General features: G+C 44.7%; 1 protein-coding gene, 3 long non-coding RNA genes and 2 pseudogenes across 4 annotated transcripts; 3 read left to right on the forward strand and 3 right to left on the reverse strand.

Moving 5' to 3' along the window:
- Positions 1-6,450, reverse strand: part of LOC127926453 (1-acylglycerol-3-phosphate O-acyltransferase ABHD5-like) — a 10,427-nt pseudogene extending 3,977 nt beyond the window's left edge.
- A 2,244-nt stretch (positions 6,451-8,694) lies between these two features.
- LOC118374735 (anoctamin-10) lies at positions 8,695-55,010 on the forward strand. The gene is made up of 14 exons (XM_052511849.1): positions 8,695-8,785; positions 9,725-9,946; positions 11,074-11,233; positions 11,878-12,075; positions 12,378-12,512; positions 14,150-14,269; positions 14,486-15,055; positions 15,307-15,362; positions 15,467-15,541; positions 18,384-18,566; positions 19,002-19,193; positions 19,415-19,543; positions 34,383-34,499; positions 54,802-55,010. The coding sequence occupies exons 3-14, from the start codon at positions 11,095-11,097 to the stop codon at positions 54,841-54,843; spliced, it is 1,956 nt and encodes a 651-aa protein (XP_052367809.1). The 5' UTR covers positions 8,695-8,785; positions 9,725-9,946; positions 11,074-11,094; the 3' UTR covers positions 54,844-55,010.
- LOC127926452 (uncharacterized) lies at positions 49,448-51,265 on the reverse strand. Its single transcript, XR_008124179.1, has 3 exons — positions 50,959-51,265; positions 50,057-50,206; positions 49,448-50,006 (listed from the first exon to the last, which is right to left on the reverse strand). It is a non-coding gene; the product is annotated as an uncharacterized LOC127926452 (long non-coding RNA).
- On the forward strand, positions 51,414-52,825 carry LOC127926451 (uncharacterized). Its single transcript, XR_008124178.1, has 3 exons — positions 51,414-51,682; positions 51,732-52,025; positions 52,726-52,825. It is a non-coding gene; the product is annotated as an uncharacterized LOC127926451 (long non-coding RNA).
- A 380-nt stretch (positions 55,011-55,390) lies between the features above and the next one.
- On the forward strand, positions 55,391-57,956 carry LOC127926455 (uncharacterized). Its single transcript, XR_008124182.1, has 2 exons — positions 55,391-55,540; positions 55,613-57,956. It is a non-coding gene; the product is annotated as an uncharacterized LOC127926455 (long non-coding RNA).
- Positions 57,957-67,276: 9,320 nt separating this feature from the next.
- Positions 67,277-72,089, reverse strand: part of LOC127926457 (SNF-related serine/threonine-protein kinase-like) — a 15,804-nt pseudogene continuing 10,991 nt past the window's right edge.

The following is a 72,089-nucleotide window of genomic DNA, read 5'->3' on the forward strand; positions in this document are numbered from 1 at the left end:
AGAAGGACAGGATGTGGCTGGCTGGCTGGCTGCTTGAATACTAGAAGGACAGGATGTGGCTGGCTGGCTGCTTGAATACTAGAAGGACAGGATGTGGCTGGCTGGCTGCTTGAATACTAGAAGGACAGGATGTGGCTGGCTGGCTGCTTGAATACTAGAAGGACAGGATGCTGGCTGGCTGGCTGCTTGAATACTAAAGGACAGGATGTGGCTGGCTGGCTGCTTTGAATACTAGAAGGACAGGATGTGTGGCTGGCTGGCTGGCTGGCTGCTTGAATACTAGAAGGACAGGATGTGGCTGGCTGGCTGGCTGCTTGAATACTAGAAGGACAGGATGTGGCTGGCTGGCTGGCTGCTTGAATACTAGAAGGACAGGATGTGGCTGGCTGGCTGGCTGCTTGAATACTAGAAAGACAGGATGTGGCTGGCTGGCTGGCTGCTTGAATACTAGAAGGACAGGATGTGGCTGGCTGGCTGCTTGAATACTAGAAGGACAGGATGTGGCTGGCTGGCTGCTTGAATACTAGAAGGACAGGATGTGGCTGGCTGGCTGCTTGAATACTAGAAGGACAGGATGTGGCTGGCTGGCTGCTTGAATACTAGAAGGACAGGATGTGGCTGGCTGGCTGCTTGAATACTAGAAGGACAGGATGTGGCTGGCTGGCTGCTTTAATACTAGAAGGACAGGATGTGGCTGGCTGGCTGCTTTAATACTAGAAGGACAGGATGTGGCTGGCTGGCTTTAATACTAGAAGGACAGGATGTGGCTGGCTGCTTGAATACTAGAAGGACAGGATGTGGCTGGCTGGCTGGCTGCTTTAAGCTGTTCTGATCTGAGTGTGATGAGGTTTTGGAGACATTTATAATGAGTTCGGTACCTGCTGAAATCTTAGCAACACAGTGAGAGAAGATGATTCAGTTGAGATACAGCAAAGAGGGGACACTTTTTAAGGACATTCATGTTGTTATCAGAGGTTAGCACCTGCATACCAACATCCCGTGAGGTCTGGGGTGTACAGTATTAGTCAAGCATAGGAGGGTGAACCAAGGACTGGCTAAATACATGTAGTATTCTATCTTTAACCAAGGAGGTGGCTAAATACTAAGGAATAAAACAACCATTCATATTGAAACCTGTCTATGGTTGTGAACTGGGGAAAGTTGAGTGGTGTCAGGTGATACTTGCCTGGTGGGATACTTGAGCGAATAAGCAGCTGCCAAATAACCTCCAAAGTTATGTCCCAGCATGACCATGGCTTCAGGCCGACTTTAGCCCTCCACTGCTCGATGGAGTCCACAAACTGGGCCTCAGCCTCCTTGGCGTCGGAGCTGAAGTAGGGCCTGCTGCTCTGGCCGAAGCCCAGCAGGTCAAAGGCATAGACGGGCCTCTATTATTAACAACAATAATAATGAAAATCATTTTATTTATAAAGGCACTACACAACATGATAAAACTTACTAAAAATAGAAGTCAGTGTTAAAAAGAAAGCGTACACTAGTTTCTATCTAGACTCTGTCGTACTACACCCCTTTACATGGTCTCTCTGAGGAGAACTTCCTGAGGCTTTCCAACGCTACAAGAGAAGCCTGTGCTTCAGAAACTGACCTGTTGGGCCAGGGCGTCTAGGTTGAGGGCCCACAGGCCCACCCCTCCACCGAAGCCATGCAGCAGCACCAGGGGAGTCTGGTTCTTCATGTTTCTATTCAATGTGAGGGTCCACAGCATGTTACCATCCGAGATTGGGACATACTGCTGGGACACCTTGCCTGTGATGCCTGGGGATGAGAAGGATCCACACATAATAATCCACAAATTGGCCATGGCTGGAAATACAGTGATGGTAAAGGAGAGAGGAATTCCTTACATTGCAGCATCTTCTCCTCTGCAGTCTTGAGCTGGTTCTGGGAGGTGGGGCACCAGGAGGGCAGCCAGCTGGTGATCCATGCCGTGGAAGTCCAGGACCTGCATAGACACAAACACAACTCATCAACCAGCCTAGGCTATAGCCTATACGGTCTGGGATTACATTGGTAGTCAGGAGTCATGTTGCTGACGGTTGTAATATTTCACAGCAAAAAGGAGACGAGACATTAAATGTACAAAAACAACAAGTTGTAAACATGCTTCGGGGATAGGTGGAAATAAAATGTCATGCAGGGTTTGTTATTGAACTGCCAGGGATGTTACTTCCTGCCTCAAGCACTGCATGCAGCAGGGAGTTAGAGCAGCACGAGCAGCATATGAGTGGGGTGCAGCCGAGGAGGTGGAGTTAGTCTGACAATCACACCGGTAGGTAGGTTACCTCAACGTTCTGTCCAGGACACTCAACAAATTGTAGAAAAGACTATGAATACCAAGAAACATCAGTATTCGCTGAGCCAGTCTGCAGCCAAAAACAAACTAAAACACAGAGTGGAAAAGGGGATGTTATATGCCAGGGATGACATTATTAAGGTATTATAAAACAGATAAGGTAAGGTATTGTGCTATGTGTTAGGTATTGAATGGTGAAATGCAGTTAGTGTATTATTGGGGATGGGATTCGTATTATGCATTGGACTTAGTTAAAACATCCTAAATTATAAAACAGGTATTGGACAGGTATTATAGACAGGTATTATAAAACAGGTAAGGTATTGGAAGGTATTATAGACAGGTATTATAAAACAGGTAAGGTATTGGATAATTGGTTCTTGTATTATAAAAAATTGACAGGTATTATGTATTATAAAACAGTAGTGGAGGTATTATAAAAAGGTTGTAGTGTACTGGCCTATAAGTATTACAAAAACACTTCAACAAAGCAGATAAGGTAAGGTATTCAGGTATTAAGCATTCCTAAAACATTTTACTTTAGGCATTGTCAATATGGTATTTCCACAGGCATTGTCAATATGGATAGCTGAATTACACTGTATGCCAATCAAAAAATATTGATTTAGAAGTTTAACAAACCAACTCTATGCACAATGACTACTTTGAACAATTTACTGGAAAAACTGTGCAGATGCTAAATTTGGTAACATAATTACAGTAAAATCTCCCTGGGTTTATTTTTGTTATTATTATTATTTTTTCACCTTTATTTAACCAGGTTGGCAAGTTGAGAACAAGTTCCCATTTATAATTGCGACCTGGCCAAGATAAAGCAAAGCAGTTCGACACATACAACGACACAGAGTTACACATGGAGTAAGACAACAATACAGTAGAAACAAGTCTATATACGATGTGAGCAAATGAGGTGAGATAAGGGAGGTAAAGGCAAAAAAAGGCCATGGTGGCAAAGTAAAATACAATATAGCAAGTAAAACACTGGAATGGTAGATTTGCAGTGGAAGAATGTGCAAAGTAGAAATAAAAATAATGGGGTGCAAAGGAGCAAAATAAATAAATAATATAATATAAAATAAATTATGTAGGGAAAGAGGTAGTTGTTTGGGCTAAATTATAGGTAGGCTATGTACAGGTGCAGTAATCTGTGAGCTGCTCTGACAGCTGGTGCTTAAAGCTAATGAGGGAGATAAGTGTTTCCAGTTTCAGAGATTTTTGTAGTTCGTTCCAGTCATTGGCAGCAGAGAACTAGAAGGAGAGGCGGCCAAAGGAAGAATTGGTTTTGGGGGTGACCAGAGAGATATACCTGCTGGAGTGCGTGCTACAGGTGGGTGATGCTATGTTCCTATATCTCCAAGTCTCTCTCTGTATACGATACATCAAGACTGATCCTATATCTCCAAGTCTCTCTCTGTATACGATACATCACGACTGTTCCTATATCTCCAAGTCTCTCTCTGTATACGATACATCACGACTGTTCCTATATCTCCAAGTCTCTCTCTGTATACGATACATCAAGACTGATCCTATATCTCCGAGCCCCTCTCTGTATACGATACATCACGACTGTTCCTATATCTCCAAGTCTCTCTCTGTATACGATACATCAAGACTGATCCTATATCTCCGAGCCCCTCTCTGTATACGATACATCACGACTGTTCCTATATCTCCAAGTCTCTCTCTGTATACGATACATCACGACTGATCATATATCTCCAAGCCTCTCTCTGTATACGATACATCACGACTGTTCCTATATCTCCAAGTCTCTCTCTGTATACGATACATCACGACTGATCCTATATCTCCAAGTCTCTCTCTGTATACGATACATCACGACTGTTCCTATATCTCCAAGTCTCTCTGTATACGATACATCACGACTGTTCCTATATCTCCAAGTCTCTCTCTGTATACGATACATCACGACTGTTCCTATATCTCCGAGCCCCTCTCTGCATACGATTCATCACGACTGTTCCTATATCTCCAAGTCTCTCTGTATACGATACATCACGACTGTTCCTATATCTCCAAGTCTCTCTCTGTATACGATACATCACGACTGTTCCTATATCTCCAAGTCTCTCTCTGCATACGATTCATCACGACTGTTCCTATATCTCCAAGTCTCTCTCTGCATACGATTCATCACGACTGTTCCTATATCTCCAAGTCTCTCTGTATACGATACATCACGACTGTTCCTATATCTCCAAGTCTCTCTCTGTATACGATACATCACGACTGTTCCTATATCTCCAAGTCTCTCTCTGTATACGATACATCACGACTGTTCCTATATCTCCAAGTCTCTCTCTGTATACGATACATCACGACTGTTCCTATATCTCCAAGTCTCTCTCTGTATACGATACATCAAGACTGATCCTATATCTCCGAGTCTCTCTCTGTATACAATACATCACGACTGTTCCTATATCTCCAAGTCTCTGTATACGATACATCAAGACTGATCCTATATCTCAAGTCTCTCTCTGTATACGATACATCACGACTGTTCCTATATCTCCAAGTCTCTCTCTGTATACGATACATCACGACTGATCCTATATCTCCAAGTCTCTCTCTGTATACGATACATCAAGACTGATCCTATATCTCCAAGTCTCTCTCTGTATACGATACATCACGACTGTTCCTATATCTCCGAGCCTCTCTCTGCATACGATACATCACGACTGATCCTATATCTCCGAGCCTCTCTCTGTACTTGGCATCCACCAAATGCTACTGTATTCTCCCCCACAATCACAGCACTTAACCTTCACATTGCTCCCACATTCACCGTAACCACGTGTCCCTCCTCACTTGGCACATCGTTTCTTTCCTTTACAATGAGCCACTACATTCTTTGGCGTTTAAAACATTGCAGTGCATATGGGACAAATTCTCTAACATTGAAACTAAGGAATCAGATCTGTACTTTTCTCAGCAAGACTTGATCAAACCTCACCACCACTGATAAGCTTTCACTTGTTTGACCCTCTTTCCTACCAATCAACCTTTTGGCCTCAATTACTCTGCCTCCTGTCACATTGTCTTTAACATCATCTATGGACATAGATACTGGGACCACAGTGATGACTTCCCTCAATCTAGCATAAGAACCAGGGACATGGCTTTTAATCTTCTTCCCATTAACGTTAAGCTTTTCCATTTACAGAATAGTCTCTTGCTGAGCCTGGCTACCACACTATATTAACAATCTACCATTTCCAATGAATCGAGCTAATTTCACTTCACCTACCTTTTTCTCTACGGCATGAGTTAGTCAGATAGGGTGTAAGTGAGGCCCCGTGGTCTCATCAAACACTATAACCGCTTTCCACTCCAACACATCACTACTCTTACTTCATACCTTGGCCCTCTTCATGCTTTCTTCACTAGACGCTTCACTGCTTTCTGTGTCATGATCTCTCTTCTTCCTATGTCTTTCCACTACCGACCATTCCCGTCATCCTCCCGCACCCTACAGTCAGAACTGACACCCATATTGTTCGCATTCCAACACAGCTGTTCATTTCAAGCTTTAAACCGCTCCGTCGGTTTCATGACTTTTTAACGCGGACCAATGCTTTCACGTGCTCGTCGGAACTAGGAACATCGGAAATGTCCGACTTTCTAACTTGTTGTCAATCACCTACCGCGTTCAACTAATTAGCAAGTCGAAATGTCCGAGTTTCCTAGCTCCGACAAGCACCTGAACCCGGCATAAACTATAAACATGCAACATTGTTGCCACGAGTGTGTTAAGTCAACTGAAAATTAATTTCAGTCTACAGGTACTTGACGACAAACAAGAATCAACAAGGACACTAATAACAAGACACACAAGGGAAACAAATTGTATCATGATTAACTTTGTGGGTCGCTTTTATCAATATTGTTATATTTAAAAGAGCGGTTCTAAGTTTGTTTATAAAAAAACACACTCACCCTCTCTCAGTAGTCACCGCTTGGTCAGCCATTCTTCACACAGCCAAATCACATGATCCACAAAACATGACATCACCTGGCGTGTATTCATTTGGAGGTTTCCGTTGCAAAACTTTTGCAATTGAAACTTTACCATACTTAAGGATCTAAACGGAAGCAAACCAAAGACTGTCTATTGTATTGATAAGATAACAATCAAAACACATGTCCTCAAACATGCTCTAACAATCAAAACACATGTCCTCGAATATGGAAGGCAGGCAGGAGGTGAGATCAGGTGGGACCATAAAAAAACGTTATGACGGCCTCCCCTGGCCAAACCCTAAACCGGCCGGATGATGCTGTGCCAATTCTGTGCCGCCCTATGGGACTCCCAATCGCGGCCGGTTGTGATACAGCCTGGAAACAAACCAGGGTCTGTAGTGACGCCTCTAGCACAGATGCAGTGCCTTAGACCGCTGTGCCACTCAGGAGCCCATTCTAGCCAATGAGAGGGCAGATACGCGTCTGAACAACAGGCCATAGAGATGGAGGACTCATCTTTGTATCTGTGCCATTATAACGTCTGTGACAGTTTGGGCAGTCCCATTAAAGCTATCTCCATTTTAAAGTAGTCCATTGTTTTCTTCATTGGCTGATTGCTACCAACTCATAGGAATCCCCATCCACTTGAAAACGTATAAATGGTGAAAGCCCTCAATGGCAATGTCCATGACAAATTGGATAATATCCATGATGAGTCCTCTATCAATTTCAATTCAAATGGCTTTATTGGCATGGGAAACATATGTTTACATTGCCAAAGCAAGTAAAATAGATAACAAACAAAAGTTAAATAAACAATCAGAAATTAAAAGTAAACATTACACTGACAACATATTACGGCTATATATTGTGTTCTAATGATGTGCAAATAGTTAATGTACAAAAGGGAAAATAAATAAACATAAATATGGGTTGTATTTACAATGGTGTTTGCCTTTTTCTTATGGCAACAGGTCACATCTTGCTGCTGTGATGGTACACTATGGTATTTCGCCTAATAGATATGGGAGTTTATCAAAATTAGATTTGTTTTTAAATTCGTTGTGGGTCTGTGTAATCTGAGGAAAATAATGTCTCTCTAATATGGTCATACATTTGGCAGGAGGTTAGGAAGTGCAGCTCAGTTGCCACCTCATTTTGTGGGCAGTGTGCATATAGCAGGTCTTCTCTTCAGAGCCAGGTCTGCCTTCAGCAGCCTTTCTCAATAGCAAGGCTATGCTCACTGGGTCTGCACATAGTCAAAGCTTTCCTTCATTTTGGGTCAGTCATGGTAGCCAGGTATTCTGCCACTGTGTACTTTCTGTTTAGGGCCAAATTGCATTCCAGTTTGCTCTATTTTTTAGTTAATTATTTCCAAATTTGTCAAGAAATTACCTTTTTGTATTCTCATGATTTGGTTAGATCTTATTGTGGTTTTGGAATCAATTCCTTTTAGGTTGTTGTAGAATTTAACGGCTGCTTTCTGGATTTTGATAATTAGCTGGTATCATCCTAATTTTGCTCTGCATGCAGTATTTGGTGTTTAACGTTGTACACAAAGGATGTTTTTTCAGAATTCTGCATCCAGTCTCAATTTCTTTTTTCCTCATTTTGTGAATTCTTGGTTGGTGAGCGCACCCCAGACCTCAGCCATAAAGGCCAATTGGTTCTATTGGAATGTCAAATTGTATGTTCCTTTTGATGGCGTAGTAGGCCCTTCTTGCCTTGCCTCTCAGATCGTTCATAGCTTTTCGGAAGTTACCTTTGGTGCTGATATTTAGGCCGTGGTAGGTATAGTTTTGTGTGCTCTAGGGCAACGGTGTCTAGATGGAATTTATATTCATGGTCCTGGAAACAGGACCTTTATAGGACCATTATTTATGTCTTACTGAGATTCACTGTCAGGAGGGCCCAGGTCTGACAGAATCTGCGGAGAATATCTAGGTGTTGCTGTATGTCCTCCTTGGCTGGAGACAGAAGCTCTGACAACAGGCACAACTAAGATATAAAGTCGTTTTTTCCGAATTGCCACAAGCGTCCACTTATATATATATATATACACACACATAGCACCTAAGATTTACGAAACGTCCTATTAAATAAAATAAGCGTCAAGTAGAAATGAGAAATTACCATTTTTGTTTACTAAATTCGTCACTCATTGACCTCCATACAAAAAATGATTTACTTAGTTGGTTTATTTTCGTGGCCAGATTTTGGGACAATTAAAACTTCGTCTCTTCCTCTGAGCGAACGAGAATGGGAGGGACCTACCTACATAAACTCCCAAGTTTTGATAAACTTGACCAATAAAGTCTCGTTTTCGTTGCAAAACGTTTTCCGTTTGAAGTAAACGGTTTCAGTAATACACCCCTAAAGAAGAACGCGACTTTTTTTTACTGACGCTGTGGGACGTGATATTGCGGAAGATACACACACACACGCCACAAATGAACTCTGGTATGGTCAAATACAATTATTTACACAAAAATTGGTAGTCGTATTCGATAGGCTCTTATCAGAGACAATGCTATGGATTCTGTGTTTTATATGACAACCTCAATAGTAATAATAAACTAGCCAAACCAAACTAACAAGAACCAATACTTGTATACTGGGAGCAAGACCATAATCATAATAACCCTCACCTGATTGTCTAGTGAGGTTTAGTCTAACCACAAGGCAGGTAACCACTAGAGCGTTGGACCAGTAACCGAATCCCTGAGCAGACTAGGTAAACATCTGTCGTTCTGCCCCTGAACAAGGCAGTTAACCCGCTGTTCCCCATTGTAAATAAGAGTTTGTTCTTTATTGACATTCCTAGTTAAATAAAGGTTAAAATAATATTGTCAACATTATAACTACTGTATTTTTTTTCATAATAAAGACATATGCCGTATGCCTGTTCTACTAGAAAAACGTGTTAGAATCCTATTCAAATGAGGAAGCCCCATTGACAGTGTTCTTCTCGTGATTTACTTGCCTCTGTTCCATAGAGATAGATACAGGACTCTAGTGCCCAAAAACCGGTCTAAGCATGGGCAGCGCATTTGAAGACTTTCACTATTTTAATAATATTTTGAAGTATTCATTGGGGTGGGACTTCTTATGGGTTAAGGAATGAACACATAATTCCATCCAGATCATCAGGAGGGATCAGCCAATGAATTATACTTGTGAGCAAACATTCCATAACTGGAGGTGGCATTCAATCACCAACCTTGGCTTTGTACCTTTTCAAACAACACACTCCAGGTGGCAGTATGCACCCTGTCAGTTCGTTTACTATCTCATAGAAATAGCAGAAGAACAAAAGTGACTACACTGCCCATGCTCTCACAGACGCCATAATAGGACAGATACAATGTTGCGTCCTCTAACTATCTCTATGCTATGTAGGCCTACACACACAGCAAAGCACGTTGGTGGGTGTGATAACTGCGGGCTGAAGTCTACAGCGGCGCTTGCCTGTCAGTGCCAGTGACGTGGAGAGGCAGAAGTCAAGCAACTCTTCTGATTTCTCAAGACAATAGAAGATTCGAAATAGGTATTTATTTTCGACTTGGCATTGTGGGAAACCTTTAAAAGTGGACCTTGTTGCGCCAGCGAACGAAGCACGTGGTGAGTAGCCTTGTTTATAGAGATTTGTTGATGTAAAAGGCCTACCGGTATCTACTTTTCCGATTTGCGTCAAATGTTTCCCCAGTTGTACGTGACAATGTTACGTCAAAGCTCAACACATTTCTTCAGAGTAAAGCAATCATGAGTATACCCTGTAACAGTGTTTATAGACACCCATCGATACTGCAACGAACGTGCGGTTCATGCCCCGCCCTCTCTCACACCAAAACACTTAGCTGTCACTGTCACTAGCCAGCCTTAGCTGACATTCAAAATCAGATTTAGGAGCAAATTACATTTGAACCTCTTTAATACATGGGAAATCTGTTTTTTTTAAGCCGTTGTGATTCAACGTCTAAAGTAAACAGTCGAATGATATCAATCAGTTGGGCTGAACCCAAGCCATAAGAATGACTTAAAGAGAAGGAGATTTAGAATATGAAGGCAACTTCAGAAGTTAACGACTTCAGACTAAAAGCTAGCCTGGGAAAGTTAAAGGGGGATACCAAGTTAGTTAGTTGTGCAACTGAATCCAGTCAACTGAAATTTGTCTTCTGCATTTAACCCAACCCGTCTGAATCGGACCAGTCTCTTTAGCCCAAAAACCTACAAAACTACATTCGTTTTCCCATAAGCGTTGTCCAGCGAGCTATGGCAGAGTTAGTGCATACAAAAAGACGCCATTACTATTTCTCTATTGAACGTTGAGATTGCTGAAAGGCCAGCTTTTTTTGGCAATGACAAGGAGTGGCAAGGAGTGGAATGTTAGCTAAAGAGACTGGTACTCAGACTAGTAAAACGCCTCAAGGCTGAACCCCTGAACATACCACACCTTGTTAGGTAATATAAGATTGTTTTAGGCCAGGTGAAGGTGCTGCAACTCACATTTGCAAGAGGAGCAATAAATAATTTGGTTACCTAGAGCAACATTTGTATGTGCAAAAACTGATATTTTATAGATTTAAATAGCCAATGTTGTTTATGTATTTAGGCTATGTAAAACACATTGTCACTGTACACCGATACTTGGATGTTCAAAACTGAAGAATGCTATTCTGGCCTTGTCATTTTGGTCCTTGTAGGCAGTCATGTTTAATTCATTTGTTTCCTATCTTGTCTCTCCCCAGGCTTCACAGGGAGAGGGGAAAATGCAAAAAAGCTTGTCACTGTATGACAGTGATGGCTCAACATTTGCACCTCTGGTGGTCATCGAGTTGGTTTCGGAAACCAAAGAGGAAGCCATCGCATGGTTACTAAAGAGGGTCAGAGACAAGCAGCAAGATGGAGGTACAGTACATTGAGCTTAGCTTACCTACTGTATATTGGGAACAGAGATTTGAAGCTTCCCAACAGTTGAAACATTCTTCTCTCCATCGCTTTTCAAATTGCCTCTGCTTCCTCTCTTTTGGCTTCCACTCTATCGTGCTCTCTGAAAGTGAGCGAAACTGATCCGATAACATATCTGGGCCCGTGTCCACAAAGCATCTCAGAGTAGGACTGCTGATCTAGGATCTGTTTATAAAATATTATTATGATCTAAATAGCAAAACTGACCCTAGATCAGCACTCCCAGTGTGAGATGCTTTATGAATACGCGCCCTGATGCCACCTGTGATAAGCTACGTGAAAACAAAGCAGGCTGACCTTATCACTTACTTATATGGTGAAATACTCACTGAAAAGAGCACGGTTCAGTACAATAGTCCCTTTTAGTTACTGCATCTATTAACCAGTCAGTCTGGCTCTGTTGATACAATATGGTTGTCCTAGGCTACGTCCCAAAATGGCACCCTATTCCCTACATAGTGCACTACTTTTGACCTGAGCCCTGGTCAAAAGTAGTGCACCATAAAGGGAATAGGGTGTAATTTGGGATGAACACCTAGTCTATTGATGCCTTCATACCTGTCCTGATTCCTCTGCTGTGTTAGGGGCTGAGCTGCTGGTGGAGCAGCTGACTCCAGGGGCTCAGGGCACGGAGAAGGACAACCCCAATGTGTATGTGGTGGGGGCCTCTGGCAAAGGCTTCTATACGGGAGCTGAGGACGTGGGCCTCTTCAAGGAGTTCAACGACGGCTCCATGAGAGGCTTCACGTATGCCAACAAGCACAACTTCAAAGAGTTCCAAGGTAATCTAGGGTACAGTACGTCACAAATGGCGCCCCCTATTCCTTATCGCATAGGGTGCCATTAGTGATGCATACATAGTAAACTGTGAATGTACTATAGATGATGAATAGTATTTTAAATGTTCTGTATTATATTATTACAACTATATTACTATACAAATACAATTACAATACAATAATTAGATTGATATGTAAATACAGCGTGTTGTTTAAATAAATATCATTACTACACTAGTGTAAGAGCACGTTATTGTATTGTAAAGTGATTAATTGTGTTAATTGTCTGCGTCTCTATACTACAGGTGATGGGGATGGTTTTCTGAGCATGGCAGAGTGTCAATACATCATAAAACATGAACTGGACAACCTGAGGGCCAAGGATGAGGCCCACGTGCCTGGATATCCGAAGATGAAACTGTATCCAGGGAAGTCAGTCAGTAAGTACACCACTGACCCTATGACCTCAGCCACACTGAAACACTGGGTGCACAGTCATCAAACCTAGGTTCAAATAGTATACATTTTCTTTCAAATACTCTGAGCCTGCTGCCTGGATTGGAATGCCAGATGGGCAGGGTTTGGACTTTTGTGACTATTCCATTGGTTCCATTGTGCTAGGGAAGCTCGGAGCCATTAACGCTGTCGGCAGTTTATTAGGTACACCACTCCGTTCACCAAAATAGTGCGCTCCTACAGACAGTGAGTCATGTGGCCGTGGCTTGCTATATAAAGTAGGCAGACAGGCAGCGAGGCATTCAGTTACTGATCGATTGAACGTTAGAATGGGCAAAGCGACTGAGCGTGGTATGATCGTCGGTGCCAGGCGTGCCGGTTCCAGTATATTTTCATGCATGACAGTGTCAAGGGTTTACCGAGAATGGTACGACAAACAAAAAACATCCAGTCAGCATCAGTCCTGTGGGTAAAAACGGCTCGTTGATGAGAGGTCAACGGAGAATAGCAAGAATCGTACAAGCTAACAGGCGGGCCACAAACAGGTAAATAACGGCACAGAACGTCATCTCGGAAGGCACAACTCGTCGGTCCTGGTCATGGATAGGCTATTGCAGCAGACAACCACACTGGGTTCCACTCCTATCAGCTAAAGACAAGCAGCAGCTCCAGTGGGGATGCAATCACCAATACTGGACAATTGAGAAGTGTAAAAACATCACCTGGCCCAATGAATCCCCGTTCCTTTTCCATCATGCTGATGTCAGTCAGGTGTATAGATCTTCTGTATGGCTCAGTCAAGTTCAGCACACATGAAAACCAATACTATTTGAACCCAGGTCTGAAGCCAATTCCATATTTGAAACATAACATACATAATCCTCACATTGTCTCCCCATCAGAGTCAGCAATAAGGACAATAAATATGCAAATGTCAGTGGATTATTCAAATACGAGATAAGGAGTCAATGCTCTTGCTGAGCAGATAGACTGCTATTCAGCTTAACCAATTGTTTAGAAAAATAATGCAACGTTTTGGAAATAATTTTGTCAAGAAATGACGTGAAATTAAAGCTTTTTATTTTTATACAAATATACTAGTACATATGTGGGTCCCCACCATTGTCTGTATGTTATTGTTTCAGAAAACTAAGCTTTCTCTCATTATGAGGAAAGTTAACAGTTCAAACTCAACTGTTTTCATTGCTCTCAAGTAGCCAATGTTCTCAGTCATTTTTAGCACTTCAAGCAATTTAACTCGGGAATTATCTCTCACCAAAAGAGCATGGGTCTGCATAGGCCAGCTTTTCCCAACCCCGGTTCTCCAGTACCCCCAACAGTATACATTTGTTATTGTAGTCCCAGACAAACACACCTGATTCAACTTGTCAACTAATCATCAAGCCCTCAATGAGTTAAACCAGGTGAGTTTGTCTGAGGCTGTAACAACATGTTCTGTTGGAGGTACTGGAGTTGGGGAAACACTGGCGTGGGCCACTAGTTCAAGTTTCATTATGTTTATCTAATAAAGATGGCTAGAATCACATGACAAATAGCGTCAGGAGACTGGAGGGGGGGGGGGGTGAATGGACTGACTCTTCTGTTTTTAATGTAATCTCAGTACGCAGAATGCAATCAAAGGGGATCCTTGTCCAAGTTTTCCCTCTGCATGAGAAGGAGGAACTCAAAAGGCTTTCCTTTTCCTGGTTCAAAAAGATCAAGTTGTCCTTCCAGCCTCTTGGTAAGTTACAGTTGCCATGGCTTGATCATTTTGCCCTTTGAATCCTAAGGCTACACAGTATTATCTTAGTGTTCTCCATCTCTTTCAATATGAACTTCACTGGAGTATATACAATGATTAGGCTATCACCATGTACAAGACATGGAACATTCTAAGAACCTTCTAATAGCTTGTTTGTGACTAAATCCTCCCCATGATTCCCCATGGTCCATCCAGATGACATCAGGCACTACTTTGGTGAGGGTATGGCACTCTACTTTGGTTTCCTGGAGTATTTCACCTTGGCCCTGATCCCCATGGCCCTCATAGGCATACCATACTACCTCTTCGACTGGGAGAACTACGACAAGTTCACGGTGTTCGCCGGCTTCAACCTGGTGTGGTGCACGGTGATCCTGGAGTTGTGGAAGCGCCTCAGCGCTTCGCTGGCGTACGGATGGGGCACCCTGAGCAGGAAGAAAGCCTTCGAGGAGCCGAGGCCGGGCTTCCACGGCGTCTTGGGCGTCAACCCCGTCACGGGGCGGGCGGAGCCACTCTACTCAAACGCCAAGCGTCAGCTGAGGATCTACCTGGTGTCTGTTCCCTTTGTGCTGCTGTGCCTCTACCTGTCTCTGTATGTCATGATGATCTACTTTGACATGGAGGGCTGGGCCTTGATGATCCATGATGAGGAGCCTACCTTCTGGACAGGACTGCTACTTTTTATCCCCAGTATTATCTACGCTGTGGTTATAGAGATCATGAACCTCATATACCGCTATGCTGCAGAGTTCCTCACTGGCTGGGGTGAGTGGGATTGGATGGGTGGGTGGATGGGTGGGTGGATGCATTTTAGCTGATATTTTATAATACATACAATGTTGTTTTAACAATGCAGAAAACAACAGAACACACAAATCATTGAGGCTAAAAATACATTGTCTTAATGCTACAGTGGTGTTTCCTGTGTTCCTCTTGTTCTTTTGCTGACTGTAGGGAGAGTTGTTGACTTGATAGAAGACACACTGTATATGAAGTCAATGTTATTTTTGCTTTAGAAAACCACAGGCTTGAGTCAACATTTCAAAATCATCTGGTCCTTAAAGTACTGGTGGTGAGTCATACATGAAATTGGTTTGTTTCCATGATCATTTCAAGTTAAAAATTGATTTTGAAAATCCTTTTGTTAACAGTTTACTTGTCATCTTCTCTCCCCAGTTCAACTTCTTCAACTGTTTTGCCTCCCTATTCTACATTGCCTTTGTGATGCAGGATATGGTGCTTCTCAGACAGGTGGGTCACTACCAATGATGTGTCTATATACCCTGGATGACTAACAGGGGGCGCTGTATTGAAGCCACCACGCAGCCATCTTGGTAACCCTCCTTCATTGTAAACAAGATTTTGGAAGCTATAGAAATGCATGTGTTAATGTCTACATTTGTTTTTGACATGTATATTCTATTACGGACACAAATGCATCATTTTATATTATATGTTAGCAAACCATAAAACAAAACAAAGATATAAAAAAAATCTTTGTATATATATAATATATTTTTAGTTCTATTGTTACTGTCTCCACTACTACTACAACAACAAAACATCTTAAATATATGTAATTCTGTCCTATTGAATTTCAACACTGTAGAATTCCATTCATTCCTATAGAGGACTGCTCCCACTGGGGAGAGCCAATATGGCCAACCGGTGGCTTCAAAGCCTCTCAAATGGCCAATACATAAGCATCAGCAATCCAGAGTTGATACACATCATTGGTCACTACTGGCCTTTGGCCTTAGATGTTCCGATTCAAGTGATCCATCATTCCAGACATGGACGGCTAGAGGCACTAGCAACAGAGACAGCGATAGATATATAAGGCTCTCACTACTAGCAATATCCCCAATGCTGTTATTGTGTTTCATTTTCTGTCTAAATAGCACCCTATTCCCTATATAGTCGACTACTTTTGACCACAGCCCTAGGAGCCCTGGTGTAAAGTAGTGCATTGTAAATGGAAAAGTGTACCATTTGGGATGCAACCAGAGTTGTTTACTGCAGCTACTACTGCTGCTACTTCTGTTGCTGCTACTGCTACTTCTGTTGCCGCTACTTCTGTTGCTGGTGCTGCTACTTCTGTTCCTGCTGCTACTTCTGTTGCTGCTTCTGCTGTCAATCAATCAAATGTATTTATAAAGCCCTTCGTACATCAACTGATGTCACAAAGTGCTGTACAGAAACCCAGCCTAAAACCCCAAACAGCAAGCAATGCAGGTGTAGAAGCACAGTGGCTAGGAAAAACTCTCTAGAAAGGCCAGAACCTAGGAATAAACCTAGAGAGGATCTAGGCTATGAGGGGTGGCCAGTCCTCTTCTGGCTGTGCCGGGTGGAGATTATAACAGAACATGGCCAAGATGTTCAAATGTTCATAAATGACCAGCAGGGTCAACTAATAATAATCACAGTGGTTTTCGAGGGTGCAACAGGTCAGCACCTCAGGAGTAAATGTCAGTTGGCTTTTCATAGCCGATCCCTCAGAGTATCTCTACTGCTCCTGCTGTCTCTAGAGAGTTGAAAACAGCAGGTCTGGGACAGGTAGCACGTCCGGTGAACAGGTCAGGGTTCCATAGCAGCATGAGCACCAGCACGGCCAGGTGGACTGGGGACAGCAAGGAGTCATCATGCCAGGTAGTCCTGAGGCATGGTCCTAGGGAGAGGGGGAGAGAGAGAGAGAGACTACTATTTCTGCTGTTGCTGCTACTGCAACTACTGCTATTGGTGCTGCTACTACTTACTCTGCTACTGCTATTGGTACCAATGCTACTACTGCTGCTGCTACTACTCATACTACTGCTACTCATACTACTGCTGCTACTCATACTACTGCTGCTGCTACTCATACTACTGCTGCTACTACTCATACTACTGCTGCTACTCATACTACTGCTGCTACTCATACTACTGCTGCTACTCATACTACTGCTACTACTCATACTGCTGCTGCTACTCATACTACTACTCATACTACTGCTGCTACTCATACTACTGCTACTGTTACTACTGTTACTACTGCTACTACTCATACTACTGCTACTACTCATACTACTGCTACTGTTACTACTGCTACTACTCATACTAATCATACTACTGCTGCTACTCATACTACTGCTGCTACTCATACTACTGCTGCTACTCATACTACTGCTGCTACTCATACTACTGCTGCTACTCATACTACTGCTGCTACTCATACTACTGCTGCTACTCATACTACTACTCATACTACTGCTGCTACTCATACTACTACTCATACTACTGCTGCTACTCATACTACTACTCATACTACTGCTGCTACTCATACTACTACTCATACTACTGCTGCTACTCATACTGCTGCTGCTACTCATACTACTACTCATACTGCTGCTGCTACTCATACTACTACTCATACTACTGCTACTACTCATACTGCTGCTGCTACTCATACTACTACTCATACTACTGCTGCTACTCATACTACTGCTACTACTCATACTGCTGCTGCTACTCATACTACTACTCATACTACTGCTGCTACTCATACTACTACTCATACTACTGCTACTACTCATACTGCTGCTGCTACTCATACTACTACTCATACTACTGCTGCTACTCATACTACTGCTGCTACTACTCATACTGCTGCTGCTACTCATACTACTACTCATACTACTGCTACTACTCATACTACTGCTGCTACTCATACTACTGATGCTACTCATACTACTGCTACTCATACTACTGCTACTACTCATACTACTGCTACTACTCATACTGCTGCTGCTACTCATACTACTGCTACTACTCATACTACTGCTGCTACTCATACTACTGCTACTGTTACTACTGCTACTACTCATACTACTGCTACTACTCATACTACTGATGCTACTCATACTACTGCTACTCATACTGCTGCTGCTACTCATACTGCTGCTGCTACTCATACTACTGCTGCTACTCATACTACTGCTGCTACTCATACTACTGCTGCTACTCATACTACTACTACTACTCACACTACTGCTGCTACTCATACTACTGATGCTACTACTATCTACTATCAATATCCTCTTTAATTTCCTTTCAGAGTCTGGCCACGCTGCTGATAACGTCTCAGATCCTGAACCAGATCATGGAGGCCTTCCTGCCCTACTGGCTCCAGAGGAGGAGAAACAAGAAGGCCCATAAGAGGATGATAAAAACCATGGAAGACAAGGAGCTGCCCCTCTCTGAGCAGGTCAAGCTGGAGGCAGACATGAGCACCTACCTGGTGAGTTGCAGGACTCAAGTTATGGGGGAATGAATGTGTAACTAGGAAGGTTGTGATGAATGTGAATGATACCTTCATGTTCGTTGCAGTATCTTTACAATACATTTGAGTCATTTAGCAGACTCTCTCATCCAGAGCGACTTACAGGAGCAATTAGGGTTCATTCCTTGCTCAAGGGCACATCGACAGATTTTTCACCTAGTCGGATTGGGGATTCGAACCAGTAACCTTTCGGTTTCTGGCCCAACGCTCTTAACCACTGTCTTGATTGGTTATGCTTTTATGCTTTCCTTATACACAGAATACCCCCATCAAGTGAAATGTTACTGCAGTGTTTAGACAGACATAGATGAAGAGTCCAGTGGCTGAAGTGGGTATTGTAATGCTCTAGTCTAACCTCATGAATCTGTATAAACTCTGTTGTGTTCTATTCAGGGAACATTTGATGACTACCTGGAGCTGTTCCTGCTGTTTGGCTATGTCAGTCTGTTCTCCTGTGTCTACCCTCTGGCCGCGGTGCTGGTGGTGCTCAACAACGTCACAGAGGTCTACTCGGATGCCTTCAAGATGTGCAAGGTGTTCAAAAGACCCTTCTCTGAGCCTGCAGCCAATATAGGGGTGTGGCAGGTAAGGCTGACCTAATAGCTCTTTCTACTCTGTTTAGTTCTCTATAGTACATTTAGTGTGGTTGGTTGGTTTGATTGACTTTATTTGATAATTAAAGGAGATAAGTTTTCAAGGATAAAAAGGTTAATGTCTAACTGTGATGATTGTTTTGAACTGTGGTGGATAGGAAGGAAAGGGAGACCAGTCAGAGGGGAAAGTTCCTGTGTTTTCTTTTCTTCCAGCTTGCCTTTGAGGCCATGAGTGTGATCGCCGTGGTGACCAACTGTGCCTTGATTGGCATGTCCCCCCAAGTCAAGTCCTACTTCCCAGAGTCAGAGACACAGCTCATAATGTGGGTGGTGGGCTTCGAGGTACTGTACCATTTTCACACCTCTCACTCTTCACACACATGTGTGCAATCATTTCCTACTCATTTTAAAATCGAATGAAACTTATTTCCAAGATTGTGTCTGTTTTGGTGCTTCTTGCGCCTAAATAGATTTGAAGCAGGCTGGCCAGCAGAATAGAGTTGAAGCAGGCTGGCCAGCAGAATAGAGTTGAAGCAGGCTGGCCAGCAGAATAGAGTTGAAGCAGGCTGGCCAGCAGAATAGAGTTGAAGCAGGCTGGCCAGCAGAATAGAGTTGAAGCAGGCTGGCCAGCAGAATAGAGTTGAAGCAGGCTGGCCAGCAGAATAGAGTTGAAGCAGGCTGGCCAGCAGAATAGAGTTGAAGCAGGCTGGCCAGCAGAATAGAGTTGAAGCAGGCTGGCCAGCAGATGGTGCCAGAGAGTCATAGAATGAGAGCTCCATCCTTGCTGCTTTGGTAGCGTGTGTAAAGATGATGATGACAGGGTGTTTATGTCCTGGCTGTACTGTAGGTCTTGTCTCCTCCACTGTGTCTTTGAGTGCAGCTGTAAGCAGGTAAGAGTACAGAGGGTAGGCCAATAGATAGGACCTGTGTTAGTGGGGGAGGTATGTGTGGAAGATGCACTGTTAGAGCTTCCAGACCCAGAATAACTCCAGTCAGTCCACGTTTGTTAGGATCCCAATTGGGGGAGCTCGTTGTACAACATCCTCCGCGTGCACCTCCAGCCCTCGAGAGAAAATGCTTAAAATAACTAAGACAAAAAAAGAGCAGAGGGGGCCTGAAGCAGAGGAGAGGTAGTTCATTAGGATAGAATACACTTATTTTATTAGTCCTTAGAGGCCATTCTAGTGTGTTTTATCTATATGCTAAACAACATTGTATTTTTATGGATTTGAAACGAGGTCATGGGTGCATGTTTGGTTGAAAATAGTTGTTGCATTTGTCTACAGAACTGCCGCAGAGCAAGTAAACCAGTTCTCTTAATACTAACTGCGTATGACAATCCCTTTACTGCGGTTCAAACACTTCAGATTTGTGCATTTATTGATTTCCTGTCTTTGCACCAGCTAATACAGACCAGCAGCAATACAGACAGAATCATGGACATCCAGATAGGCAGCAGTAAATACAACACACCTCCTCCTGCACATACTGTATGTCTCCAGCGCCCAGGGAGTTGCCCTGACCACCCTGTGAGAATGAAGAGCGTGTGTGGCCTGTATACTCCGTGCTTGGGCTCTGTGCTCGGCTGCTCAGGCCTTGATGCTGTGTGGTAATATAATGCCGTGACCTCTAACCTCAGTGGCTCAGGCTGAAGTTGGCACGGAGGTGAGCTGCTGCAGAGAGCAGGGTGGATCAGGGCTTATTTTCTCTCTGTCTCTGCGATCCACCTCACTCTGTAGAACATGTGATGTCACACAAATCTACAGCACGGGGGTTATCAGACTGGATTACTGTCTGGTTGTCTGCGCATGAGAAGGAGAGGGATCGTGAGGGAGGGATAAAGAAAACAAGAGAGAGAAATAGGAGAGAGCACAAGGTTGCAAGAGAAGGAGAAGTGAGGGTAGTAGCTGAGAGAGATGAACCTACCTCACTAGCTTATTGTACATCCAGGCATGTTTCACACTGCTGCCAAGCAGCACATTTCCTGTAGATCTGTGGGTTGGCGTCTCCCTGCCAGATGATTCAGTCCATTACAGACTGGAGCAGCAGAACCAGCCCTGCTATTCAGCATGCAGGGACAGGGTACACACACACTGATCCTTTCTGGATGCATTGTTTGTTTATGTATTCATTGAACGTTGTCAATACATAATCACCGCAAAATATCTGGCAGAAACGATTTGAGAAATATTCATGAATCACTGATCCACATGATACACTGTGGCAGAGGCTGTAAATATCTAGATTCTATTCTATGAATATCTAGATTCTATTCTATGAATATCTAGATTATATACTATGAGTCGTGCTACAGAGGCAGTCAATGTTGCGCACATATAGCCTGCATCCCAAATGGCACCCTATTCCATATACTCCCCTATGGGCCATGGTAAAATGTAGTGCACTATAGGGAAATAGTGTACCATTTAGAATGCTGCCATAATAACCAAGCCAGTTACAGGAAGCAGAGCAGGATATGGCTATTAGGGCCTCTAGTGCCTTCTGTCAGGGATGTCAGTCCTGCTCTAAGATACAGAGAACAGGTATTTCTGAGTCAATCCAGCTCTACGACACAGAGTGATATGTTGCTGCTGTACAATACCTCATTTCACCTTTGAGGTGCAGACAGTACTATAGTGCAGTGACTTGTGTTGTGGGACCAGACCACTGGATCATATAGGAGGAGACTGGGGACCAGACCACTGGATCATATAGGAGGAGAGTGGGGACCAGACCACTGGATCATATAGGAGGAGAGTGGGGACCAGACCACTGGATCATATAGGAGGAGAGTGGGGACCAGACCACTGGATCATATAGGAGGAGAGTGGGGACCAGACCACCGGACCATATAGGAGGAGAGTGGGGAACAGACTACTGGATCATATAGAGGAGATCTGGGGGGACCAGACCACTGGATCATATAGGAGGAGAGTGGGGACCAGACCACTGGATCATATAGGAGGAGAGTGGGGACCAGACCACTGGAGAGTGGGGACCAAACCACTGGATCATATAGGAGGAGAGTGGGGACCAGACCACTGGATCATATAGGAGGAGAGTGGGGACCAGACCACTGGATCATATAGGAGGAGAGTGGGGACCAGACCACTGGATCATATAGGAGGAGAGTGGGGACCAGACCACTGGATCATATAGGAGGAGAGTGGGGACCAGACCACTGGATCATATAGGAGGAGAGTGGGGACCAGACCACTGGATCATATAGGAGGAGAGTGGGGACCAGACCACTGGATCATATAGGAGGAGAGTGGGGACCAGACCACTGGATCATATAGGAGGAGAGTGGGGACCAGACCACTGGATCATATAGGAGGAGAGTGGGGACCAGACCACTGGATCATATAGGAGGAGAGTGGGGACCAAAACCACTGGATCATATGGGGACCAGACCACTGGAGGAGAGTGGGGACCACCACTGGATCATATAGGAGGAGAGTGGGGACCAGACCACTGGATCATATAGGAGGAGACTGGGGAAAATACTGAACCACCCCAATTTAAAAAAACAAGCATCAAATGAGAAAATGAGAAAATCTTGTGGAATTGGATTTCTTCACCACCATATAATGGCGCATTGATAGGCTAACTTCCATATATGTGATCTACCTTGCATAAGTTTGTGTTTTAAAGGCCATGGACTCAGTCTAGTCAATGCAAAATGTTACGAGGGCCCTTCGGCTCTGTCTGTCTCGCTCTCCTGGCTAGCTGTTATTCCTCTGTCCTGTCTGTGATTGGCTGGGACAGGGCTCATTGTTGAGCAGGTGATACCTGGGTAATTACTGTACAGCATGGCATACTCACAGAGCAGTAACCAGGCAACAGGGTAGCCGAGCCACGGACACAGAGACGGTCGGAAGGAGGGGAGAGAGAAGAGAAGGCTGAGGATGAGGAGTAATTGAAACACTTGATGATGCCTTGGCAGTCAGGGCATCCAGGCCAGGCATTCTCTCCAACCTCTGCCTCTCTGATGCACTGATCCCAGTCTAGCGGTCACTAGACATTGGATTGATGGAACATTCCTAGATGTAATGATTAGCCTACATGTAAAGATTATTACACCAAGTTTGCACACACTAAAATGCTGTTGTCATTGTCAAGTTGAATGTGTTTGTACATTTGCACAGATTATGTAATAGAATTATAGTTAATGTTAATCTACCCTTTCATGCATTATCCGTAGACCAAAGCACAGACTGACTATACTTTTTAAAATTTAGATGGAATAAACATTCCACGGAACAAGGAGAAATCGGGAGGAAATATTTATGTTTTACCTTCCATCCTATTCCCAGATAAAGCCTATACTATTTATGCTAGTAAAACACATCAGTAGTCTTTGTTGTCACTTTCTCCATGAGGGTTAAAGGCAGGAGTCAGAGAGTAAAAGTAGTGCACTATGTAGGGAATAGGGTGACATTTGGGATGTGTGCTGTTTACCAACTTAATCCCTGAACACTGCATCTGGTGTGGCTTTTACTTTGCTGTTTTGATTTAAATATGTACATTTATTTCTCGCTATCAAACAGTGACACATTTTTAGAAAATGTTACCTAAGCTCTCTCTGTGTGTGTGTCAGGGTTTCCGTTATGAAAATGTGGTGCCAGACATTTGACCTACAGCATTTTCATTTAAGTAACAGACATTTGAGAAATGTACTGGTCCAATATGATTAGGGTGTCTGCCCACGGTGCTCAGAATGACAGAAATCACATTTTAGATGATGGTAATTCATTTGAACAGAACATGCAGGTGGAGGATGCAATGACGTGTGTCCTTACCGCGCACTTTGAATACGTTAGAATAACTGTCCACATTTAACTTTTTCTCAGCCAACGACGACTGACCAACAGCAAAATCACTAGTAGATGCATAGGTGGGGCGTGAGTTTCATGTTCTTAAATAATAAGCTGAGCTCCTCAGTGTCACACCTTGGTCTTAGTATTTTGTGTTTTCTTTAATTATTTGTTCAGGCCAGGGTGTGACATGGGGTTATTGTATTGTCGTATTGGGGTTTTTGTAGGCATTGGGATTGTGGTTGATTAGGGGGTGTCTAGTATAGGCTTGGCTGCCTGAGGCGGTTCTCAATCAGGTGTCAGGTGATTCTTGTTGTCTCTGATGGGGAACCGTATTTAGGTAGCCTGGGTTTCACTTTGTATTTCGTGGGTGATTGTTCCTGTCTCTGTGTAGTTTCTCCAGATAGGCTGTATTAGGTTTTCACGTTCCATTTGTTGTTTTGCTTTTGTATAAGTTATTTCATGTATCGCTCTTCATTTATTAAAGACATGAGTAACCACCACGCTGCATTTCGGTCCGACTCTCTTTCTACAAACGAAGAACGCCGTTACACTCAGTCATGTTTTCTTCGCCTCACATTGTCAACGAAGTCTGTTTGTTTTTAACATCCATTGTGAAAGATAGTTCCTCAGAATTAGAAAAATCTTTCCAACACTCCCGGCCTCGATAATCACCAAGCGTTGGTGTGAAAAAGCGAAATATCATGATCTGATGATCCCATATAGCTAGTGGAAACGTCATTAAAAAACACAGCTGTCTGTCCGGAGTTCACTGGCACAGAAACTTCAAGGTGCTGGAATAGGCTAGTTGATACAGTGTTGCAAGTTCCCTATCAACAGCTTTTGGCCAGACCCAGTTGATGATTTGATACAATGTTCATACAACTTCTCTACCAATAGCCTAAGTCAAGACAGACAGAAAGGGAGGCAGACAGGCGGAGCAGAGATTAATGTGATTGAAAGAACCAACATTTTAATCAGGATATTTTCTACTGTTTTTATTTGTCAGCTTTAGGCCTATGAAATGTACTTAGTTGATGATGGAAGATATAGCCTATAGGCCAATGCAGCAGTAGGCCTATCTCTGAGTTCAATGCGCTCTTCTTTAGCCACCAATGGATCACAGTGTGTCCATGTGGCGGAGGCTGGCACTCTTTTGACATATTTAGCATTTCACTCCAGATTTCTATGATTAACCACGTGGCAATGATTTTGAGAAATTACAATTGTATTTATTGAAATGAAACTGTTCCATGAAAATGTGCATATAAAAATAATCCTAACTGTCACGCAGGTTGGTAGAAATGGTAGGATAGATTGTAAACTTCCCCAAACTTGAAACTCAGGAGCTGCCTTTGTGCTTTACTATAACACACATTAAACATATTTGTGAACGAGCAAGCGCATAGGAGGTCCCGATTAGTTGATTAGTGTTGTGCCGAAAACCTGCCCCCTGCCAGAACACACCCCTCCACGTGAATGCGCACACACTCCATTCTTCATTGCTGCGACTTGCTTGCTAGTTGAGATTTCTGATCAGTTAGGCTGCGTTTCATTTGATTTTTTTTATGTCGGTTTGATCCCGGGGGGGGGCACTAGTAATATCTGCAGTTTTCGTTTGGCTATTTGTTTCAAGTGTATTTTCTGGCTGAAATCCCCACCCCTTTCTAATTTCCTTAATTTTGTGGCTATAGTCAAATACTTTCTGTGGCTCACAACAGTCAAATACTTTCTATAGAACAAACTTTCAGGATAGGCACTAAAATGAATAAAATGTGTGTTATATACAGACAAAGTAAAGGGGTATATTACAGACAAAGTAAAAGTATATTGAATAATTAATGTGGTTATATTACAGACAAGGGAGTATATTAAGACAAGGGAGTATATTACAGACAAGGGAGTAAAGGGAGTATATTACAGACAAGGGAGTATATTACAGACAAGGGAGTAAAGGGAGTATCTTACAGACAAGGGAGTAAAGGGAGTATATTACAGACAAGGAGTAAAGGGAGTATATTACAGACAAGGGAGTAAAGGGAGTATCTTACAGACAAGGGAGTATATTACAGACAAGGGAGTAAAGGGAGTATCTTACAGACAAGGGAGTAAAGGAGTATATTACAGACAAGGGAGTAAAGGGGTATATTACAGAGTATATTACAGACAAGGGAGTAAAGGGAGTATCTTACAGACAAGGGAGTAAAGGGAGTATATTACAGACAAGTATATTACAGGAGTAAAGGGAGTATATTACAGACAAGGGAGTAAAGGAGTATATTACAGACAAGGGAGTAAAGGGAGTATCTTACAGACAAGGGAGTAAAGGGAGTATATTACAGACAAGGGAGTAAAGGGAGTATATTACAGACAAGGGAGTAAAGGGAGTATATTACAGACAAGGGAGTAAAGGGAGTATATTACAGACAAGGGAGTAAAGGGAGTATATTACAGACAAGGGAGTAAAGGGAGTATATTACAGACAAGGGAGTAAAGGGAGTATATTACAGACAAGGGAGTAAAGGGAGTATATTACAGACAAGGGAGTAAAGGGAGTATATTACAGACAAGGGAGTATCTTACAGACAAGGGAGTAAAGGGAGTATATTACAGACAAGGGAGTAAAGGGAGTATATTACAGACAAGGGAGTAAAGGGAGTATATTACAGACAAGTAAAGGGAGTATATTACAGACAAGGGGAGTATATTACAGACAAGGGAGTAAAGGAGTATATTACAGACAAGGGAGTAAAGGGAGTATATTACAGACAAAGGGAGTAAAGGGTAAAGTATAAGACAAGGAGGACAAGTATATTACAGACAAGGGAGTAAAGGGAGTATATTACAGACAAGGGAGGGAGTATATTACAGAAAGGGAGTATATTACAGACAAGGGAGTATCTTACAGAAAGGGAGTATATTACAGACAAGGAGTAAAGGGAGTATATTACAGACAAGGGAGTAAAGGAGTATATTACAGACAAGGGAGTAAAGGGAGTATCTTACAGACAAGGGAGTAAAGGGAGTATATTACAGACAAGGGAGTATACAGAAGGAGTAAAGGGAGTATATTACAGACAAGGGAGTAAAGGAGTATATTACAGACAAGGGAGGGAGTAACAGGGAGTATATTACAGACAAGGGAGTAAAGGGAGTATCTTACAGACAAGGGAGTAAAGGGAGTATATTACAGACAAGGGAGTAAAGGGAGTATATTACAGACAAGGGAGTAAAGGGAGTATCTTACAGACAAGGGAGTAAAGGGAGTATATTACAGACAAGGGAGTAAAGGGAGTATATTACAGACAAGGGAGTAAAGGGAGTATATTACAGACAAGGGAGTAAAGGGAGTATATTACAGACAAGGGAGTAAAGGGAGTATATTACAGACAAGGGAGTATATTACAGACAAGGGAGTATATTACAGACAAGGGAGTAAAGGGAGTATATTACAGACAAGGGAGTATATTACAGACAAAGGGAGTAAAGGGAGTATATTACAGACAAGGGAGTAAAGGGAGTATATTACAGACAAGGGAGTAAAGGAGTATATTACAGACAAGGGAGTATCTTACAGACAAAGGGAGTATATTACAGACAAGGGAGTAAAGGGAGTATATTACAGACAAGGGAGTAAAGGGAGTATCTTACAGACAAGGGAGTAAAGGGAGTATATTACAGACAAAGGAGTAAAGGGAGTATCTTACAGACAAGGGAGTAAAGGGAGTATCTTACAGACAAGGGAGTAAAGGGAGTATATTACAGACAAGGGAGTATATTACAGACAAGGGAGTATATTACAGACAAGGGAGTGGAGTATATTACAGACAAGGGAGTAAAGGGAGTATATTACAGACAAGGGAGTAAAGGGAGTATATTACAGACAAGGGAGTATATTACAGACAAGGGAGTAAAGGGAGTATATTACAGACAAGGGAGTATATTACAGAGTAAAGGGAGTATATTATATTACAGACAAGCAGTAAACATTTCAGAACAACTACTAGTTGAATAAGACATGGGAGAGATGATGAATTTTGGCAAAGAGATTTATTTGTAGACTAATACACTTGAAACAAATAGCCAAACTGAAAACTGCAGACATGACTAGATCCTCCCCCGCGATCAAACTGCCATAAAAAATAAAATGAAACGCAGCCTAATGTGATCAGAAATCTCAAGTCGCAGCAATGAAGAATTGAGTGTGTGCGTGTTCACGCGAAGAGGTGTTGGGGGGGATTCTGGCAGGGGAGATTTTAGGCACAACACCAGCCCTGCTGGAGACCGAAGCAAAATCTTTTTAATCAGACAAACTCTGCCAACACTGATAAACAATCAATTAAAATGACGTTGTCCATATAATGGTCCTACTATCAGGGGAGACAAATAGAATATGACGTCCATCTAAGCTGGAGCAGGAAACTGTTGTCCGATAACTAACTTTAAAGTGGCACTGATAGAGTGAATATGCGCAGTGCGCACTCACCAGGGATATACTGGTGCCAATAAGATAGACTATAGGCCTACTGTTGTTCGCTCAACTAAAAGACAGATTTGAGTATTTTCATTGTCTTCTCTTTACAGCAATAGCCATTTGCTTTCCAAACTATGTTTCCCCGCAATTTAATTTATAATTATTGCGATATGGCTTGCTGGTCTTCTACTTTTCCTTGACAGTCGCAAGTCAACAATCATCTATTTGATATTTGCAACGTGCACAGCCTAAATTGCGCGAGCTGCCTTTCCTTCCGACTTGTAGGCAATGAGATTTAAAACAACAAGACTAGGGGAAGCTAATGGTCCTCTGTGGCTAAATCATGATTTAGTTGCCTATTTTGAATGCTTTTATTTCTGTATTGCAGGCTAATTAGGCTATCATTTTGGCAATTGATTTCAATTTACTTAGGGAAAGCTTAGCTTCCCCTAGCATTATGGGCTCGCCGCCTATGTCAATCTACTATCCCCCATAGTAAAAAGAATTGACCTATTCTATTGGTCAGCTTGTCGAAAAACAAAATAGCCCAAACAGACCCTGGGACAGTTTTGGGACAATAGAGAAAAAAAGGTTAAAAAGCAATGAATCTTATGCAACAGACCAGAACATTTAGCTGAAAAATGTAAAATTGGCCTTTCTAATTTTATTTGTTGGCTTTTCATTTTTTTAAATTCCGAAAGCCGGCTAATGGAAACGTGTGTGTGTGTGTGTGTGTGTGTGTGTGTGTGGACAGAAACAGAACATCCAGTGACAACTCTGACAGAGGTTTGTCCTGTAACTCACAACCCAGGATGAAATACTAATGACCTGTCTGGGGGATGCATAGAGGATGTCTGGGAGAGGAGAGGACGGTCAGTCACTCACTCGGTTTGCTCTGTCTGACCTGGTGATTTATCTCACATAAAGGTTGACACAGAGGAGAGAGGAAGGGGAGTTGTGATGTATGGTAGAGTATTAAGTACCTCTGTCTAGATACAGAAGCTGGGCTGGCACACCGCTACTGCAGAGGTGAAGATGTCCGTTTAGCCTGCTGACGATCAAGGACGCAGGTGGAGACGACTTCTTAAGATGGGACATAATGGGAGTGTATGCAGCCCAACTCTACTGCAGACTGTGTATGGTCTTATTAACCACTCTTACTGTGTAACAGCCAGAATAGCAGGAGGGTGTCACAGATCCATAACACTAGTGTGCCGACGATATCTGAATTGTGCCGCAAAACCCCATATGGTTGGTATTTCACAACATGAGTGATAATGAAGGAAGTGGGAGAGGGGCTATTATTTTCATGGGGATGAACTGAAATTGAACTCGCACTGTAGATTTTAATTGTAATTTTTAAATTTTACCTTTATTTAACTAGGCAAGTCAGTTAAGAACAAATTCTTATTTTCAATGACGGCCTAGGAACAGTGGGTTAACTGCCTGTTCAGGGGCAGAATGACAGATTTGTACCTTGTTAGCTTGGGTGTTTGAACTTGCAGCCTTCCGGTTACTAGTCCAACACTCTAACCACTAGGCTACCCAAGTAGGCTTGATATTCACTGCAGCGTTAAGGGCCGTCCACACCTAGGACATTAACTAGAATGATAATTTTAGATTTGTATCTTGATAGATTTTGTTATAGTCATCGTCCTAGGTGAGGACGGCCCTTAAAGATGGTTATTAGGAAGTGTTTAGTACTATGACAGAGTCGAGAGATGTCAGAATGTATAGCGAGGTAAACGAAAGGTTGCTGGTTCGAATCCCCTAGCCAACTAGGTGAAAAATCTGTCGGTGCTCTAGAGCGAGGCACTTAACCCTAATTGCTCCTGTAAGTCGCTCTGGATAAGAGCATCTGCTAAATGACAACAACAAAATAGACCGTTCCTTAGCCGTCCCTTCTTGCCTTGGTCCTTTATAATGCTGAAATATGATAACGCTGCCTGGTATAATGCAGATGGCTTTATGTGTTTGGCTCCTAACAACGCTGTCTATCTTTCTCCCTCACGGTTTGCTTTGCCAAAGGGAAATCAGCTATTGTCCTCTGAAGCCACTGTGATGTAGTCTGTGGTGTGTGTTGTTGAAGTCCAGAACCCTTTGTACCCAGTAACTGAATGTCTGATTCTGTCACCATTGTTGTGGTCTCCTTTTCTATTCTGTAGAGCACGATCAGCCTAGTGCTAGCTCTAGTCATATCTGTGCATTGACTCAGATACTGTGCCCTGAATCCCACCATATTCCCTATTTAGTGCACTACTTTTGACCAGGGCCCATAGGTCACAGGTCAAAAGTAGTACACTATATATGGAATATGGTGCCATTTGGGACTGAACCTGTGTATTAATGTAGTGTGCATCAGCTCTGTGTGAAGCTGTGCCCCCCTGCTGACTGGCATCTCTATTTACAGCCCTTTGTAGTCCTGTTCAATGCTATTCTTCTACTATATATGACTCCAGTCTAGTCTTATTGAAGCTACCTGCCTGCTGTACTGAATAATCTCTGCAGGCCTGGAGACCTCTCCACAACCCTCCCTGTCTCCTCTGCCCATCAATGCCTTGGGTGCGTCCCAAATAGCACCATGTTCCCTATATAGAGCATTACTTTTGACCAGGGCCCAGAGGAACAGGTCTCACACCGACCTCGCGGTACATCGAGGAACAGTAGAGGAAACAGTACCTGCCTCGAGATCAATAAACGGAAATTGGATCGAGCTGAAGTAACTTGGTATGAATCATCTTGATGTAATCATTGATTCTCATGTGGGAGACGTGCCACCTCTTTCTGCATTAGTCTCATATCCTAGAACACACAGTCTGCTGCCAGACTCTGGCCTGTCACATTGTGTGAATGCACAGTGCTCCATGAGGCTCATTCTCACTCTGCAGTTGGCTGTCCCAAGGGTTACTGCAGAACCATGTCTCCGCAACATGTCCAAGTGTTTATGGCAAGCCACCAATGGCCGCCTTTCAGACGAGATCTATTCACAAACCCCCGACGTGAAAAGTTAGATTAAGAAATTCTGTTCGTGCCGCTTCACAGAATAAATGGTTAAAAATGACTCCCGATCAGTTGGAATCAAGGTGGATTGAAATGCTAATTTGCTAAATGAACAAGGCAGTGCAGTTCTGGCCCCAGCTACATGGGGTGAATACTGAGCAGAAGGGATTTTGGTACAAAAACAGATTGCCACTAGATTGCCATGCACTGTTTAGCATCATAGAGAAGTAGTTTGATATTGAGTCAGAGCATCATAGAGAAGTAGTTTGATATTGGTACTGTCTCAGAGAAGTAGTTTGATATTGAGTCAGGGCCTCTTCTGCACTGTTTTATTGAGTCATCATAGAGAAGTAGTTTGATATTGAGTCAGTCAGCATCATAGAGAAGTAGTTTGATATTGAGTCAGTCAGCATCATAGAGAAGTAGTTTGATATTTGAGCATCAGTCAGGCATCCAGAGCATCATAGAGAAGTAGTTTGATATTGAGTCAGTCAGCATCATAGAGAAGTAGTTTGATATTGATAGAGAAGTAGTTTGATATTGATAGCATCAGAAGTAGTTTGATATTGAGTCAGGGCATCATAGAGAAGTAGTTTGATATTGAGTCAGAGCATCATAGAGAAGTAGTTTGATATTGAGTCAGGGCATCATAGAGAAGTAGTTTGATATTGAGTCAGAGCATCATAGAGAAGTAGTTTGATATTGAGTCAGGGCATCATAGAGAAGTAGTTTGATATTGAGTCAGAGCATCATAGAGAAGTAGTTTGATATTGAGTCAGGGCATCATAGAGAAGTAGTTTGATATTGAGTCAGGGCATCATAGAGAAGTAGTTTGATATTGAGTCAGAGCATCATAGAGAAGTAGTTTGATATTGAGTCAGGGCATCAAGATGAAATGTACCCCTTTCAACTAACATTTGAATTTGTTAGTGTTCTTTGGTTTTCCAATGTGTGCCAAGCCAACCCTATCTCTCTAAATGCCCATAAACTCCTACTGTCAAGTACCAATCAGCTAAAAGGCTGTGGTGTCTTTAATGTTGCATTTCAATCAGTGTAACAAGCTCAGTCAGCGTTGAGGCCAGACAGACTGGACTCCCTTCGCCCTTTTACATTCGCTATACTGTAAATTCTACTACTTAGCTCACATTTTCTGCATCCCAAATGGCCCCCTTTTCCCTACATTGTGCACTACCCCTGAGAGGCCCTGGTCAAAAGTAGTGTACTATAAAGGTATTATGTTGCCAATTGGGATACACAATTGTCTGTAATAAAGTAGTGTACGGCTGAAGGAGAGATGGAGCGCCACACACACCTCCCCATCCTTCTAGCCCAAACCACCTATCTGAAGAACACTTTCCATAGGAGAAAATAGCCTGTAATAACAGTATTTGGAAGTTTTCAGTCGACAACATTTGTCAGGCCTAACATGTATGAAGCCTTTTACTGCGATGAAAGTGGTGGCTGAATCCGATGGAATTTCGGCTGGCACATACTGATGAGGTACAGCGTGTTGTGGCAGCTGGCAATTCTCCAGCAATGACAGACCTGCTTTGCATAGCAGTGTGTTGGCATCGATTCAGAGTAATAAAGCTGGTTTCTGGTCATGCAGTTCGAAGTACACTTCTCTCGGCCGTAAAAAATGTATTGAGAAAAAAATGATGTATGTGTTGGATATTGGTCAGGTTGCTACCTCTGTGTCTCACACCTTATCTTACCTCACCTCAGAGGGGCTGTGAAGATAACAGGTGTGCTCTTTGCCACAAGTCGTCCTCACCCCACTTCCCCTTTGTCTGCTGTTCATCTGTCTCCTCCAATCACCTCAGAGGGAGGAGGGTGGGCCAGTGTTGTACTTTCTGTATTCACAGCACTCTCTTCTCTCTTCCTTTTGAGAGATTGGGATTGTATTTTCAGAAAAGCCCTCTTGCCTGTCTTTACCATTACAGTTTAATATTGAGCTCCAGTGAACTGCTTAGGGGCTGATTTAAAGAGTTAGGGTCCAGAAGGGTCTTCAGCTTCTTAACTCTCACACAGAATAATCAGCAGGGTCTTACTGCATGTTTGTCACCCTGTAGTCTCCTGTTTTGCTTACAGTATTTCAAGACATTCTTTGATTATCTGGTCCTTAGTTAAGAGGTGTGATCTCTTAAATGTTAACCCTTTCAGCATTATATCTGGGAAAATAACGGACAAATAAAAAATAAAATACAAATAATGATTCTATGGTTTGGCGTATTTATGGTTGTACGGGTTCGTTCGTACTTTTACCTGACGCAGGTTTCACGTGAAAACAGGACTGTTTTCAGACTGTGTGGGTCAGGTCAGCTGCTTGTTGTTAGCCTCGCTCTGAGAAGGAATGGAGCTAGTTCTGAAAGAACAGGGAATGTTCTGGTTAACTTGACTGACGTTGTTGTCCCATTGGGGAAACGTTGTTGCAGTATCATGTACATGTTTAAATAGAGTAGACTACAAATGACAATACAAAATTCACAAGTTCCATCCAGCATATACAGATGAAAGAAGACCAGCCTGGTAGATAGGAACATTAACCAGCTGTTTAGAGGGATATCACACCTGACACCAATGATTGTCTAGTTTAGTAATGTCAATGATTGGACAGCGGTCGGTGATGGTGTTTGTTTGTCTCCAGAGCAGTTTAGATTGTGTTGTGATGTTTCACTTCAGCAGCGAATCACGTTGCATCTGTTCAATCAGTTTAAAACTATTCTTTATATCAACTATATATATTTCTGTTTCTGAATTCTAGGATAATAGAGAAATATAGTTTCTCAGTACAATATAACATCATAATACACGTCTACTTTTCCTGTTACATGTCCTAAAGTCTCCCCATACTTCCCTGTTGTTCCTCTGTCTGCTGTTGTGGTTGCAGCACTTCCTCTTGGCCTCCAAGTTCATCCTGGCCTTTGTGATCCCAGATGTCCCCAAACACATCCAGATCAAACTGTCACGTCTGGAGTTTGAGTCCCTGGAGGCTCTGAAGAAAAGGGTAAGTTTGACTGACTGACTGAACCCCTCAACTGTATGGTGTGTTGAATAACGCTAGCATGACATACAGAGTGGTTTGACCTAACTTGAGTCTATTAAGGTGAAAAAAAAGCAGGTACCATCACTCAACCTGAAACTCTTTGGGGTGTGTTAAACCAAAAAATTATGAAATTCCCAAAAATAACATGAAGGGACTTCAAGGTGAATAAAATGTACAAAGTAACCCTAGATGAAGGAAAGCCACAGACTTCTGTGTGGATAAGCTGGGTATATGAGGTGTACGGCTGACGTGACTGTCTCTGAGACACCCATCAGGTTTATCATCTAGGTCTGATGGTTTAATGATCCATGTAGAAGGTTGTTCACGCTGCAGCTAACTAACAAACTGTGTGTGCGTGTGCAATATTCTAATGCGTTAATGAGGCTCTGCTATTTTGGCAGATGTTTATCACCTTGCATGTTGCTCAGAAGCAGGTCACACACACTCACACAGAGGACACAATCATCTGATTTCCCAGCACCAGAAAGAACCTGTATAAACTGCTTACATACCGTGTATAATGAAGGACAAAATAACAGATTATTTAGCAGAATAATGCAGACCCATAACTCTCTCCATAGCAGAATAATGCAGACCCATAACTCTCTCCATAACAGAATAATGCAGACCCATAACTCTCTCCATAGCAGAATAATGCAGACCCATATCTCTCTCCATAACAGAATAACGCAGACCCATATTTCTCTCCATAACAGAATAATGCAGACCCATAACTCTCTCCATAACAGAATAATGCAGACCCATAACTCTCTCCATAGCAGAATAATGCAGACCCATATCTCTCTCCATAACAGAATAACGCAGACCCATATTTCTCTCCATAACAGAATAATGCAGACCCATAACTCTCTCCATAGCAGAATAATGCAGACCCATATCTCTCTCCATAACACCATAATGCAGACCCATATCTCTCCATAACACCATAATACAGACCCATATCTCTGACCATAACACCATAATGCAGACCCATATCTCTCTCCATAACACCATAATGCAGACCCATATCTCTCTCCATAACACCATAATGCAGACCCATATCTCTCCATAACACCATAATGCAGACCCATATCTCTCTCCATAACAGAATAATGCAGACCCATATCTCTCTCCATAACAGAATAATGCAGACCCATATTTCTCTCCATAAAGAATAATGCAGACCCATATTTCTCTCCCCATAACAGAATAATGCAGACCCATATCTCTCTCCATAACATAATAATGCAGACCCATATTTCTCTCCATAACAGAATAATGCAGACCCATATTTCTCTCCATAACAGAATAATGCAGACCCATATTTCTCTCCATAACAGAATAATGCTGACCCATATTTCTCTCCATAACAGAATAATGCAGACCCATATCTCTCCCCATAACACCATAATGCAGACCCATATTTCTCCCCATAACACACAAATGCAGACCCATAACTCTCTCCATAACACATGAATGCAGACCCATATCTTTCCATAACACATGAATGCAGACCCATATTTCTCTCATAACAGAATAATGCAGACCCATATTTCTCTCCATAACAGAATAATGCAGACCCATATTTCTCTCCATAACAGAATAATGCAGACCCATATTTCTCTCCATAACAGAATAATGCAGACCCATATTTATCTCCATAACACCATAATGCAGACCCATATCTCTCCATAACACCATAATACAGACCCATATCTCTGACCATAACACCATAATGCAGACCCATATCTCTCTCCATAAACACCATAATATAATGCAGACCCATAATGCAGACTCATATCTCTCCATAACACCATAATGCAGACCCATATCTCTCTCCATAACAGAATAATGCAGACCCATCTCTCTCTCCATAACAGAATAACACAGACCCATATTTCTCTCCCCATAGCAGAATAATGCAGACCCATATTTCTCTCCATAACATAATCATGCAGACCCATATTTCTCTCCATAACATAATCATGCAGACCCATATCTCTCCCCATAACACACAAATGCAAACCCATAACTCTCTCCATAACACATGAATGCAGACCCATCTCTCCATAACAGAAAAATGCAGACCCATATTTCTCTCCATAACAGAATAATGCAGATCCATATCTCTCCCCATAGCAGAATAATGCAGACCCATATTTCTCTCCATAACAGAATAATGCAGACCCATATCTCTCTCCATAACAGAATAATGCAGACCCATATCTCTCTCCATAACAGAATAATGCAGACCCATATCTCTCTCCATAACAGAATAATGCAGACCCATATCTCTCTCCATAACAGAATAATGCAGACCCATATCTCTCTCCATAACAGAATAATGCAGACCCATATCTCTCTCCATAAAAGAATAATGCAGACCCATATTTCTCTCCATAACAGAATGATGCAGACCCATATCTCTGACCATAACACATGAATGCTGACCCATATTTCTCTCCATAACAGAATAATGCAGACCCATATCTCTCCCCATAACACCATAATGCAGACCCATATTTCTCCCCATAACACACAAATGCAGACCCATAACTCTCTCCATAACACATGAATGCAGACCCATATCTTTCCATAACACATGAATGCAGACCCATATTTCTCTCATAACAGAATAATGCAGACCCATATCTCTCTCCATAACAGAATAATGCAGACCCATATTTCTCTCCATAACACCATAATGCAGACTCGTATCTCTCCATAACAGAATAATGCAGACCCATATCTCTCTCCATAGCACCATAATGCAGACCCATCTCTCTCCATCACACCATAATGCAGACCCATATCTCTCTCCATAACACCATAATGCAGACCCATATCTCTCCATAACACCATAATACAGACCCATATCTCTGACCATAACACCATAATGCAGACCCATATCTCTCTCCATAACACCATAATGCAGACCCATATCTCTCCATAACACCATAATACAGACCCATATCTCTGACCATAACACCATAATGCAGACCCATATCTCTCTCCATAACACCATAATGCAGACCCATATCTCTCCATAACACCATAATACAGACCCATATCTCTGACCATAACACCATAATGCAGACCCATATCTCTCTCCATAACACCATAATGCAGACCCATATCTCTCCATAACACCATAATACAGACCCATATCTCTGACCATAACACCATAATGCAGACCCATATATCTCTCCATAACACCATAATGCAGACCCATATCTCTCCATAACACCATAATACAGACCCATATCTCTGACCATAACACCATAATGCAGACCCATATCTCTTTCCATAACACCATAATGCAGACCCATATCTCTCCATAACACCATAATGCAGACCCATATCTCTGACCATAACACCATAATGCAGACCCATATCTCTCTCCATAACACCATAATGCAGACCCATATCTCTCCATAACACCATAATGCAGACCCATATCTCTGACCATAACACCATAATACAGACCCATATCTCTGACCATAACACCATAATGCAGACCCATATTTCTCTCCATAACACCATAATGCAGACCCATATCTCTCTCCATAACACCATAATGCAGACCCATATCTCTCCATAACACCATAATGCAGACCCATATCTCTCTCCATAACACCATAATGCAGACCCATATCTCTCCATAACACCATAATGCAGACCCATATCTCTCTCCATAACAGAATAATGCAGACCCATATCTCTCCATAACACCATAATGCAGACCCATATCTCTCCATAACAGAATAATGCAGACCCATATCTCTGACCATAACACCATAATGCAGACCCATATTTCTCTCCATAACAGAATAATGCAGACCCATATCTCTCCCCATAACACCATAATGCAGACCCATATTTCTCCCCATAACACCATAATGCAGACCCATATCTCTCTCCATAACACATAATGCAGACCCATATCTCTTCCATAACACATAATGCAGACCCATATTCTCTCATAACATAATGCAGACCCATATCTCTCTCCATAACAGAATAATGCAGACCCATATCTCTCCCCATAACACCATAATGCAGACCCATACTCTCTCCATAACACCATAATGCAGACCCATATCTCTTCCATAACACCATAATGCAGACCCATATTTCTCTCATAACATAATGCAGACCCATATCTCTCTCCATAACAGAATAATGCAGACCCATATTTCTCCATAACACCATAATGCAGACTCTCTCCATAACACATGAATGCAGACCCATCTCTTTCCATAACACATGAATGCAGACCCATATTTCTCTCCATAACAGAATAATGCAGACCCATATCTCTCTCCATAACAGAATAATGCAGACCCATATTTCTCCCATAACACACAAATGCAGACCCATAATCTCTCCATAACACATGAATGCAGACCCATATCTTCCATAACACATGAATGCAGACCCATATCTTCTCCATAACACATGAATGCAGACCCATATTCTCTCATAACAGAATAATGCAGACCCATATCTCTCTCCATAACAGAATAATGCAGACCCATATTTCTCTCCATAACACCATAATGCAGACCCATTTCTCTCCATAACAGAATAATGCAGACCCATATCTCTCTCCATAGCACCATAATGCAGACCCATATCTCTCCATCACACCATAATGCAGACCCATATCTCTCTCCATAACACCATAATGCAGACCCATATCTCTCCATAACACCATAATACAGACCCATATCTCTGACCATAACACCATAATGCAGACCCATATCTCTCTCCATAACACCATAATGCAGACCCATATCTCTCCATAACACCATAATACAGACCCATATCTCTGACCATAACACCATAATGCAGACCCATATCTCTCTCCATAACACCATAATGCAGACCCATATCTCTCCATAACACCATAATACAGACCCATATCTCTGACCATAACACCATAATGCAGACCCATATCTCTCTCCATAACACCATAATGCAGACCCATATCTCTCCATAACACCATAATACAGACCCATATCTCTGACCATAACACCATAATGCAGACCATATATCTCTCCATAACACCATAATGCAGACCCATATCTCTCCATAACACCATAATACATACCCATATCTCTGACCATAACACCATAATGCAGACCCATATCTCTCTCCATAACACCATAATGCAGACCCATATCTCTCCATAACACCATAATACAGACCCATATCTCTGACCATAACACCATAATGCAGACCCATATCTCTTTCCATAACACCATAATGCAGACCCATATCTCTCCATAACACCATAATACAGACCCATATCTCTGACCATAACACCATAATGCAGACCCATATCTCTCTCCATAACACCATAATGCAGACCCATATCTCTCCATAACACCATAATGCAGACCCATATCTCTCCATAACACCATAATACAGACCCATATCTCTGACCATAACACCATAATGCAGACCCATATTTCTCTCCATAACACCATAATGCAGACCCATATCTCTCTCCATAACACCATAATGCAGACCCATATCTCTCCATAACACCATAATGCAGACCCATATCTCTGACCATAACACCATAATGCAGACCCATATCTCTCCATAACACCATAATGCAGACCCATATCTCTCTCCATAACAGAATAATGCAGACCCATATCTCTCTCCATAACAGAATAATGCAGACCCATATTTCTCTCCATAACAGAATAATGCAGACCCATATCTCTGACCATAACACATGAATGCTGACCCATATTTCTCTCCATAACAGAATAATGCAGACCCATATCTCTCCCCATAACACCATAATGCAGACCCATATTTCTCCCCATAACACACAAATGCAGACCCATAACTCTCTCCATAACACATGAATGCAGACCCATATCTTTCCATAACACATGAATGCAGACCCATATTTCTCTCATAACAGAATGCAGACCCATATCTCTCCATAACAGAATAATGCAGACCCATATTTCTCCCCATAACACACAAATGCAGACCCATAACTCTCTCCATAACACATGAATGCAGACCCATATCTTTCCATAACACATGAATGCAGACCCATATTTCTCTCATAACAGAATGCAGACCCATATCTCTCTCCATAACAGAATAATGCAGACCCATATTTCTCTCCATAACACCATAATGCAGACTCATATCTCTCTCCATAACAGAATAATGCAGACCCATATCTCTCTCCATAACAGAATGCAGACCCATATCTCTCCATAACACCATAATGCAGACCCATATCTCTCCATAACACCATAATGCAGACTCATATCTCTCTCCATAACACCATAATACAGACCCATATCTCTGACCATAACACCATAATGCAGACCCATATTTCTCTCCATAACACCATAATTCAGACCCATATCTCTCTCCATAACACCATAATGCAGACCCATATCTCTCCATAACACCATAATGCAGACCCATATCTCTGACCATAACACCATAATACAGACCCATATCTCTGACCATAACACCATAATGCAGACCCATATCTCTCCATAACACCATAATGCAGACCCATATCTCTCCATAACACCATAATGCAGACCCATCTCTCTCCATAACACCATAATGCAGACCCATATCTCTCCATAACACCATAATGCAGACCCATATCTCTGACCAAAACACCATAATGCAGACCCATATCTCTGACCAAAACACCATAATGCAGACCCATATCTCTGACCATAACACCATAATGCAGACCCATATCTCTCCATAACACCATAATGCAGAACCATATCTCTCCATAACACCATAATGCAGACCCATCTCTCTCCATAACACCATAATGCAGACCCATATCTCTCCATAACACCATAATGCAGACCCATATCTCTGACCATAACACCATAATGCAGACCAATATCTCTGACCATAACACCATAATGCAGACCCATATCTCTCCATAACACCATAATACAGACCCATATCTCTCTCCATAACAGCTTCATGTAATGTATTCAGTCCCTCAATACATCTCCCAGAGCACTTTTCGGTAAAGATAAATGACAGGAGTTAGGTGAATGGTATTGATATGAGTATGCTGTTGAGCAGTAGCTTGCCTCAGCTTGGCACTGCAGTCATTTACTGGATTAAGGCTGAGTGCTTCAGCAATAAGCTAGCATGTTTTAGCTAGCTATCATTTCTCTCAGCACTGCAGAAAGAAGGGCGGGCCATGAAATACATCACATTGATGATTGGTGGTATTTCTGATGCTTCTTGTTCTTGTCCAGCTGAATGTTGAATTTAAGCAGATTTGAACAGGATTGGTTGATTTCTTGGTTTGTTTGTGCAGAGCCAGGCCCATGGGCGGTAAGTTGCTTTGGGTCATCTGACTGAACTCTGCTATGCAGGTTGTGAGTTTGTCTGGTTATGGTTTGAATTGAAAGCTTCACCTATAATACCTAATGCCTGATATTAATCGTGTGAATAGAGATGAATAAGCTACTTAATAATGTCTACGTGTCTTGCCCAAGTTGGTCTTGTGGTGAGGCTTATGTATGGTATGTGTTGTGATGGTACTTGGTTACTGCCTTGTGTTGAACTGAGTGTTTTCAACCCAGTCCCAGGCACATGAGTAGTGCCCCTGCTACCATGGCTATTAAACGTCTTGCCGTTTGTCTTGATAACTCTTCCTCATAAGTCATTCATTTTAATCTTCCTCCAGCACTGTCCTTCTCCTCATCCCACCATCAAAACCCAATTAATATCATCTTGTGGCTGTCCATCTTGATTCCTAATCATTTCAGATATTCTCAAGTTTGACATGGCCTTTACTTCATCAGGTTAAACATTCTTGATGAAATTAATTCACTCCACTTTTCTCTATATCACTAATGATCCCAGCCAGCCAGCCAGGCAGGCAGTGAGTCAGCAAGTCGGTCGGGCAGCCAGGCAGGCAGTCGGCAGGCGGATAGGCATTTGGGCGGGGCGGGCGGGCATTCGGCCTGGCATTCAGGGCGGGCGGGCAGGCGGGCATTTGACAGGGCGGGCAGTCGGCCGGCCAGACAGGGCGGGCGGGCAGTCGACCAGGCAGACAGGGCGGGCGGGCAGTCGGCCAGGCAGACAGGGCGGGCGGGCAGTCGGCCCGGCCAGACAGGGCGGGCGGGCAGTCGGCCGGCCGGACAGGGCGGACAGGGGGCGGGCGGGCAGTCGGCCGGCCGGACAGGGCGGGCGGGCAGTCGGCCGGCCAGACAGCAGGGCAGACAGGGCGGGCAGTCGGCCAGGCAGACAGGGCGGGCGGGCAGGGCAGTCGGCCGGACAGGGCGGGCGGGCAGTCGGCCGGACAGGGGCGGGCCGGCCGGACAGGGCGGGCGGGCAGTCGGCCGGACAGGGCGGGACAGGGCGGGCGGGCAGTCGGCCGGCCAGACAGGGCGGGCGGGCAGTCGACCGGGCAGACAGGGCGGGCGGGCAGTCGGCCGGCCAGACAGGGCGGGCGGGCGGGCAGTCAGTCGGCCGGCCGGGCCGGCCAGACAGGGCGGGGCGGGCAGTTGGCCGGCCAGACAGGGCGGGCGGGCAGTCAGACAGGGCGGGCGGGCAGTCACAGGACAGGGCAGGCATTGAGTCTTTGAGTGACAGGAGTTGATGGACCTTCCAGTCAACCCCAAGGTGTTGTATCATGTCAGGTAATCAGTCAGAACCACAGCCTTCCACTGGATATGTCATCATGCATCACCTTGTACTGCAGCCTCTACTGATGACGGAAAGAAAGCCTTTATTCCACTGGAGTTCTGTCTGGGGTCAGTTGTGAGAGGAGGACGGAGGGACGGCCATCTTCCTGTGTCTGTCTGCATCTAGCCGAGTCAATCCAACGTTTTCCACTGCTTCAGCAGGCAGAGCTGTCTTGCCAGCCAATGGGCTTTGTGGCCTGGGGAAAACCCTTTCCTTCCTCTGGCACAGGGGGAACTGATCAGAGCAGGTGCATGGGCTAAAATCCAGCATTTTCCACTGCTTCAGCAAGGGGAGGGAAGCCATAGAGATACATACACTTAGCTAGTTGTACAGTATGTATCTATCACTGAAGGGAGCAGCCAATGTCCTGGGGAAAATCCCTTCCTTCCTTTGGCACAGGAGGAATGTAGTCGTGATCAGAGCAGGGGCCTCACCGGTGGAAACCCCCTATCAACACCTTAGTCGCTGGCGCTCCACCAGCACTAGCCACCACTGCCAGAGGTGACTGTGACCCTCTGGAGAGAAGGCCACAGAGACAGATACTGTACTATACAGAGGAGAGACAGATGCAGAATGTATACAGAATGGTGTCGTCTGCGTAGAGGTGGATCAGAGAATCACCAGCAGCAAGAGCAATATCATTGATATATACCTCGAAAAGAGTCGGCCCAAGAATTGAACCCTGTGGCACCCCCATAGAGACTGCCAGAGTCCGGACAACAGGCCTTCCGATTTGACACACTGAACTCTATCTGAGAAGTAGTTTGTGAACCAGGCGAGGCAGCCATTTGAGAAGCAAAGGCTATTGAGCCTGCCGATAAAAATGCGGTGATTGACAGAGTCGAAAGCCTTGGCCAGATCGATGAAGACGGCTGCACAGTATTGTCTTTTATCAATGGTGGTTATATCGTTTAGGACCTTGAGCGTGGCTGATGTGCACCCCTGACCAGCTCGGAAACCAGATTGCAGAGTAGAGAAGGTACAGTGGGATTTGAAATGGTCGGTGATCTGTTTATTAACTTAGCTTTCGAAGATTTTAGAAAGGCAGGGCAGGATGGATATAGGTCTATAACAGTTTGGGTTGAGTGTCTTCCCCTTTTGAAGAGAGGAATGACCGCGGCAGCTTTCAATCTTTGGGGATCTCAGATGACACGAGAGGTTGAATAGGCTAGTAATGGGGGTTGCAACAATTTTGGCAAATAATTTTAGAAAGAGTGGGTCCAGATTTGTAGGGATCCAGATTTTTCAGTTCTTTCAGAACATTGGCTGTCTGGATTTGGGTGAAGGAGAAGTGGGGGGGGTTTGGGCAAGTTGCTGCAGGGGGTGCTGAGATGTTGGCCAGGGTAGGGGTAGCCAGGTGGAAAGCATGGCCAGCTGTGGAAAAATGCGATTATCGTAGATTTATCGGTGGTGACAGTGTTTCCTATCCTCAGTGCAGTGGGCAGCTGGGAGGAGGTGCTCTTATTCTCCATGGACTTTACAGTGTCCCAAAACTTTTTGGAATTTGTGCTACAGCAAATTTCTGTTTGAAAAAGCTGGCCTTCACTTTCCTAACTGACTGAGTATATTGGTTCCCGACTTCCCTGAAAAGTTGCATATCGCGGGGCTATTCATTTACATTACATTTACATTACATTTAAGTCATTTAGCAGACGCTCTTATCCAGAGCGACTTACAAATTGGTGCATTCACCTTATGACATCCAGTGGAACAGCCACTTTACAATAGTGCATCTAAATCTTTTAAGGGGGGTGAGAAGGATTACTTTATCCTATCCTAGGTATTCCTTAAAGAGGTGGGGTTTCAGGTGTCTCCGGAAGGTGGTGATTGACTCCGCTGTCCTGGCGTCGTGAGGGAGTGTGTTCCACCATTGGGGAGCCAGAGCAGCGAACAGTTTTGACTGGGCTGAGCGGGAACTGTACTTCCTCAGTGGTAGGGAGGCGAGCAGGCCAGAGGTGGATGAACGCAGTGCCCTTGTTTGGGTGTAGGGCCTGATCAGAGCCTGGAGGTACTGAGGTGCCGTTCCCCTCACAGCTCCGTAGGCAAGCACCATGGTCTTGTAGCGGATGCGAGCTTCAACTGGAAGCCAGTGGAGAGAGCGGAGGAGCGGGGTGACGTGAGAGAATTTGGGAAGGTTGAACACCAGACGGGCTGCGGCGTTCTGGATGAGTTGTAGGGGTTTAATGGCACAGGCAGGAGCCCAGCCAACAGCGAGTTGCAGTAATCCAGACGGGAGATGACAAGTGCCTGGATTAGGACCTGCGCCGCTTCCTGTGTGAGGCAGGGTCGTACTCTGCGGATGTTGTAGAGCATGAACCTACAGGAACGGGCCACCGCCTTGATGTTAGTTGAGAACGACAGGGTGTTGTCCAGGATCACGCCAAGGTTCTTAGCGCTCTGGGAGGAGGACACAATGGAGTTGTCAACCGTGATGGCGAGATCATGGAACGGGCAGTCCTTCCCCGGGAGGAAGAGCAGCTCCGTCTTGCCGAGGTTCAGCTTGAGGTGGTGATCCGTCATCCACACTGATATGTCTGCCAGACATGCAGAGATGCGATTCGCCACCTGGTCATCAGAAGGGGGAAAGGAGAAGATTAATTGTGTGTCGTCTGCATAGCAATGATAGGAGAGACCATGTGAGGTTATGACAGAGCCAAGTGACTTGGTGTATAGCGAGAATAGGAGAGGGCCTAGAACAGAGCCCTGGGGGACACCAGTGGTGAGAGCGCGTGGTGAGGAGACAGATTCTCGCCACGCCACCTGGTAGGAGCGACCTGTCAGGTAGGACGCAATCCAAGCGTGGGCCGCGCCGGAGATGCCCAACTCGGAGAGGGTGGAGAGGAGGATCTGATGGTTCACAGTATCGAAGGCAGCCGATAGGTCTAGAAGGATAAGAGCAGAGGAGAGAGAGTTAGCTTTAGCAGTGCGGAGCGCCTCCGTGATACAGAGAAGAGCAGTCTCAGTTGAATGACTAGTCTTGAAACCTGACTGATTTGGATCAAGAAGGTCATTCTGAGAGAGATAGCGGGAGAGCTGGCCAAGGACGGCACGTTCAAGAGTTTTGGAGAGAAAAGAAAGAAGGGATACTGGTCTGTAGTTGTTGACATCGGAGGGATCGAGTGTAGGTTTTTTCAGAAGGGGTGCAACTCTCGCTCTCTTGAAGACGGAAGGGACGTAGCCAGCGGTCAGGGATGAGTTGATGAGCGAGGTGAGGTAAGGGAGAAGGTTTCCGGAAATGGTCTGGAGAAGAGAGGAGGGGATAGGGTCGAGCGGGCAGGTTGTTGGGCGGCCAGCCGTCACAAGACGCAAGATTTCATCTGGAGAGAGAGGGGAGAAAGAGGTCAGAGCACAGGGTTGAGGAGGCAGAATCAGGAGATAGGTTGGAGAAGGTTTGAGCAGAGGGAAGAGATGATAGGATGGAAGAGGAGAGAGTAGCGGGGGAGAGAGAGCGAAGGTTGGGACGGCGCGATACCATCCATTCGATTAGCACCATTCGATGCTAATGCAGAATGCCACAGGATGTTTTTGTGCTGGTCAAGGGCAGTCAAGTCTGGGGTGAACCAAGGGCTATATCTGTTCTTAGTTCTAAGTTTTTTGAATGGGTCATGCTTATTTAAGATGGAGATGAAAACACTTTAAGAGCAACCAGGGTATCCTCTACTGTTGGGATGAGGTCAATATCCTTCCAGGATACCCGGCCCAGGTCGATTAGAAATGGCTGCTTGCTGAAGTGTTTTAAGGAGCGTTTGACAGTGATGAGGGGTGGTCGTTTCACCACGAACCCAGTACGGACTCCGGCAATGAGGCAGTGATCTCTGAGATTTTGGTTGAAGACAGCAGAGGTGTATTTAGAGGGCAGGTTGGTCAGGATGATATCTAAAAGGGTGCCCATGGTTAAGGATTTAGGGTTGTACCTGGTAGGTTCCTTGATAATTTGAGTGAGATTGAGGGCATCTAGTTTAGATTGTAAAATGGCCGGGGTGTTAAGCATGTCCCAGTTTAGGTCACCTAACAGTACGAACTCTGAAGATAGATGGGGGTTATCAATTCACATATGGTGTCCAGGGCACAACTGGGGGCTGAGGGGGTCTATAACAAGCGGCAAAGGTGAGAGACTGGTTTCTGGAAAGGGGGATTTTTAAAAGTAGAAGCTCGAATTGTTTGGGCACAGACCTGGATAGCCTGCAGAGTTCTGTCATACTATCTCTGCAGTAGATTGCAACTCCGCCCCTTTGGCAGTTCTATCTTGTTGTAAAATGTTATAGTTGGGGATGGAAATTTCAGGATTTTTGGTGGCCTTCCTATGCCAGGATTCTGACATGGCTAGGACATCTGGGTTGGCGGAGTGTGCTAAAGCAGTGAATAAAACTAATTTAAGGAGGCGGCTTTTAATGTTAACATGCATGAAACCAATGCTTATATGGTTACAGAAGTCAACAAATAAGAGCACCTGGGGAATGGGAGTGATTCTGGGGGCTGCAGGGCCTGGGTTAACCTCTACATCACCAGAGGAACAAAGGAGGAGTAGAATAAAGTATGGTTTAAAGAACTGGTCGTCTAGTGCGTTTGGAACAGAGAGTAAAGGAGTAGGTTTCTGGGCGTGGAAGAATAGTTGAGGCATAATTTACAGACAAGGGTATGGTTGGATGTGAGTACATTGGAGGTAAGCCTAGGCATTGTGTGACAATGAGTGAGGTTTTGTCTCTAGAGGCACCATTTAAGCCAGGTGCGGTCACTGGATGTGTGGGGGTGGAACATAAGGGCTAGCTAGCTAAGGCATATTGAGCAGGGCTGGAGGCTCTACAGTAAATTAAGACAAAAATTACTAACCAAAACAGCAATGGACAAGGCATATTTACATTAGGGATAGGCATGTGTAGCTGAGTGATCATAGGGTCCAGTGAGTGTATATATATATATGTGTGTGTGTGTGTGTGTGTTTGCACACTGGTGGACTTTATTGAACTATTTATGTGACTTCTGAAGGTAATTGGTTACACCAGATCTTATTTAGGGGCTTCGTAGCGAAGGGTGTGAATACAATATGCACGCTCCACTTTTCCTTTTTACATTTTTTGAAAACATTTTTTGAAACAAGTAATTTTTTTTTCATTTCACTTAAAAAATTTGGACTATTTTGTGTATATTTAAAAATCCATTTAAATTACAGGTTGTAATGCAACAAAATAGGAAAAACGGCAAGAGGGATGAATACTAGAGAGACGGATACTGTACTATAGCGAGACAGATATTGTACTATAGAAAGAGCTAGAGACAGATACTGTACTATAGAGACAGAAGGCCACAAAGACAGATACTGTACCCTTAGTCCAGGTTTAGTCCAGGGCAGAGCACCTTGTCAGTGTATGTGTATTTTGGGTGTGAGGAGTCCAGTGGTGAGTGTGTGTGTTCTTGTGTTCCTGAGCCTGCTTGCATCTCTCTGTCTGGTGTGAGCCTGGCCAGGCATGATGTCAAAGACACAGGAGTGGTTATGTGGGATGATGGCTGAGTCATCGAAGACCTCTGTCACCTCAGAGAGAGACAGGCCAGCTCAGAGAGAAGCTGCTAGCTGCAGTCCAACTAAACTTCTCTCTCTATGGGATTGACTTGAAGTTCATCATCAGGAGAGGCTTGTTACTGATGCCTGATAGTCCAGGGAAGTTCATCATCAGGAGAGAGGCTTGTTACTGACTCCTGATAGTCCATCATCAGGAGAGAGGCTTGTTACTGACACCTGATAGTCCAGGGAAGTTCATCATCAGGGAGAGAGGCTAGTCCAGGAAGTTCATCATTACTGACGCCTGATAGTCCAGGGAAGTTCATCATCAGGAGAGAGGCTTGTTACTGACGCCTGATAGTCCAGGAAGTTCATCATCAGGAGAGAGGCTTGTTACTGACGCCTGATAGTCCAGGGAAGTTCATCATCAGGAGAGAGGCTTGTTACTGACGCCTGATAGTCCAGGGAAGTTCATCATCAGGAGAGAGGCTTGTTACTGACACCTGATAGTCCAGGGAAGTTCATCATCAGGGAGAGGCTTGTTACTGACACCTGATAGTCCAGGAAGTTCATCATCAGGAGAGAGGCTTGTTACTGACACCTGATAGTCCAGGGAAGTTCATCATCAGGAGAGAGGCTTGTTACTGACACCTGATAGTCCAGGAAGTTCATCATCAGGAGAGAGGCTTGTTACTGACACCTGATAGTCCAGGGAAGTTCATCATCAGGAGAGAGGCTTGTTACTGACTCCTGATAGTCCAAGGAAGTTCATCATCAGGAGAGAGGCTTGTTACTGACACCTGATAGTCCAGGGAAGTTCATCATCAGGAGAGAGGCTTGTTACTGACTCCTGATAGTCCAAGGAAGTTCATCATCAGGAGAGAGGCTTGTTACTGACACCTGATAGTCCAGGGAAGTTCATCATCAGGAGAGAGGCTTGTTACTGACACCTGATAGTCCAGTGAAGTTAATCATCAGGAGAGAGGCTTGTTACTGACGCCTGATAGTCCAGGGAAGTTCATCATCAGGAGAGAGGCTTGTTACTGACTCCTGATAGTCCAGGGAAGTTCATCATCAGGAGAGAGGCTTGTTACTGACTCCTGATAGTCCAGGGAAGTTCATCATCAGGAGAGAGGCTTGTTACTGACTCCTGATAGTCCAGGGAAGTTCATCATCAGGAGAGAGGCTTGTTACTGACTCCTGATAGTCCAGGGAAGTTCATCATCAGGAGAGAGGCTTGTTACTGACTCCTGATAGTCCAGGGAAGTTCATCATCAGGAGAGAGGCTTGTTACTGACACCTGATAGTCCAGGGAAGTTCATCATCAGGAGAGAGGCTTGTTACTGACTCCTGATAGTCCAGGGAAGTTCATCATCAGGAGAGAGGCTTGTTACTGACTCCTGATAGTCCAGGGAAGTTCATCATCAGGAGAGAGGCTTGTTACTGACTCCTGATAGTCCAGGGAAGTTCATCATCAGGAGAGAGGCTTGTTACTGACGCCTGATAGTCCAGGGAAGTTCATCATCAGGAGAGAGGCTTGTTACTGACGCCTGATAGTCCAGGGAAGTTCATCATCAGGAGAGAGGCTTGTTACTGACGCCTGACTCCTGTAGTCCAGGGAAGTTCATCATCAGGAGAGAGGCTTGTTACTGAGCCTGATAGTCCAGGGAAGTTCATCATCAGGAGAGAGGCTTGTTACTGACTCCTGATAGTCCAGGGAAGTTCATCATCAGGAGAGAGGCTTGTTACTGACCTGATAGTCCAGGGAAGTTCATCATCAGAGAGAGGCTTGTTACTGACTCCTGATAGTCCAGGGAAGTTCATCATCAGGAGAGAGGCTTGTTACTGACGCCTGATAGTCCAGGGAAGTTCATCATCAGGAGAGAGGCTTGTTACTGACGCCTGATAGTCCAGGGAAGTTCATCATCAGGAGAGAGGCTTGTTACTGACTCCTGATAGTCCAGGGAAGTTCATCATCAGGAGAGAGGCTTGTTACTGACGCCTGATAGTCCAGGGAAGTTCATCATCAGGAGAGAGGCTTGTTACTGACGCCTGATAGTCCAGGGAAGTTCATCATCAGGAGAGAGGCTTGTTACTGACGCCTGATAGTCCAGGGAAGTTCATCATCAGGAGAGAGGCTTGTTACTGACGCCTGATAGTCCAGGGAAGTTCATCATCAGGAGAGAGGCTTGTTACTGACACCTGATAGTCCAGGGAAGTTCATCATCAGGAGAGAGGCTTGTTACTGACTCCTGATAGTCCAGGGAAGTTCATCATCAGGAGAGAGGCTTGTTACTGACTCCTGATAGTCCAGGGAAGTTCATCATCAGGAGAGAGGCTTGTTACTGACTCCTGATAGTCCAGGGAAGTTCATCATCAGGAGAGAGGCTTGTTACTGACTCCTGATAGTCCAGGGAAGTTCATCATCAGGAGAGAGGCTTGTTACTGACGCCTGATAGTCCAGTGAAGTTAATCATCAGGAGAGAGGCTTGTTACTGACGCCTGATAGTCCAGGGAAGTTCATCATCAGGAGAGAGGTTTGTTACTGACTCCTGATAGTCCAGTGAAGTTCATCATCAGGAGAGAGGCTTGTTACTGACACCTGATAGTCCAGGGAAGTTCATCATCAGGAGAGAGGCTTGTTACTGACGCCTGATAGTCCAGTGAAGTTAATCATCAGGAGAGAGGCTTGTTACTGACGCCTGATAGTCCAGGGAAGTTGGGGCCCAGTGCAGAGAGGAATAAAAGATGGGATGAAAATGGGGCATACGAGCAGTGGTGAATATGGATATGCGTTGCATCTGTTTCTACAGTGCAGTGAGTGGGAGGTATATCCTAGTACATAGGCCACAACCTGAGCAGTGCAGTGAGTGGGAGGTATATCCTAGTACATAGGCCACAACCTGAGCAGTGCAGTGAGTGGGAGGTATATCCTAGTACATAGGCCACAACCTGAGCAGTGCAGGGAGTGGGAGGTATATCCTAGTACATAGGCCACAACCTGAGCAGTGCAGTGAGTGGGAGGTATATCCTAGTACATAGGCCACAACCTGAGCAGTGCAGTGAGTGGGAGGTATATCCTAGTACATAGGCCACAACCTGAGCAGTGCAGTGAGTGGGAGGTATATCCTAGTACATAGGCCACAACCTGAGCAGTGCAGTGAGTGGGAGGTATATCCTAGTACATAGGCCACAACCTGAGCAGTGCAGTGAGTGGGAGGTATATCCTAGTACATAGGCCACAACCTGAGCAGTGCAGTGAGTGGGAGGTATATCCTAGTACATAGGCCACAACCTGAGCAGTGCAGGGAGTGGGAGGTATATCCGTACATAGGCCACAAGACCATGGTGCTTGCACAACCGGCAGTGCAGTGAGGGGAAGGTATATCCTCAGTACATCCAGGCTCTGATCAGGCCCTACACCCAAACAAGGGCAGTGATTGGGAGGTATATCCTAATACATCCACCTGAGCAGTGCTGGGAGGTATATCCTGTACATAGGCCTCCCTACCACTGAGGGGGAGGTATATCCAGTTAGGCCCAACCTCAGCCCAGTGAGGGGGAGGTATATCCTGCTCTGGCCCCCTGAGCAGTGCATGGTGGAACAAACTCCTCACGACGCCAGGACAGGGAGTCAATCACAACCTTCAGTGCGGAGACACCTGAAAGGCCCCACCTGAGCAGTTTAGTATATCCTAGTACATAGGCCACAACCTGAGCGAGTGCAGTGAGTGGGAGGAATACCTAGGATAGGATAAGTAATCCTTCTACCCCCAGTGCAGTGAAAGATTTAGATGCACTATTGTAAAGTGGCTGTTCCACTGATGTCATAAGGTGAATGCACCAATTTGTAAGTCATAGGCTCTGGCAGTGCAGTAAGAGCGTCTGCTAAATGACTTAAATGTAGGCCAAATGTAAATGTATATCCTAGTACATAGGCCACAACCTGAGCAGTGTAGTGAGTGGGAGGTATATCCTAGTACATAGGCCACAACCTGAGCAGTGCAGTGAGTGGGAGGTATATCCTAGTACATAGGCCACAACCTGAGCAGTGCAGTGAGTGGGAGGTATACAAGACCAGTACATAGGCCACAACCTGCCCTACACCCAAACAAGGGCAGTGCTGTGTGAGAGAAGAGGCTCTCCCTGTCAATCTGCTGGGGGTGCTTTATAAAGCCCTCTGCTTCAGCCTTCCTCCTACATGATCAATACTAACATGCCTAGGCAATTAGCTCAACATGCTGGAAAACCAGGACATTAGTTGACTTACTAGTGTATCAGTACATAGGCCACAACTACAGGGAGAGGGGTTTGTAGGAGGGAGGGGGTCTGTCAACAGTATAGTGTGCTGGAGCTTTATTACTAAACGTGACTGTGGACTTCCCATCTCCTCTCTCTCTCTCTCTCTCTCTCTACTCTCTCTCTCTCTCTCTCTCTCTCTCTCTCTACCTCACCGCCTGCCCCTCTCCTCCCTCGCTGCTGGCCCCTCTCCTCCCTCCTCTCTCTCTCCTCTGATAAGTGGTGTGAGCTGTGAAGGCATCATTTATTGCCATGGGCTTCCCTCAGAGAGAACTTTGTATGGCTCCCGGCAGGATCCTGGCAGCCATTGAACAAGTCTCTGAGCAAAGAGGAGTTTGATTTCTGTTACTGCTGAATTTACAAATGAGATGAATATCCTCTGTGGCGCGAGTGTGTATGTGTCTGTCTGTGTGTTTTTCGTTGCACTGTAGTTATGGCGACTACAACAACAAGTGCAAACAAGTCTGTCAGGAGGACAACCTCAGAATGTTCCGGCAAGTGCAAACAACAGCATAAATACAGACTGCATTTACAGACCATGACACACTATTAATGTGACTGTCCGTTTGGTTTTCCAGAACAAGTAGCTGCAGTAGATTAGCCTGGGCGGGGTGTTGAGTACACCGCCACACTCTCTCCCTGTGGGGAACCGGAGGTCTATGTATTTAATCCTGCTCTCCCTTATGGATCCACTGTGAATAAAAAGACCTCCATCAGCAAAGAAACTCTCCCATTGATCCGTGTGTTGGATTGAAACGTTAATTGCACGTAACACATTTGAACCCAGAATGTAATTTGCTCGGGTGCGCTGGAGGCAGTGGAATGAATTGATTAAACTCAGCTGAGATTAGAGTCTGGGGAGAAGGCCTGTGTTGTAGAAAAGTATTCTATTTTAAAATAAGAACTCCATCTGGTGAAGATCTCCAGGTCTTGTTAAGAGGTTCCAGAACCACTGTAATTTGGAGATGTAATGCTGTTTTGAAGCTCTGGTTTCCTCTCCTCGGGAGGCTTAATGTCATTTAGAGCGAGAGAGAGGAGAACTCTGTATATTTGTTAAAGCAAGCTAACACTGTGCTTATGTTTGTTTTATTTTAAAAAGCGGCTCCAACACTGAAAAGCGTTAATATTTATATATTATAATATATGCCATTTAGCAGACGCGTTTATCCAAAGCGACTTAATCATGCGTGCATATATTTTAAGTATGGGTGGACCCAGAAATGGAACCCACTACCTTGTTACAACGCCATGCTCTCCCTTATGGAAACAGATTGCAATCAGAGTGCAGTATGCTGCAAATAATGTGTCCAAAATTAAAAACACATTTTACTGCAGTACTTTTGCATTGTAACTGCAGTTACGCTGCCAACACAGCGTCACCTGGATATGCATGTAACAAAGTTCAACATTCACCTTCTGCTACCATTCCTGTCAAGGCGTCTACACATCCAGTTTGATGCATGCGGTTGATAAATCCAACGCAGCGTTTCCTTGGAAAGGAATGGAACTCTGGTGTACCAACATTACCAACATGTAATGACGCTGTCGGTGTGATCGAAGCATTACAGTGCAGTATAACTGCAGTTATTCTTGCAAATACTGCATCCAAAATACCACAGCCGACAAGTTATTGTATGGTGTATGGATGCGGTTGAGGGTAGTATGCTGTGTTACATAGACTTTTCATGTTCATGTGGCAGTTAGGTAGAACATAAGAGATATTAATCACATTTTACACTGTTACAGAAAATGCTGGAGGCCTCGGGGATCCCAAAGACTGATAAGTGATGAGAAGAGAAGAGGCCGATGGTTCAGATACTGACAAGATGAAGATGGGCTAAACTCCAGATGGAACATGCCCTTCCAAAGGAGAAAGATTCACATAGACTGTTTTCTTTCTTTCTCAATTAGCTCAAAGCTTATTTATGCATAAAATATCCAAAAGTAATTTTCTTTTATATATATAAACGGTTGGTTGTTAAACCTGGTTTGATGCTCTGTCAGACTGTTTTTCTTAACCTCTGCACTGTTGCCAGGTCTTTCTGTTTGTTTTTCTGAGTGTAGTGTATTACCTGCAGATGTCTAGAGAACATTACTGTTTTTCTGAGTGTAGTGTATTACCTGCAGATGTCTAGAGAACATTACTGTTTTTCTGAGTGTAGTGTATTACCTGCAGATGTCTAGAGAACATTACTGTTTTTCTGAGTGTAGTGTATTACCTGCAGATGTCTAGAGAACATTACATTACAGATGTCTAGAGAACATTACTTTTTCTGAGTGTAGTGTATTAGAACATTGTATTACCTGCAGATGTCTAGAGAACATTACTGGATGTGATTAAAACAATCATGAAGACTAAGCCTCTAAACTAAAGATTCAGATCTGACCAGAGAACAAGACTTTATGTTAGTGTCCTCCGGAAACCACTGTTGGAAATGCATTGCTGCGTACCAAATGTAATGTTAAGGCAGGGCTTGACATTCAGGTCAAATGTAATGTTTAGGCAGGGCTTGACATTCAGGTCAAATGTAATGTTTAGGCAGGGCTTGACATTCAGGTCAAATGTAATGTTAAGGCAGGGCTTGACATTCAGGTCAAATGTAATGTTTAGGCAGGGCTTGACATTCAGGTCAAATGTAATGTTTAGGCAGGGCTTGACATTCAGGTCAGTTTGGCCGAATGAAAGAAATACTGGCACCAGTCAACATCTGGCAGGCAAGTGAATGATGAGCATCAATTCAACAGCTAGTGATTTTATCTTTCATTTGGGCTGAGCAAGTAGCCTACAGGATTTATACAGACATTGGGAAGTTAAATTCAATGATTTTTCGGGCAGTTAATTGTAATTTTGAAGGACTTACATTTTATATTGAATTGTCATAGCCTATCGAAATAAATCCCCTCAAAACTAGTAAGCAAACCAGTATGCATAACAACTTAGAGAATAATGCGTGTTTTATTACGCCTTCCACGTGGCATTATGCAATGACATAAACATACTTTACATTCTAAAACCTGTCAGAATAAAGCAGACATTATCTGACTAATAGACTGTATGGAGATGCTCCCAACACAAACACACTAATGATGTCTGTGGCATGAAATGTTGAGGATTTATTGTATCATGTTTTAAAACAGTAAAAACCGGGTTCCCCTTGTAACGGAACGATGTGTATGGAAAACCAAGTTGAAGCCAACATTCCACTGGTTGTCTTGCTCATAATCACTGCACGTGGTTTTACCATAAAGATGGCAACAGACCTGCGCGGGAAACAAATGAAAGCGGATAGATCTCTCATAAAAAATGATCAGAAATAAATTCAATCAAGGAATAATTAAATTGCAGTGCAACTTCTAAATCGGCTACCTTCAATGACTTATCTAGGACCAAATAGCCTCGAAGAGAGGTCTGATTATCAAGTTAGGCTATTCTATGATGACAATTGCGCAAAGGAACGTTTTATTGCAGGTTTGCATACCCATACTTGCCTTAGCATGTATTGGTATTTATCAGAACCTTGAAGATGTTCCCTGTCGCTGTCGGTCTTCAGTGAGCTGCTCCACACAACAATCTCAAGCTAGGCTTAATGTGTAGTTTATGGCGCGCGTGTGATAAATAATCAACATAACGAACTCACAGCTTCAGGAATTCTTTATTATATAGCCTAGATTTAATATAGCATTTTTACAATATTTATTTTCAGCAACTGGCCCTGAGGGTTTCCAAAACCTCCCCGGGCCAGCGGGCAGAATGTCAGGCCCTGGTTAAGGTGTTAAATGATAGGTCATTGAAGGTGTATGGATGCGGTTGAGGGTAGTATGCTGTGTTACATAGACTTTTCATGTTCATGTGGCCATTATGGAATTGGTGGAGGTGGTTCAGTTTGAGATAGATGGCCTTTGGTAATTATATCCAGACAGCATTCCACCAACAGATGACATGAATTACTTTTCAAAAATAGGTTTTCACATTAGACAAGAGTTTTAGACCAACAGCTTTGCTTACAAGCCACTATAGTCAGTTATGAGGTAGGGCTCCATCCAGTATCACTAGGTCTGTCAGAGACATTATCTAAGTAGAACTGCTTTCAAAATGGAGGACTAAACACGTGCAAGTCTTAGTAATTCTGGCATAATGATGTGCTTTAGCATTGAGATCCTTCAGACGTTTACATAGTGTTGCCAGAGTATAATATATGCCATTAAGCAGACAATTTTATCCAAATTGACTTAGTCATGCATCATGATGTATTTGTGGCTCCAGCAGGACTCAAACCCACGATCCTTGGAGTTGCAAGCACCATGCTCTACCAACTGAGTCACACAGCCAGGGTGTTATCTGATCCATAGTGGTACTACACATGGAGATAGGAGAGATCTAATTATCGATGGTGATGCTTCAGTATGCTACAGAGAAGTTGTAAAGACTGGAATGGAATTAATGGAACACATGGAAACCATGTTTGATTCCATACATTTCAATGAGCCCGTCCTCCTATAGCTCCTCCTACCAGCCTCCTCTGTTTCATACTGAAGCATGGTATGCTACGTAGTGTTAAATACTCCTCACAGCCTGCAACTATCATGGTCATTGTTACTCAGTCTAATCAATGACTATCAATCAGAAGTAGTGATACTTAGAATGTATGTGAGTGGAAATTCATAGATTTTCTAAAATTTATGCTATTAGTCCGTGTGCTCTTGAAGACCCCCCTCAGAGCGGCTTGTGCCTTTGACATGACATGCTGTCAAGATTAGTTTTATATGCTATATTCTGTACCTACACTCACTACAGTTTGCCATCACAATATCACCAAGTGTTTAAAAATGGTTCAGAACAGCATTATTGAAACCAAACAAACCCAGCATCCCTTTCCTCAAATAAATCTATACAAAACATATATGCTTACAAGTGTCTCCATTCTCGAGTTCAGGTTTTCCCCACCCATCTACACACAATACCCCATAATGACAAAGTGACAAGTTTTTCCAAATGTATTGAAAATGAAATACAGATACCTAATTTCTAGAAGTATTCACACTCCTGAGTCAATACATTGTAGAAGCACCTTCGGCGGCAATTACACCCTGATCGTCTTGATATGTATGTCTGTATCAGCTTTGGCTGAGCCACTCAAGGATGTTCACATTGTTGTTCTGAAGCCATTCCAGCATTGCTTTGGATGTTTGCTTGGGGTCATTGTCCTGTTGGAACATAAATCTTCTCCCCAGTCTGTTATTTAGACAGTAGAGACATTATCGTTTATCAACTGTAAACAAGGTTTGAAATGATCGTTTAGTCAAATATCTGTTTTGGCTTCTAGCGGTAAATTTGCAGTCTACAAATTATTTGTAATTATGTTCCCCAGACCATCCCCAGACCTAGTTGATGATCCCCAGTGTCCCGTCCAGAACATTTGTCCACTCAGTCTGTGACTGAATCTAGTTGATGATCCCTCTAGTGTCCCGTCTACATGCTCTACCTCTGTAAGGACAGATTTGTAATTATGTTCGGGCCCCTGACCATCCACTCAGTCTGTGACTGAATCTAGTTGATGATCCCTCTAGTGTGTCTAATGCTCTACCTAGACAGATTTGATGATCCCTCCACTCAGTGTCCCTAGTTGATGATCCCTCTAGTGTGTCCCGTCTACATGCTCTACCTCTGTAAGGACAGATTTGTAATTATGTTCGGGCCCCCTGACCATCCACTCAGTCTGTGACTGAATCTAGTTGATGATCCCTCTAGTGTCCCGTCTACATGCTCTACCTCTGTAAGGACAGATTTGTAATTATGTTCGGGCCCCCTGACCATCCACTCAGTCTGTGACTGAATCTAGTTGATGATCCCTCTAGTGTCCCGTCTACATGCTCTACCTCTAAGGACAGAGGTACAGGGCCTTCAGAAAGTATTCATACCTCTTGCCTTATTACACATTTTGTTGTTACAACCCGAATTCAAAATGTTAAAATATGAACAATCTCACCCTTCACGCCATAATGACAAAGTTAAAACATGTTTGCACATTTACTGACAATGAAATAGAGAAATCTACAATAATGTGTATGAGTATCCAACCCCGATGCTTTGACACTCCAAACTGACGTCCAGTGCATCCAATCTCTTTTGATCTTGAGATGGACTCCAAGTTGTAGTGACACCTGTGACCAATTCAATGGATTTAGAAAGAAACACACGTCTATATAAAGGTCCCACAGTTGACAGTGCAGAAACTATACCATAAAGTCCCAGGAACTGTCCGTAACTCTCAGAGAGGGAACTGTGATGAGGCATATATCTGGGGAAGAGTAGAAAACAAGTGTTGAAAGTTTCCAAGAGCACAGTGGTCTCCATTATTGGGAAATGGAACTACCCAGACTCTGCCAAGAGCTGTCCGCCAACCAAACAGGCAAGAAGGACCTTGGTCAGGGAAGGGACCAAGAACCCAATGACCACTCAGAACTACAGAGTTGTCCTTGGCTGAGATGGGATAACCTGCCAGGACTAGTCTCTACAGCACTTCAATCTGGGCTTTATGGGAGAGTAGCAAGAAGGAAGCTACTCCTGAGAAAAAGGCACATGACAGCATACCAGGAGTTTTCAAAAAGGTACATTTTTAAAAACTATTTGGCCTGAATGCAAAGCTCTGTCTGGATAAAATCAGGCACAGCTCATCACCAGTCTAACACCATCCCCATTGTGAAGCATGGTGGTGGCAGCATCATGCTATGGGGATGCTTTTCAGCAGTAGGGGACTGGAAGACTGTTAAGGATGGAGGGAACAATGAATGGCGCCAAATACAGGCAAATCCTTTATCAGAACGCGAACGACCTTAGACTGGAGCAAAGATTTACGTCCCAACAGGACAATGACCCCAAGCATAAAGCCAAAGCAACACTGGAATGGCTTCAGAACAATGTGAAAGTCTGAGTGATCCAACCAAAGTCCAAACTTGAATACCATTGAAAATCTGTGGGAAGACTTGAAGACTGTTGTTCACCGCTGCTCTCCATCTAACTTAACACAGCTTGAGAAAATCTGCAAGGAAGAATAGGAGAAAATCCCCAAATCTAGTTGTGCAAAGCTGATACAGACCTACCCAAGATGACTCAAAGCTGATACAGACCTACCCAAGACGACTCAAAGCTGATACAGACCTACCCAAGACGACTCAAAGCTGATACAGACCTACCCAAGACGACTCAAAGCTGATACAGACCTACCCAAGACGACTCAAAGCTGATACAGACCTACCCAAGACGACTCAAAGCTGATACAGACCTACCCAAGACGACTCAAAGCTGATACAGACCTACCCAAGACGACTCAAAGCTGATACAGACCTACCCAAGACGACTCAAAGCTGATACAGACCTACCCAAGACGACTCAAAGCTGATACAGACCTACCCAAGACGACTCAAAGCTGATACAGACCTACCCAAGACGACTCAAAGCTGATACAGACCTACCCAAGACGACTCAAAGCTGATACAGACCTACCCAAGACGACTCAAAGCTGATACAGACCTACCCAAGACGACTCAAAGCTGAGACAGACCTAATTCTGCATTTCATGTAATACATTTGCTACCATTTCATACAATTATGGGGTATTATGTCGATGAGTGACAGAAAAAATATTGACTACATTTTGAATTCAGGCTGCAACACAAAATGGTTCTGAAAACTTTCTGAAGGTGAAGGCTCTATATAAGTTGCTCTTCAGGGGTTACTGGTGTCTTCTGGCAGCAGCATAAGGAGTTGTAAATCCTGGCAGAATACCTTTCAGCAGAGGGGCTCTGTGGCCTGCATATTTAACTGGTCTCTACCCTGGAGGGAAAAGTCTCTGGAGTCTGATCATGGTGATGCACCAAGATTGTTCTAATTAGAGTTCTCCTAAGTCATGTGCCCCAACTGGCACCCTATTCCCTACACTGTGCATTACTTTTGACTATGCAAACTAGTGCACTATATAGGGGATAGGGACATTTAACAGAGATTAGGCTGATGATTCATCTTAAAAGCAACGCCACCAGGTAAACTACCAGCACACCGATCAGTGATCCACCTCTTGGATGAAGCTCGGAGGTAAATAGTTGACAAGATAAAGTTATGGTGCAACATGGGGGATCGACACTGTACAGTGTAATGGATTATTTTCTGTCAATTCCTTTAGCAACAAGTGATCGAAGTTGCATCTGACAGAACACAGACCCACTTGGGAGACAGGCGTGTCATCAATGCATCGCGAGCACAGAAAAGACTAGACTCGTTTATAAGACGTCATTTCCCACAACATTTTATTTAGGATATTACCATAGCTATATGTAACTGTTCACAACAGGTATCAACTACAGAATAATACATTGAATAATTCTGCCATTTCATATTTTCATTTAGCCAGTACATGGTTTGGTCCAGTAACATTCAGTGGATGGTTTTTCCTCTCTCGATGTCCTTGGATCGATAATGTTAAACATATAACACATGCACATGTCATTCAGCTGTTTACATCTGGGTAAGACAACGGTCAGACTGGCTGACATGAATAAAGTCATGTTCTTTTCTTGGAGACACCCATTCCTAATAAGGCTATACTTACAGCTCTGCACCAAGAGGTTCACTCTGCCGTCTCTAAATATAGAGCACCATATTTACATCTCTATTTACAGACATTTTGTTTCAAAAGAAAAAAAAAATACTCAAGATATCTTTCTCTGTTAGTTTTTAGTCCGAGGTGCCTTTAAATCGAAGGCTGTACAGGGTTGAAATATAAAACAAAAATATGTTGATTTACAGATAGCTGCAACATGTAGCTTATTGCCAATGCCCTTAAAATATATCCCCACATCTCCCTACAACCCCATTTCTTTCCTTCTTTACTAAGCCCAGTCCTTTAAAGCTTACAGACAGGAATCTCTCCTGAAAGGTGCATGTGCTCTACTGAACCACTAATCCTGAATGTAAAACCTTCACCCTGCAGTGTCCAGTAAGGTGTGGGTGTGTGTGACACACACTGCGATGTTAGTCCCCAACGAAAGACTCACGGGCCGCCCACTTCAACATAGAATAATTTTAAAAACAGCAGATCATTCAAAAATATAACTTTTTAAAACATATATACATACTCAACATATACCCTTTAAACCAGCCTGCCAGGCCAGTCAGATGACCAGCCTGCCAGACCAGTCAAAGATCAGCCTGCCAGACCAGTCAGAAGACCAGTCTGCCAGGCCAGTCAGAAGACCAGTCTGCCAGACCAGTCAGAAGACCAGCCTGCCAGACCAGTCAGAAGACCAGCCTGCCAGACCAGTCAGAAGACCAGCCTGCCAGACCAGTCAGAAGACCAGTCTGCCAGACCAGTCAGAAGACCAGCCTGCCAGACCAGTCAAAGATCAGCCTGCCAGGACAGTCAGAAGACCAGCCTGCCAGACCAGTCAGAAGATCAGCCTGCCAGGCCAGTCAGAAGACCAGTCAGTTACAGTAACAGAAAGTGAAACAGTCTAACAAAGCAAAGACGTGTGTGGGTCCACTGGAATACAGAGACCCAGTGCAGTTTTCAATTCATGAGTACATTTTTCTTTTCAATTCTCATGCTCTTCTATTGATTTTAAAATGCCATTTCTAAGATGTTACGTCAACATGGCAGGAGGTCAACCAAGGCCATGACCAACATGTGAACGGGACCACATCAAATCTGTGTGGGTCTGCTTGCCTGCTACCTTGAGGCCCAGCACAGGAGAAAAGACACTACCGTCTACCAGTGTCCTTTACATTCAGTTTGACACGTTGTCATGAACTTTGAATCATTTCAGGAGTTTGCCCAATTTGCAAATGAATAGCAGTAGTTATAATTACAGATGAATGACCCTTTCTGTTAGAATAGTGTCTAAAAGATTGCAGCTCCTACCTGTATTCACTATACAATAGTAAGTATAGTAGTATTTGACCCAAATAGGTTAATGTATTGTGCCTGAAGACGAGTGCATTGAGATTGGAATAAAGACGAAGCCTTATTTTCCAGGTTACTGGCTCTCAGTAACACCAAAGTAAACCCCATGTGTTGAAGTAGCACTTGTTAAACAGCGGTTTGGAAACTCATGTTGCCTTCAAAATCAATTCAGTGAGCTGTATAGCCATCTAAAATGCATCTTTAATTCCATACACTTAAAAAATACGAACATAAAACAGATTGTCTGTGTGCAATATCAAAGTGAAATAACGTTTTAGACAGTAGGTCACTGTAAAATGAGGTTAATCAATGAATCAAATTAAAACATCTCTAGAGGTTACCAAGTTTCTGTCTCAGTTGGTCGTTGCCATGTGACTGCATGGCAGGAGCTTATATCAACATGAAGGTTACAGGTTACTTCCCTTCCTCCAGGACCATGTATGGTGACTGGTATCTCTGTCCTGTCCTCCTCTACCTCCCCCAGCTGTATGGTAACTGGTATCTCTGTCCTGTCCTCCTCTACCTCTCCCAGCTGTATGGTGACTGGTATCTCTGTCCTGTCCTCCTCTACCTCTCCCAGCTGTATGGTGACTGGTATCTCTGTCCTGTCCTCCTCTACCTCTCCCAGCTGTATGGTGACTGGTATCTCTGTCCTGTCCTCCCCAGCTCACTGGTATCTCTGTCCTGTCCTCCTCTACCTCCCCAGCTGTATGGTGACTGGTATCTCTGTCCTGTCCTCCTCTACCTCCCCCAGCTGTATGGTGACTGGTATCTCTGTCCTGTCCTCCCTACCTCCCCCGCTGTATGGTTCACTGGTATCTCTGTCCTGTCCTCCCTCTCCCAGCTGTATGGTGACTGGTATCTCTGTCATGTCCTCCCTACCTCTCCCAGCTGTATGGTGACTGGTATCTCTGTCATGTCCTCCTACCTCTCCCAGCTGTATGGTGACTGGTATCTCTGTCCTGTCCTCCTCTACCTCCCCCAGCTGTATGGTAACTGGTATCTCTGTCCTGTCCTCCTCTACCTCTCCCAGCTGTATGGTGACTGGTATCTCTGTCCTGTCCTCCTACCTCTCCCAGCTGTATGGTGACTGGTATCTTTGTCCTGTCCTCCTCTACCTCTCCCAGCTGTATGGTGACTGGTATATCTGTCCTGTCCTCCTCTACCTCCCCCAGCTGTATGGTGACTGGTATCTCTGTCCTGTCCTCCTCTACCTCTCCCAGCTGTATGGTGACTGGTATCTCTGTCCTGTCCTCCTCTACCTCTCCCAGCTGTATGGTGACTGGTATCTCTGTCCTGTCCTCCTCTACTGTCCTCCTCCCAGCTGGTGATGTATCTCTGTCCTGTCCTCCTCTACCTCTCCCAGCTGTATGTTGACTGGTATCTCTGTCCTGTCCTCCTCTACCCTCCCAGCTGTATGGTGACTGGTATCTCTGTCCTGTCCTCCTCTACCTCTCCCAGCTGTATGGTGACTGGTATCTCTGTCCTGGTACCTCTCCCAGCTGTATGGTGACTGGTATCTCTGTCCTGTCCTCCTCTACCTCTCCCAGCTGTATGGTGACCTGTCCTATCCTCCTACCTCTCCCAGCTGTATGGTGACTGGTATCTCTGTCCTGTCCTCCTCTACCTCTCCCAGCTGTATGGTGACTGGTATCTCTGTCCTGTCCTCCTCTACCTCTCCCAGCTGTATGGTGACTGGTATCTCTGTCCTGTCCTCCCTACCTCTCCCAGCTGTATGGTGACTGGTATCTCTGTCCTGTCCTCCCTACCTCTCCCAGCTGTATGTGACTCTCCCCTGCTGTACCTCTCCCAGGTGTGACTGGTACTACCTCTCCCAGCTGTATGGTGACTCTGTCCTGTCCTCCTCTACCTCTCCCAGCTGTATGGTGACTGGTATCTCTGTCCTGTCCTCCTCTACCTCTCCCAGCTGTATGGTGACTGGTATCTCTGTCCTGTCCTCCTCTACCTCTCCCAGCTGTATGGTGACTGGTATCTCTGTCCTGTCCTCCTCTACCTCTCCCAGCTGTATGGTGACTGATCTCTGTCCTGTATCTCCCAGCTGTCCTGTCCTGTCCTCCTCTACCTCTCCCAGCTGTATGGTGACTGGTATCTCTGTCCTGTCCTCCTCTACCTCTCCCAGCTGTATGTGACTGGTATCTCTGTCCTGTCCTCCTCTACCTCTCCCAGCTGTATGGTGACTGGTATCTCTGTCCTGTCCTCCTCTACCTCTCCCAGCTGTATGGTGACTGGTATCTCTGTCCTGTCCTCCTCTACCTCTCCCAGCTGTATGGTGACTGGTATCTCTGTCCTATCCTCCTACCTCTCCCAGCTGTATGGTGACTGGTATCTCTGTCCTGTCCTGCTCTCCTCTACCTCTCCCAGCTGTATGGTGACTGGTATCTCTGTCCTGTCCTCCTACCTCTCCCAGCTGTATGGTGACTGGTATCTCTGTCCTGTCCTGCTCTCCTCTACCTCTCCCAGCTGTATGTGACTGGTATCTCTGTCCTGTCCTCCTCTACCTCTCCCAGCTGTATGTGACTGGTATCTCTCTCCTGTCCTGCTCTACCTCTCCCAGCTGTATGGTGACTGGTATCTCTGTCCTGTACTGTCCTCCTCTACCTCTCTCAGCTGTATGGTGACTGGTATCTCTGTCCTGTCCTCCTCTACCTCTCCCAGCTGTATGGTGACTGGTATCTCTGTCCTGTCCTGTCCTCCTCTACCTCTCCCAGCTGTATGGTGACTGGTATCTCTGTCCTGTCCGTCCTCCTCTACCTCTCCCAGCTGTATGGTGACTGGTATCTGTCCTGTCCTCCTCTACCTCTCCCAGCTGTATGGTGACTGGTATCTCTGTCCTGTCCTGTCCTCCTCTACCTCTCTCAGCTGTATGGTGACTGGTATCTCTGTCCTGTCCGTCCTCCTCTACCTCTCCCAGCTGTATGGTGACTGGTATCTCTGTCCTGTCCTGTCCTCCTCTACCTCTCTCAGCTGTATGGTGACTGGTATCTCTGTCCTGTCCGTCCTCCTCTACCTCTCCCAGCTGTATGGTGACTGGTATCTCTGTACTGCTCTCCTCTACCTCTCCCAGCTGTATGGTGACTGGTATCTCTGTCCTGTTCTCCTCTACCTCTCCCAGCTGTATGGTGACTGGTATCTCTGTCCTGTCCTGTCCTCCCTACCTCTCCCAGCTGTATGGTGACTGGTATCTCTGTCCTGTCCTCCTCTACCTCTCCCAGCTGTATGGTGACTGGTATCTCTGTCCTGTCCTGTCCTCCTCTACCTCTCCCAGCTGTATGGTGACTGGTATCTCTGTCCTGTCTGTCCCTCTACCTCTCCCAGCTGTATGGTGACTGGTATCTCTGTCCTGTCCTGGTCCTCCTCCTACCTCTCCCAGCTGTATGGTGACTGGTATCTCTGTCCTGTCCTCCTCTACCTCTCCCAGCTGTATGGGTGACTGGTATCTCTCCCAGCTGTCCTGTCCTGTCCTCCTCTACCTCTCCCAGCTGTATGGTGTCCTGGCCTATCTCTCCCAGCTGGTATCCTGTCCTGTCCTCCTACCTCTCCCAGCTGTATGGTGACTGGTATCTCTGTCCTGCTCTCCTCTACCTCTCCCAGCTGTATGGTGACTGATCTCTGTCCTGGTATCTCTGTCCTGTCCTGTCCTCCTCTACCTCTCCCAGCTGTATGGTGACTGGTATCTCTGTCCTGCTCTCCTCTACCTCTCCCAGCTGTATGGTGACTGGTATCTCTGTCCTGTCTCCTCTACCTCTCCCAGCTGTATGGTGACTGGTATCTCTGTCCTGTCCTCCTACCTCTCCCAGCTGTATGGTATCTCTGTCCTGTCCTCCTCTACCTCTCCCAGCTGTATGGTGACTGGTATCTCTGTCCTGTCCTCCTCTACCTCTCCCAGCTGTATCCTGTCCTGACCTACCTCTCCCAGCTGTATGGTGACTGGTATCTCTGTCCTGTCCTCCTCTACCTCCCAGCTGTATGGTATCTCCCAGCTGTATGGTGACTGGTATCTCTGTCATGTCCTCCTACCTCTCCCAGCTGTATGGTGACTGGTATCTCTGTCCTGTCCTCCTCTACCTTTCCCAGCTGTATGGTGACTGGTATCTCTGTACTGTTCTCCTCTACCTCTCCCAGCTGTATGGTATCTCTGTCCTGTCCTCCTATCTCTCCCAGCTATATGGTAACTCTGTCCTGTCCTCCTATCTCTCCCAGCTGTATGGTATCTCTGTCCTGTCCTCCTATCTCTCCCAGCTGTATGGTATCTCTGTCCTGTCCTCCTATCTCTCCCAGCTGTATGGTATCTCTGTCCTGTCCTCCTATCTCTCCCAGCTGTATGGTATCTCTGTCCTGTCCTCCTATCTCTCCCAGCTGTATGGTATCTCTGTCCTGCTCTCCTCTACCTCTCCCAGCTGTATGGTGACTGGTATCTCTGTCCTGTCCTCCTATCTCTCCCAGCTGTATGGTATCTCTGTCCTGCTCTCCTCTACCTCTCCCAGCTGTATGGTATCTCTGTCCTGTCCTCCTCTACCTCTCCCAGCTGTATGGTGACTGGTATCTCTGTCCTGTCCTCCTCTACCTCTCCCAGCTGTATGGTATCTCTGTCCTGTCCTCCTCTATCTCTCCTAGCATCTAATTTAAGTGCTGACCCTTTAACTATCACATGCTACTACTTACCCACTGTTAAAAGTTTGGTATTTTGTACCCCAAAATATAGTTAATCTAAAATCAAACCAACATCCATATTTATATCAACACCCCAACTCACCTTAGAATTGAGTTAAGTTCTGTTACCTCGGCTCATTCCAGGGGGAGCTAGTGATGTAGCAGAAACAAAACAAAAGAACCCCCTGCAGCATGCAGCTCATAGGACCTAGTGAACAAACAAAAACAATAACAAGTGTCATCTTTTAAGACAACAGCAAGAAGGCAGGTTGTGATGGGGAGGTGTTCTGAGGTCAGACGTATGCTACAGCAGTGACTGTGGTTGGACAGATTGGACTGGCAGAGTGGTGTCAGAGGGTCGCCAGGGAGTATGTGTCATATGACCTGGCAGCAGCTGGCCTGAGAGGTGCACAGGAGCCCTTCTGTAGGGCTGCGCTGGATGTTCACAGAGATGCTCTTTTCACACAGAGGTAGCTGGAGAACATTCTTTTTCAGCTTGTTCAGCTTGTTATTCTCCTTGGTGGCCAGGGCCAGTTCACTAAGTGCTGCTGCTGTTTGGTCTGTGTATGACCTTGGAGTGTTGACAGCGGTGGTGGGCAGAGCGATGGTGTCTAACTCCAGGTCCAAGCTGCCGTTGGAGCCGATGCACATCTTCCAAGAGGACCTCTCCTGTGTCTTGACGCTGCCAGCTGACAGGCTGCTGGACAGACTATTGGACAGGTTCTGAGGGTCTATGATGAACTGGCCCATCCCCCCTGCCAGGCCGGGGCCTCCACTTCTCCCCCTGTGTTGTAACTGGGAGCTGAGACACAGGCTCAGGAGCTTCAGGCTCTCCACCAGCTCTGCTGCCCCGGGGCTGCGGGAGGCACAGTGTCTCCGCGTGACCCTGAGCCTGAAGACGAGTGGTTACTGCTGCCGTTAGAACAACTTGAGGGGGAACCCTGTCCCTTACCACCTCCCCCCACTACCACCACTCCCTCCATTGTCACTACTCCCCCACCTCCCCTCCAGGAGGACTGCCCCCCCCGGGGGGTTTACTCTGCCCTCCACTGCTCCCTCCACCATTTCCCCCTGAGTTTCCAGGCGGGCCCTCACTGCTGTCCCTGCGGTTCCAGCTATAGGTGAAGCCTGTGTCTTTGTCCAGACGCCGGCGGTGGCTCTCGGAGTCGTCGTCGCTGGTCTCTGAGCTGGAGCAGGACGAGCCGCGGCCTTGGCTCTTGCGGCGGTGATAGCGTTTCTGAGTGGTGCCCGGCGACCCGGCCGCTGCAGCAGCGATGTTCATCTTTAGCCGGCTGAGTTTGGGTGGCAGGCCCTCATCCATGTCGAAGTCGTCGTCTGACTCACCCTCCTCCTCAAAGATCTGGTTGAGGACTGGGGCGCTCTTCCTGGAGGTCAGCCGGTTGGTGATAGATGGAGCCTTGCGACGCAGGATCACTTGGGTGGACAGAGGGGACGGGTCCTCTTCCTCCTCTTCATCCTCCTCCACCCTGAACAGGCAGCTGCGCTGCTTGGCTGAGGAGGTGGAGGGTGTAGGGGCCGTGGCCCCAGCTCTAGGGGGTCCAGAAACGGGGGCAGGGGCACCGGAGGCCCCTGCGTTGCTCTCGTCCCTGCGGAGCTCCAGCAGGCCTTTGGTGCGGTGTCCGTTGAGAAGGCTCTCAGCGCTGCGGGCGGGGGACTGGGGACCACCAGCGTGGCACATGGAGGAGGCTGCCAGACTGTCCTCGATGTCCTGATGCATGTCAATCTTCGTCGGCCAGGACTGCCTGGAGGGGCAGAGAGCAGACCAGAGTTACCCAAACTATTCCCCTGGTTAGTATACACTGCAATGACTTTATATAGAGTCAGAGGAGAAAATAAACAAAGATAAAATAAACAGTATGAATTAGAATGAGTTCAGATGATTCATGTGTAATCCAGTCCTGAACTGCTGAACCTGACTGAACAGCTCAGTGAGTCAACATTCTTCTAATGTAGAAGGTCCTTGTTGACATGGCAGAGTGAGAAAACAAACAGAACAGAGCACTGGGGATCTCTCTCGACGGAGCCGGGCATGTCCCAGCGGCACGCAATCTAACACAATTAATCCCATGGTAGTCCTGCCTGCCGGGTGCATGTGTGACCCTCCACGCTGCTGCATGGAGGTGGAGGCTGGGTCGGGTCACCACAGGGCCCTTAGTGCTGCTCTGCCACCATCCTAGTTAATTCAGCCAGGCTTTCAAAAGGCATAACTACAGTAGAATCTCTCAGACACACACCTGAGCTGTGTGACACTGCTCAGACTCCATTCACTCTCAACCTCAGACGACCCTGACAGACTCTACAGACAATCCCTGAAGCCTACTACCTGATGAAGCTCAGCTTCAGCCCACGATGGCACAGAGAGCGAGAGAGCTTTAGCCCTCTTGTCCAGGTCACTGTTTTGGGCATATATAAACTGACATGCATGATACACAGTAGACTGTTGTTATTCCTAAAAATAATTGAACCACTATCACAATGTTTTTTCTGTTATGATGCCATGTTGCCTGATGCCACAAGCTGACAGTGTTTGTGTTAAAATACAGAACAACCCTCAAAACTAAGTGGTGAATGGAGGAGCGCAGGCCAGTAGAAACAATAGATGTAGAAACCTGTACTGCTGCACTACACATGACAGTGGATTTGACTCACATTCTGCTCCTGCTCCCAGGGGGCCACGACCCAGCAGCTAAAATTGGGCCTTTTCTCTCCGAGCACCTGTTTGGCAATGGGTTTCTGGCCAAATGGGTTACAGCGAGCAGGCCAGGAGGGAGCAGCTTTAGCCTGCATGTGTTTGATCTCTCCTCTTCCTCCAAAAGGAGTGGCTCACTCTCTCTGCTTCTCTCTCAGAATATCAAAGCCAGACTTCCCCTTTCTAGGTCGCTCCAAAGCATTTACTGCAGTCAGCCTTAACAACACATGTCACCACGTTGAGGGATCACATGACCAGAGGGGGCGGGATGGGAACCAGACCATGAGGAAAGGACAGCATGGGTTCTCCTCCTAATGCCAGGCACGGTCAACCACAACAAGCAGAGCAGCACCCACAGCTACTGAAGCACGAGAGGTCAATTACCGTCAGAGCCTTGGCTGCTTCCTCCTCCTAGTCATTGAGTCGTCGTCATTATGACAATCTGAATGGCCCCAATAAATGGATGAGTGTGTGTAGCAGGCTATTAAACAGGCATTGGTATTGCAGTTAGAGTGGTTGGATCTGGTGGGTTTCATCTGGAGGGGATAGATTTGGTGTTGTGTGTGTGTTGCATGTATGAACAGTTCAATTCGGAAGTTTACATACACCTTAGCCAAATACATTTAAACTCAGTTTCACACAATTCCTGATGTTTAATCTGAGTAAAAATTCCCTGTCTTAGGTCAGTTAGGATCACCACTTTATTTTAAGAATGTGAAATGCCAGAATAATAGTAGAGAGAATGATTTATTTCAGCTTTTATATATTTCCTGTGGGTCAAAAGTTGACAAACTCAATTAGTATTTGGTAGCATTGCCTCTAAATTGTTTAACTTGGGTCAAACGTTTCGGGAACCTTCCACAAGCTTCCCACAATAAGTTGGGTGAATTTTGGCCCATTCCTCCTGACGGAACTGGTATAACTGAGTCAGGTTTGTAGGCCTTCTTGCTCGCAAACGCTTTTTCAAGTCTACCCACACATTTTCTATAGGATTGAGGTCAGGGCTTTGTGATGGCCACTCCAATACCTTGACTTTGTTGTCCTTAAACCATTTTGCCACGACTTTGGAAGTATGCTTGGGGTCATTGTCCATTTGGAAGACCCATTTTTGAGCAAGCTTTAACTTCCTGACTGATATCTTGAGATGTTGCTTCAATATATCCACATCATTTTCCATTCTACATGATGCCATCTATTTAGTGAAGTGCACCAGTCCCTCCTGCAGCAAAGCACCCCCACAACATGATGCTGCCACTCCCATGCTTCACGGGTGGGATGGTGTTCTTCAGCTTGCCGGCCTCCCCCTTTTTCCTCCAAACATAACAATGGTCATTATGGCCAAGCAGTTCTATTGTTGTTTCATCAGACCAGAGGACATTTCTCCAAAAAGTACGATCTTTGTCCCCATGTGCAGTTGCAGACCGTAGTCTGGCTTTTTTATGGAGGTTTTTGAGCAGTGGCTTCAGGTTACGTCGATATAGGACTCATTTTACTGTGGATATGGATATTTTTGTACCTGTTTCCTCCAGCATCTTCACAAGGTCCTTTGCTGTTGTTCTGGGATTGATTGGCACTTTTCACATTAAAGTACGTTCATCTCTAGGAGACAGAACGCGTCTCCTTCCTGAGCGTTATGACGGCTGCGTGGTCCCATGGTGTTTATACTTGCGTACTATTGTTTGTACAGATGAACATGG

The sequence above is a fragment of the Oncorhynchus keta genome, unplaced genomic scaffold, assembly GCF_023373465.1.
Source record: "Oncorhynchus keta strain PuntledgeMale-10-30-2019 unplaced genomic scaffold, Oket_V2 Un_contig_7609_pilon_pilon, whole genome shotgun sequence".
Taxonomy (NCBI): domain Eukaryota; kingdom Metazoa; phylum Chordata; class Actinopteri; order Salmoniformes; family Salmonidae; genus Oncorhynchus; species Oncorhynchus keta.

Excerpts from the sequence above, each read along its gene's own strand:
- LOC118374735 (XM_052511849.1), top strand. The coding sequence starts at position 11,095 with ATGCAAAAAAGCTTGTCACTGTATGACAGTGATGGCTCAACATTTGCA. Across the intron at positions 11,234-11,877 it reads AGACAAGCAGCAAGATGGAG|GGGCTGAGCTGCTGGTGGAG; the intron begins GTACAGTACATT and ends CTGCTGTGTTAG. Across the intron at positions 18,567-19,001 it reads CAGACATGAGCACCTACCTG|GGAACATTTGATGACTACCT; the intron begins GTGAGTTGCAGG and ends TGTTCTATTCAG.